The 72,089-nt window shown below is 46.0% G+C and overlaps 1 protein-coding gene across 1 annotated transcript; it reads left to right on the top strand.

Annotated features, from left to right (window-relative positions):
• The first annotated feature begins 18,369 nt into the window (after positions 1 to 18,369).
• Positions 18,370 to 62,323, top strand: LOC147712837 (hatching enzyme 1.2-like). The gene is made up of 9 exons (XM_086923507.1): positions 18,370 to 18,702; positions 32,077 to 32,140; positions 32,259 to 32,345; positions 42,943 to 43,095; positions 44,063 to 44,180; positions 45,245 to 45,423; positions 58,119 to 58,200; positions 59,924 to 60,045; positions 62,173 to 62,323. The coding sequence occupies exons 1-9, from the start codon at positions 18,619 to 18,621 to the stop codon at positions 62,202 to 62,204; spliced, it is 921 nt and encodes a 306-aa protein (XP_086779633.1). The 5' UTR covers positions 18,370 to 18,618; the 3' UTR covers positions 62,205 to 62,323.
• Positions 62,324 to 72,089: the final 9,766 nt, after the last annotated feature.

The following is a 72,089-nucleotide window of genomic DNA, read 5'->3' as shown; positions in this document are numbered from 1 at the left end:
GGGCAGGTTACCTGCTCCAGACTGGGTCCCACCTTGGAAGGGTCCACTGACAGCAGGGGCTCTGCCAGGCCAGGCCTGACTACCTCTGGGGCAGTTCCTTCACAAGGGGTCAGATCAGTTCCCTGAGGAGGCTGATCCTTTCCTAGAGTCTGGTGGGAGGGAGATTTCTCTCCCTCCTCAATGCTCTCTGTCTGAGTGGAGTGATCCATAGTTTCAGGCTTCACAACACTATCTGTTTGAGTAGAGGCTGAGACCATTACAGCCTTACCAACCTTCTTAGGAAGGCACTCAGTTTGTGTTTGGGCTGTGACTGTCACAGCCCTCCTATCCTGTTCTGGAAAGTCTGTCTGAGCCTGGGCAGTGGCTACCACTGCCCTTCCAACCTTTTCAGGGAGGAATGGTGCTTGGACTGGGGCTGTAGCTATTACTGCCCCACTAACCTTTCTGGGTAGGCCTATCATCCTGGAGTGGGTTTCTTGCTCCACCTCAGCCCATGCTGAGAGTTCCAGGTCATTCCCCAGAAAGCAATCTACAGGTAGGTTGTCTGTCACTGCCACTCTCATGGGCCCTGTGACATTACCCCAGCTGAGCTCGATTACTGCCATGGGATGCCTTCTTTTCACTCCATGAATGTCTGTCACCTGATAAATGAAACCAGGGGTCAGTTGAGCAGAGGGGACCAGATGGTCAATCACCATGGTGATGCTGGCCCCTGTGTCTCTGAACGCCTCAACTTTCTGACCATTGATAAGGGGCTCTTGTCTATACTTCCCCAAAGTTTGGGAACCAGTAGTGAAGTTGGCAAACCCCATGCCAGTCTCACAGACAAGAGTTGTGTTAGGGGACCTGGCTAGGCCATAGTCCACCTGGTTTCCAAAAGTAATGCCCACCACATTCTTGGGGGCACTCTCACCACCTGGGGGATTACCACTAGTGGTAACAGGAGGTCTGGGAGTAGTACCTGGGGGTATGTTTTCCTTATTGTTGTTGGCCTTGGGGCAACTGCTGTCACTTTTGTAATGGCCTACCTGTTTGCAGGTATGACAATAAGGTTTCTTTTGGGTGTTGGGAGAAGTTTGGGATCCACCCTTTTCAGAGGATTTTTGGGGCCCTGTGGTTTGATCAGAAGATTTATTCCCACCCTTCTCTTGAGGCTTGGTTGATTCCTTCTTTTGGTCACCACCCTGGTTATTAGGCCTAATCCTGGTTCTGACCCATGTGTCTGCCCTCTTACCCAATTCTTGTGGAGAGGTCAGATCAGAGTCTACCAGGTGCTGGTGTAATAACTGGTTCTGACAATTATTTAAGACTTGCTCTCTCATAATCAGATTGTACAATCCTGTGTAATCAGTAACCTTACTACCCAATAACCAGCCTTCTAGAGCCTTAGTGGCACAATCAACAAAGTCAGACCAATCCTGAGACTGAGTTTTCTGGGTATCCCTGAACAGCATCCTGTACTGCTCAGAGGTTAGGCCAAACCCATCAATCAGTGTATTGTTCAGGACCTGGTAATTGTTAGCATCCTCAGCTCTAGTAGTGAGGAGCTTATCTCTACCTTTGCCTTCAAAGGAGAGCCACAAGACAGCTGCCCACTGACTCTGGGGGACGCACTGGACAGTGCAGGCCCTCTCCAAAGCAGTTATCCATTTGTGGATATCATCCCCTTGTTTAAAGGGGGGCACTATCTTACTCAGGTGTCTAGTGTCTAAACTCCTGTCCTTCTCTCGAGGTAAAATGCTGCCATCAGTGGGGTCTACCCCACTCACTTTCTGCTCTCTAGCAAAGGCAAGTCTCTCTTTGGCCAGGGCAAGTTCTTCCCTTTCAATCCTCAGATTGACTTCCCTCATCTTAGCTTCATGCTCTCTTCTCTGAGGGGATGTCATCCCTCTGTGATAAGAGGTCTGAGAGCCATTGGTTCGAATGGATCTGTTAGAACCTCTGGATAGAGACCTAACTCGTCCATTCCCAATGTTACGTCTGCCTGAGAGTGGCCCTGGGGGTCCCCCAAATCCATTCTCATGCCTACTTAAGTTGGTCCTGGTGAGTCTACTGACTTCTACCTGACCCTTGTCTGCCTCATCCCCTGACAACTCCTGATTCTCCTCCTCTCCTGCACTAACTGTTCCATTGAGTTGGAGGTCAGGGTCCCCAAGGGTTCCCTCTAAGGGGGGCATGTTCCCATCTGAATTAGAAGGATCTGTGTTGGCAGTCCTTCTGGCATCATAAGTCTCTAAGAGACCAATCAGAAAGGGAATTGTAGGGTTAGAACCCTGTTTTAGCTTCCTGGAGGTACATATCTGTCTCATCTCCTGGAAGCTAAGAGCTGCATATCTTGAGAGGACCTGTGGAGGGTCAACTGACACAAGGGGGGCCTCTGAGTTACCTCCTTTGTCTGACATGCTTTTCTAGTGAGGTGTAAGTGGTGCACTTACCTACACTATTTGTTTGCCTACTCATCCCTTGCTAAGAGTTGTAGTCAGGGTGTGCTAGGCCCTGTTGAACTACAACAGCTGGTTCAGTAGAACTCAGAGTATTCTAAGCTAAGTTATATGTACCTGGGTACTTACGTGATCTTTCAAATGATATTCTTAGGATACGTGTGGTAAAACAACAGCAAGCTCAAATCCCAACCGCTGCTCACCAATGTGAGAAGTTGGCCTGATATGTAGTGCTCACTATTCTAGTGATCACTGTGTATCATTCCAAACGACCCTTATGATGATTGGTTGTAAGTCAACCATTAGACAAGCTATCCTAGTAGCATGGACAAGAGCAGTCTTTAGGCTAAACTCTAGAGGGCGTGTTAAGCCAGCTGTTATACCATCACATATACCCCTTGAATACCAAGTGAAAGGACACCACACAAGTTGTTATGAAAATAAAGTATATTTATTTAGAACACAACAGCCCTGGACTCTTTATGAGGACAGGGCGCTAAGCACAATACAAAGCTCTTAAGAAAATACTGAAAGTCGCACAATTTACACAAATGCCCGAGGGGCACGAAAAACCATATACTCTAAAAGTGGAATGCGAAATTACTAGCAGGTAAGTACTACTCTAATAGGCTTTAGGATCGCTAGGACTGGACTACTGAACCTTCAGATTACTAGCAGGAGGCCTAGGGAGATCGGGTGCAGAGTGTGCACTCTCACGCGGGATGTGGGACAAAGTCTATGGATGCTAGATTTCGTAAAGTTAGTGTTATCGGACGAATCCGACTAGATAGAGCTGAAACGAAAAAGGATCTGGACCTTTAGATAGTTAAGCTATGCTGGAGCACCGAAATACTCAGGTTACCTAGCCCAGGGGCTGCGGCTGCATAGGTCTGGAAAGACGTTGGGAATCCTCGTTGCAGTCTATGGAGCCTGAAAGAAGAAGTTGCTGGCAGGCGACCAGTGGTGAAGTTTGAAGTGATCCAAGCCTGGATAGGTGATGGAGGATAACTGTAAGCAGAGGGGACCAAGTTCTGAATCACTAGCCAGTGATTAGATGGGCACCAGGATGGCACCGGACGAAGTCACCTTGACCAGGTGAGTGGGCGATGCTGGGCTCTGCAGTCTCTCGGACCAGTAGGCGTTGTCGGCGACCAGGATCGAGGTGCGAACTGTCCCACAAAGGTATCTGCTGTCGACGTCGCTGGACCCAGGATTGGGGCAACAAGTCTTGGCAAATGCAAGCCCACGCGGTGGATTCAAAATGGCGTCTGGAGTGGACCAGGAGGGTCCGGGGTGCTTCTCTGTTGGAGGGGAGCAAGGGCTAGTCTGGAGCAACCAGACCAGCGGTGTTGTCGTCGTGGTGGGTCGTCAGGAGGGCCACAAGCCAGCAGGCAAATAGCTGGACAACGCGGTGAGCAGCAAAGAGCAGAAGGGCCCCACGCAGATCTCGTGGATGCTGGGGGGCTGGACTTCGGTGCTGGAGCTGCTCAGGGTTAGGGCTTCTCAAACCCCAAAGCACTCACTCGAGGATCCCTCGGCGGTCGTGCTGGATAAGCGTCGTGCAGTTCTGAAGATGGCCGGTCCCTCGAGGTCTCGTCACAACCACGGATCTCAGCTGAGCTGACGATGTAGGTAGAGGTCAGAGGTGCCAGGGAAGCCGGGTCTCGTTGTGCTGGTTAGTCGGATTACGGAGGAAGGACGTGCAGCAAACCGTAGTGTTCTTAGTTGGTGCCCGCAGATGCAGGGTGACTACTCCTTAGCCACAAGGGAGAAATCTTGAGAAGAAGTCTTGAGTTCCTTTCGTAGAAAGAAGTTTCAGGATTCAAAGATGATCTAATTTGGAAGGGTCCCCGCTCCCACCTTTATACTAAAGAAAGGGGCTGGTACGGGACTAGGTCCTGCCCATGGGTTGGACCAGGAAGGGGGGTGGTTACACCCCTCTCCCATGCCGGACTTTCCCCAGCTCAGGGGCTGGTGTGCCCCTGGAACTGGTTCTAGCCGGCAGATGCATAGTGAGCACCGGGGTGCCACTTGCAGTCACCTTCCTATTCAGCCCTGCCTACCCAGGATACACAAAACCCTGTCTGGGATGGTGCTAGCACCTCCCCTGACAGGAAACCCTTTGTCCAAGCTCTCCTCGCTGGAAGGACTCCCAGCAGCAGGAGGTCAGACTTGTGTCTGTGGTGGCAGCATCTATTTTGTGATGCTGAGGCTCGAGTTAACTTTAACCGGGGTTCACAGTTACATACATGTCGTGTCCCTCTAGAAGGGTGGAATGCTAACCCCGTCACCAGAATTGGCGAGGGGTTAGTATTCCAATTCGTATGACACCTTACTCGACATGTTTTGATAAAGCGATACCAGAGTTGGCATATAACCGCGAGGATTATAATGCACTTAAGAGTATATGGTACGCGTTATCATAGAACAGCTATTAGGACTTGGTTCCGCAAGCAGCAGACGGGCTCAGCTCATGCCAGAGCACCATCTCACATAATTCCAAGCACTCTGCCTTCAGGATTGTTAAGGCCTGCCATAGGAGTGACTGATAGGAATACATGTGTCCATTTTAGAGTTAGATATAGGTATACTATATCTACAGCAAAGGGTGATTACACCACTTTGCTCCAGCTGTCGTGCAGCCAGTTGTGTCAGATTTAGATGGCCAGCCAGGGGTGGCACAATACATGCTGCAGCCCCTGGTAGGCCCTGGGTACACCTATGCCCTGAGTTACAGGGTCTAATAAGGTGGCCCAGTACCAATTGGTAAATGCACCTAAGGTACATGGAATCCAGTTTAGAGAGAGAGTAGTAGGCCTGGGGCCCTGAATAGCAGGGTCCCAGGTCAACTAAGTCGAAAAACCAGCAAAACACCAGGAAAAAAGTTGGGGGTAACCATAGTCAGGTATCTACCCTCCTACACCGGAGGCGTCTTACGTGGTCTCGATAAAGTGTCACAGGATGGCCGAGGGCTTGGAGACATTGGAACTGTGCTGTATAGTTGTAGTTTAAGGCACAGCGTTGGTGGAACTTTCCGGGCAATGCTCTCCTGGACTTATCGCACGAATCGTAGACTGTACTACTACCTCGGTAGACCGGAGATGCAGGTCAGGGTTTAAGCACTGTCGGGTCATCGCGGAGCTGCAAAAGTGTGCTCTACCCCCGGCTTCGCCCGGATGCGGGGGCTCGCAGCTGAGTGTGACAAAGGTCTCATAAAGAGTGACGGGATCAGGCGGGCACCCATTTGGGTGGCGGGTGGGAGGCTCTGGGGGAGGCAGGGAGCTGCGGCAGGTCGCGGGAGAGGGAGGTTTGCTGGTCTGGTGGATGGGGGAGGGGTTGTGGTCTTGGGGGTGTGTGGGGCATCATTGGTGGCGGAAAGGAAATACTGCGGAGAAAGCCAGGCTCAGGATAGCAGGCATTGCAAGGAGACCTGGGGTGATGGGGAGCCTGCTGGGTGAGAGCATTTGGTTTCCTGAGGGCTGGAAATATGGGCGAGTGTCACAGGCCAAGTTCCCCCTAGGGTTGCCGTTTTGGTAGGTCCCCCCACATTGTGCAGCTCCCAGCGGACGGGCCCAGGCATGGGAGTGCTCCGGGGCAACAGCTGTGGAGAGCGCTGGCGTGCCCCCTTGTGAAGGTGTCAGACTCCACACTGCAGGGTGCCGCCGTCGGCGGACTGCAGGAGTGCTTAACGCATGGGTGCGAGTTTGGACTGGGGGCAGGGTGGGCACGTGGTGTGGGGGGGATCGGGGTGCACCGGGTAGGCACCCCTTGGCATGGAGGCGCCAGCTGAGTCCTTGGTTAGGGGCGTGGGTATGCTCTTGGTGTGGAGTGGGAGCCCGTGGCGGGTGGAGTGTGGGGTGGGCACGGGGAACACCCGGGGGCAGCTAGGCCAGGACACGGGCCGCACTCCAGCACACTATGCTTGTGGTCAGGTTTTCTTTCATCTCGACAATCCCCCTCCTCTCATATGCGGGTGAGGTGTGGGGGTCCCTCGTTGTCTCCCTCGGTTCTCGCTTCTCTCCGGAGAGCGAGTGGTTGCAGTGGGCGGGGGCTCCTGGTTGGAGGATGGGGGCGGCGGCCCAGGACCGCAGAGGGGAGCCCTGGTTCTGCCTGGGGGGGTGAGGGAGGGAAAGGGCATGTAGTGCAGTCCAGACGTGGGGGTCTCGGCCTGTAGATAACTCATGGTGTACGTTTTTCTGGGGGGGGTTGTGAGGGTACAGGCGCAGTTGGTGCGATGGATGGAGGGTGTTTGGCTCAGAGTGCCTTCTTGCGCAGGATGTTAGGGGTAGCCATGGGCGTTTGAGGTGACAGGGGGTGGGGGGGTTTGCGGAGCGCAGTGTTGGAGACCCCACTAGGAGTATGGATGTCACCTAACAGACCTTTTGGCAGCGCCGCGAGCGGGGGGAAGGAGGGGATCGGGGTGCAAATTTGGATTTTATTTATGTATTTTATGCGTTTATATAGCACGTAATTTACCCGAATATGTCAGTGTGCTTCACAATAGGAACAGTAAGGATACATGAAGACAACATTACAAGTGAACAAATTACAAAAGCAAAGGTTAAGTTACAGGAGGCAAAAGTGACAATTGTGAGCAAACAAAATACAAGAGGTAGCAAACAGTGCATTACAGGAGGAAAAAGTGACATGTGTGCAAGTTACAAAAGCGTACAAAGTACAAGTAGAGGTATAGTACTGCAATAAATGGCAGACACTCAAATACAAGAACAAACGTTACGTAGGCAATGGTGACATGGCAGGGGAGGAGGCGCAAGAGGGATGGGCTCAAGGGGAGGCCTTTAAAGGGAAAATTTTACAGGACAGCGAGAGGCTCAATGGAGGTTAAGGGATGGGGGAGTTCAGGTGTTGGGAGCACGAGGTTTGTGGAAGATAGGAAGGAGGGTTCAGGGCGAAGGTACGAGCATGTTTATTTATGTTAATTGATGCATTTTTATATAGCGCAGACTTTACCCGAAGGTGTCAGAGCGCTTTACGAATAGAAACAATAGTGATACATGAGGAGAAAGTTGCAAGTGGGAGTGCGGGGTCAGCATTGGGGGCGAAAAGAAACACTACGGCGCGACAGAAAGAAATTAACACTAAGTCTGGGGGGGGGCAGAGGCTGCCCAAGGCAGGGGCGCTTTTAACTCCTAACATCATTTGTTAGGAGGAAAGACGTTTGGAACATCGCTCTGGTTTTCCATCATCACCTCAAAAAAAAGAAAAAAAGGAATTCTGAAGGCGATGAAGGAAGGGGGACGGGGGTTCGTGGCGGGGGCTTGTATCATGCCCTCCCCCGCCTTACTGCCCAAAGGGCTCCGGACACCTCTGATGTGTTCCATGTGAATATGCCGCCTGCATGGGCTGAGCTGGCAGGGCCGCCATCAATCACCCCGCGCACTCACACCTTCCTTCCTCCACCCGCCCCCCTCCGCCCCCTCGCTTGTTTTTGCTTGCCGTCATTGTGTTGTAAGATAAACAGGATTTAGTTAGCACAGTCAGTCCAGCACGAGGCTAATTTAATTTGAGGTTTAGGAATTCTGAGCAGGAGTCGAAACGAACTGGTGAGGTCAGTGTGTCTGTATGAGGCTTTCAAAATTATTGCTTCACCGAATGTCTTTTCATTCATCTCTGTACCCCTGGCCCACCCGCCGCTAGGCAGACCATGTTCGCTCACAGCCGCTCATCTGCATTTCGTATCTCTTCACCTTCTGATCTATTTTGTCAGATGTAACTCATTTATGTCCTTTTAGAGTTACTATTTTGTTTAATCTGAATCGGAGCTCAAGACCTACAGAAGTTAGGGACACTCAGTGCCTTTCTGTGGGGGTCGAATGTGGGCTTGGTTCAACGGTTACTGGATCGCCCTCTCCATCTCACCCCATGGCTAGTCCCAGGAGTCAGTGGCACATCTGAATATACCCACTCCAGTAAAGAGCCCCCCCCCTTTAGTTTGCATTCCTTCATCACACCCCTGGCTTGGCAGCTGAAGCGCCCTGCTTACAGCACGTGGAGCCCTTGCATAACCTTCAATGTTCGAATGTTTTTTTACCTGCTAAAAACATATTTGATTGACGTAGTGAACATTCTTAAGTTAAGCAGTAGCCACGACGACGTAATCCTAATCAATGGCGCAGTTCTTTTCCTGGTCCTTTTTGCACATGCGTACTGCACTTCTTTAAAGTTTTTTTGGCAAAGCTTTTTTATGGTTCTGTTCCCTAGCGGCTCACCAATGTTCACGCGACAACGACAAAGTCTTCGAGGGAGGCGATCGAGAGCACACCCCGACTCCTCGAGTGCCGCTAGGAAAAGTCCCGGGTCCCAGGAGGGGGCCCGGGTGAAGGCAGGGAAGCAGCGTGATTGTTCTGGAGCTCCCATGCACTGGAGGAAGCCCCGGAAGAAGAGAGAGCCCCGCCGCCTATTGCTGCGGAGGGGGCACGAGGAACACTGTTGTGACTGCCCCCGCCGCTTCTGAAGAGGGAGACGACCAGCGAGGAAGGGAGACCGGCCGCGCAACAGAGAGAGACTCCCCCCCCCTGAGCCGGTAAGTGAAGCTGCGTGTGTGTGTGTTGGGCTCTGTGTGTGTGTGTGTGTTGGGCTGTGTGTGTTGGGCTCTGTGTGTGTGTGTGTGTGTGTGTTGGGCTCAGTGCGTGTGTTGGGTTCGGTGTGTGTTGGGCTCTGTGTGTGTGTGTGTTGGGCTCTGTGTGTGTGTGTTGGGCTCTGTGTGTGTGTGTGTGTGTGTGGCTGTGTGTGTGTGTGTGTGTGTGTGTGCGTGTGTGTGTGGCTCTGTGTGTGTGTGTGGCTCTGTGTGTGTGTGGCTCTGTGTGTGTGTGGCACTGTGTGTGTGGCTGTGGCTCTCTGTGTGTGTCTCTTAGTGACAATATCGGCAACACTCCCCTTCCCTCCCACAGCCATACTTCAGAGAAATAATCAGACACAACACATTTTTAGTGGAGAAAATTGCTGCAGGTTTATTAGCATAACAAATATGCCAACATAACATGGTGGGTTATCTTACGGGCGATCCCAGGGCAGGCAGCCCCTCGCCACCTGCCCACCTGATGAGCCTATCTATCTGGTGGCCCTCGCCAACTGGCGTTTGTCGATTTGGGGGAGGGTCTGCCCCTCCCACCGGCGGACCGCCAGTCCACACCTTACTCACGCCCCTCCCAGCTCAGGGGGGACGGAGAGTTGTAGGCAACCCCCGGTTGCTCAGGTCCACAACCGCCTGAAGGACTAACGGGGTGCTGTCGCTCCTCCAGGGTCCAACGTGAGGACCTCCCTGTGGATTTTGGCTTTCGCACCCTTACTGTGCTCCTGCAGAGGGTACCCTTACTGTACCTTACAGCCTATGGATCACCCTGTAACTCCGCCATAGCACTGGGTGTGGCCACCATCACCCCAGGGCCCCGACCACTATAGACCTAGTTACCTACAGCCTGTTCATCCAAAGGCCTCCCTCAGTCAAGCAAGGACATGTCCTTTCCTCCTCTGGACAGCTGTGCTGACCAGCAACCCAAAAACCCCTATCAGTTATGCCGCTCTACTGGCCTGTGAACTGTCTCAGTAATGTCCCTGATCCTCTCAACTATGACTGCAAACTGTGCTCTGGAGTTATCCGTATATGTGCTCCCGCGTATCCATTTCAGCACTATCAAGGCCAATCGCACCTTCCTGGGAATGGCTAACTCGCGCCCCCTGCTCACAGAAAGGCCTATTTATGTTTAGCCCATAACCTTGCATTTATTTCCGACAGTATATCATGGTTCTGCCAAAACTTAGCTTACATGACTGCTGAGTGCGCATTGCACCTTCACGAATATGATTTTTTTCTACTCCGTTTCCGGCCGCCAAGCTGATAACCTTGTCAGCCCCCACCCTGGGCAAACTAAAAGAAGCTATACTGCTACCCATGTGCGCAGTTGCTGTTGCTAATGGTGGACCCATACAGAACCGGTAAACTAGATGCTGTACTAAATCATTTACTCATGGTGCCGCACCAATTGGCCCATCGCATCAACTTGAAAAAACCCAGGAGCAAGCCTGAGCTGGCTACCCCAGGTCCATGCTGCACACGCCTTACCCTAAGGAGCTCTGCCCAATGGAGCATTCGTCCCAACAGAACAGACCCATCTGTAACCAACTCGCAGTGTGTCAAAAGAAGCGAACCAGGCCCCCTTAAGGCTGAAAGGATGCCCATGGCCGAAGGCAATTGTCCACCATGATCTTGACTTACTGAGTGAACAACATTAAACCACCTAGCTGAATATATCACAGGAGAACTCCTGCTGAAAATTATTTGGTGGGCCCTAGCCACGCTTACGGAGGTCCAGACTTGACAATAGCGATGCCCCTGCCCACCTGGACAGGCCCTCTCCCCTGCTGTGTGCAAACACTATAGTGGGTCACAAGTACTGATCTTCCGATAACTTCTGGAAAAGACCACTGTGCACCCCCCAATGAGTGCCATCCAAGTTTTCTGCCCATCTACCCTTGTGGTTACCCCTCCTGTTACCAAAGAGCTGAGGCCAGTAGTTGCATAAGGTAATTGAGATCAACTGGGGCTGATGTGTAAAAATGTAATGGTAATTGCACAACCGCTACACTTAACACAGCTTCTATTCTCCCCTACAAGAAGTCAGAAATGGGATGTCACCTTGCCCCCAAGAGCACTTAACCAGGAACCGCATTCAGGCTCCGAGCCGGGAGCATGCCCTGGCCATTCCTGCTTCCATTCCCACCTGTCCTTGTCAGAGTGGTGCTTGTGTACTTGATCCGATTGTCCGACTACGAGCCCTGGCAGGCCGTCCTGCTAGGCGTGGTTTGACCATTATAGAAGGAAACCTGTGCGTTTCTGGAAAAGAGAACAAATCCATGAAAACCACCCATAACCAGTATTGACAGGTAAGCCTATTGCTAACTCCATCACCAGGATCAGAAACCCTTACTGGAGCACCAGTTGATGTACAAAGAACACATTCCATTATTGCACATGGGATGCATGATATTTTCAGACTCACCAGTTGTTTAAAAGAAAACGCATTTCAATTTTGTCACAGGGGATGCATGAATTGCCCACACTCTGCCATTGCTTACCGAGAGAACGCACCAACTGTTGCCCAGTAAATCAAGAAATTGCCCAGACTCATCAGTTGATTTACAAGAGAAAATATCCAATTATTGCACCGGAGATACCTGCTATGCTCAGACTCACCAGTTGACTACCAATGTATTACTCCCATGGGGTGTAACCTACGCATGCCCACCAGGTAAAGCGCAAGGAGAAAGGAAAGTTTGCGCCCCCGTTGCATAAAAGCAGCTTCAAAATTTACCACATTAGGTTACCATGACGGCAATAGCAGGATTCAAACCCCTGACTTGTGAGAGCCTTCACCACCGTAGGCACAAGACTTACCCTTAAGTTATCGCTCCTTGTTACAGTTACATTTGCTAATGGGTTGGAACCTGTTCTCTCCAGCGCGAGGCGCACAAAGAAAGAAACATTAGCGTGCCTCCCCATGCACCAGCCGGCAGGAAAGAGAGCAATAGCGCGGTCTCTGTCAGAGCGCCCCACAACAGGGACAGTAATGACACCTGGGGAGAACCTGGTTGTCCCAGACCCTAGCACACTGACCTCAGTGTGCTATGGCCCTTATACCTGTTAATACTTTAGGTGGCCCCCCATGCGAGTAGGGTAGTTCTCCATCACGGTTCCTGCATTTGAGACAAAAACATCCATTAAAAGCCCTGCCCTCCCTCATATACCAATATGAATTCTCTGCAATGAGACAGGGGCCATCAATGCCTCCACGCTACCAAGGCCAAGCCTGCCCGTCAGTTACGAGAACTAGGTTGACCATATAACATTCTCAGGTGGGTGAGGCAAATACTAAGTCAATTATTCAAATGCTAAGTCAATAATGACCGTTGTACTTTGGTTACTTTTCCTCCCATAACCACCTCCTCCTCCCAGGCCTTCAAAACTAACCTCAACGTTCTCCTCCTTCAAAGACACTTTCAAATTTAATTAATTCCCTCTCTATTATCTGAAAAAAGACCTTTTATTGTAGAAAAATTCTGTTCTCCTTGACTATGGAAGTGTCTTCCCAGTGTGTTCTTGTGGTTTGAGAGTCCGCCATTTATTGAAGTATTATCCTTCTACCTGTGTTTGGTACTCTTTTGTAACATGCACACGTCACCTTTCTCTTGTAACACACTATTTGCTACCTCTTACATTGTGTTTCATTCCGGTACTTGCACAAGTGCCACCATTGCCTACGTAACGTTTGTTCTTGTGTTTGAGTGTCTGCCATGTATTGCAGAATTTTACCTCTACCTGTACTTTATGCGCTTTTGTGACTTGCACACAAGTCACTTTTCCTCCTGTAATGCACCATTTGCTACCTCTTGTATTGTTTGCTCACGATTGTCACTTGCTTCATGTAACTTAGTGTTTGCTTTTGTAATGTGTTCACTTATAGTGCTCTCATGTATCAGTTCTGTTCCTATTGTGAAGCGCTCTGACACCTTCGGGTAAAGTCTGCGCTATATGAAGGCATAAATAAGAGTGTGTACATGATTGTCAACTGCAGCGGGATGCGAAGCGTCAATACAAGACTCGAACCCGGTTCCCCCGCAACAAAGTCGACCGCTTTCGCAGTCGGGCCACATCCTCTCCGCTCTAAGCACACCGAGCACTAATCAAATCAAACCCCTTTTTAAACGGCGGCTAGTGACTAATCATCGTGCCCGGAGCTCCTCTAAAATTAAAATGAAATTGGCCCAGTGACCATACCAACACATACACTGCCCTTAATGAAGTTGTTCACAACTCCTAAAACAAACTTTACTCACGGGGCATCCCCTCAAGAAGCAGGCTGCTAACCGTATGGCGCCACGGTTGCTGTGAACCTAAGGCAGAGTCCCCAGGACGGGTAATCCCCCCTCGCCAAAGAGCCTAACCTGGCAGCAACCATGCAGTCAGCCCCACCGGCATGCCGCAACGCTCCGATCCCAGCCCCTGGGGGCAGAGGAGGGAATCGCCCGCCCTGCTTGTTCCATACCCATACGAGAAACTATATTGGGGGGCGCGGTGAACCCGCTATATGTAACAGAAAATCGTGCACATTGGGAACTACAGGCGGGCCAAAACCTTAGGTGTATGATAACGTGCCAACCGAGGGCCCCATGCACCGTGAACAGGGGCGGACCTCCAGGGGAGGGAACCAGGGTCATGTATTCAGGGGGTCATTCCCCGATTAGGTAATTCAGCAAAGAGATAGTCCTGATTATATCACCAAAACCATACCTTCCTCATAGTTGGCCGCAGTCACGGTGGTAAAGTGGCAATTCCCTAAATTAGAAAGGCCAGTGGCACTCATACATATGCACACCCAGGGTGTGCTAACGATCAATAACCAGCTAGACACGCTTAACTCCAAGGTAGACATTTGGGCAAACACACCCAAGGGTGTGGAGACTTTGACCCGCATTGCAAGTGAAGCCATCCTTGAAACGTTAACCACCGCCTGAACAATTCTCGGCCTGAATACATTTCCGAAGCAAAAAACCTGTATTCACTGCCAGTGCTTTAAATGGGAAAAAGTAAATGCAGGTACTCATTAATATCAGCTAGAGGCGTGGCGAGTGGGCGGGTCTAGGGGCGGGGCTTAGGACAACATATGATGATACATAATAACTTCTATATCAATAGCAGCAACTATGAACACATGAGAAATGTGTTTATATAAACGAAACAGGTTATCTCATTACACAAAATGTTGCTTCTTAATGCCATATTGGTATTTGTTTGGCACAATACTATATACTCTCAAGCATACACACGCACGCAAACACACACACTCTACACATTCCCTCTAAAATCTACTGAGTGTTCTGATTCTCTACCTTTTCTCTCACAGAAAAACAGGCGCACACACGCAAGTTACAATGTTCTGAAGCTACATGAACAGATTTGTTGCACGCACGGTATGCAATCCTCAACTTTTTTTAGCTGTGCATCATTGGAGCCTGGGCTCGGGATACGATTTTACTCCCAAATTGTCATGATTAGACTAGAAAACATTAGTGTAACTGTAAGTATGTCGTTTTGGGTAGCTCTTCTTCACCCCTTGAGTTTGAACCAAGGGGCCTGAAAGTTTTTTTTTTTTTCTAGAAAAAGATAAATGCAACCTCTGTGCAGGTTTTCTTTGCCAACTGTGTACACATTCACCAGGTGAGAATCTAACATTGGCAGGATTTGTCTGGAAATTATTAGTGTAACCTGCATGTAAGTAGTTTTGGCTAGCTGTTCCTCAAGACATCCTCAGTTTGCACTTCTGGTCATATCATGTGATGTGATGGTAAGCCTAATATACTCTGATTCTGTCCGCAAAAGATGAATTGTAGCCTGCTCGTGTGTAGCCTTGACTATCAAACTGTGCATTATACACCTTGGGAGGAGAGCCTAAGATTTTCAGCGTTTGTCTAGAATCGAATAATGTAACCTGCATAGATATAGTCCCGCCTCATCGCAGGTTCAAGCATGCGATGTGGTGTTTCCCATCAAAATGTCAGGCCTAATTATGTGATGGAAGATTGCACCCAACCTTTGGTGGAGTATGTGGGATGCACTGTTAAAAACCCATGGCCGGAGAAGTGGGGTGAATAGTAGCCTCGGCTCTTGCTGAACCACAAAGTTCATTGACAACATTACTCAAGCGTTTGGCACTTCCTGATTCTTCTTAGACAAGTTGGTAAAGTAACATGTTTGCCGCTTTGTGGCTGTTGGGAAGCAGGGCGTGCCCCCATATGGCACTCATTCAGCATTGCCTGGAAGGGGTCCCAGGAGCAATGGTTAACTCTTTTTTTTCATGTATTGACTCTGCACCATCCCGTCTCCTTCCTTTCACAAAGAGAAGCAGCTCCTGTCCTGAATAAAAAGATGAGGGGAAAAAAAACGGCTTTGGCGAAGGCAGAGGATTTTGTTGGGCTGTCACTCAAAATCCTAAATAAAACTGGATTACTGACTGACTGCCCGTCCCAACCAATTTACACATCTGATGGAGAGGGGCGGGGATGAGACTAAAGCACTTTCAGCTGAATAGTCCTCTGGCACCTGATCAACAGTAAAGGGTCTGTCTAGACCCTGCACTGTTAATCACAGCGTGACGCACGGCAAGCCCTCTTAGACCCCTCCAGAGTCAGGCCATTCACATGGGCGCTGCTGGAATCTCCAGCAGGGACTCTGCAGGAGGCTTGGCGGCTTACACGCTCCTGAGAAGCAGAGCGGCATTTATGCTGCGCTATAGGAGAGACATAACCGGAGCCTGCAGTCCCGTCTATTAGAGTACCGGTACTCTTCCCTGCCTAATAAGAAGTGCCGGTACTAAGGGCCAGAAAATTCAGAAGTGCTGGTACTCTGTACCGGTGAGTACCGGCCCATTTAAAGCACTTTTCACTGCCCATAATGCAGGAAACACCAAAACTGGATGTATCCCTTACGTGTGGTGGTGGGGCGGGGGGAGGGGGTAACATCCGTAACATCAGAATATGTAGAAACCTGCCCGATGAACCAACAAGCGAAAAAGCATTACGCAGGATAATATGCTCAGTAATAAGAATACTAGCTCTTCCCCGAGTACAGAAAATGTGCTAAGCCACCCGGAAAGAGAGATGAGGGGATCAACAGTAAGTGCATAGGGAAAGCTCACTATCAGATCAAAGAAAAACCACGGAAATCGTAGAAAACTGTAATAGGAAAATTCAGCCAGTTCATTTTATGCCATAACCCACAGAGACCACAGGGCTATCACTAAACACACCTGTTACTTGTGATATAGTCTGGACATGGCGGCAGTATAACCGGGAACCATCCAATCTTTCACAAACTAAACACATAACATCAGAACAGCTATCATCCACTAAATTCAACATGCTTCAATAAAAAGAAGTCTATTGTCAACCCAAAAGCTGAAGGCTCCCGCCGAAGACCAAACCCGGCCCCTTTGCGTCGCGGACGACCGCACTTGCCAGATTCCCTCCCCCCGCGAGGCCCATCGGCACCACCAACCCTGTCCAAGCCAGGACTCGACTGCAAATGTACATCATTTCGCCCAACGTTTTTGACCTTCTGCCCCAGGCTGTGTTTGCCTGCCTGCCTGCCTGCGTCGCCCGAGCTGAAATCACTTTCAAAACACTTTACTGCGATGGTTATCGGATCCGACCACTGGCCATTCACAATGCCAAACTATGCATTACCCCTTGCAATGAGCCGCAAATAGGCAGAATATACTTGATGACCGCCGTGAAAGAGCCTGGGCATATTACAGAAAAAGAGAGTCTGGAAGGTAGCTGAACCAAACACGGCTATAGCAAACACATTCATTAACGCACACAAATAAGACCTCTTCCTCATGATCATTCACAGCTCCTCTGCGATCAGGATGCAGGGTACACACAGACCAAGCTGAGAAGCGCACGCAGGATAAAAAGGAACTGAAAAGAGGGGAAAACCACTGGACAGGAAACAAAGCTGCAGACTTCCAAACCATTGCATATGATTAAACAGCTGGGCGAGGTCAAACCACGGCCCCGGATAAAATAACCGAAAAGAGATTCAAACCACTAGTTAAAACATCTAAGAGTCAAATGACTGCATTGGAAAGGCGCGTATATACTATGATGGAGACCAAATTCGGCCTTAGGACCGATTAAGATTTCTGACGCGCAGAACCACCGTCCTCTCCACCACAACAAACCAGGGGGTAGGAGGGAGGCAGGTAGGCTTTCACAGTTCCCCCCCCCCAATGTCCGACACAATCGCCCCCCCCCAACGTCGATTAGTAGATTATGTGTGCATAAGTACTGACTTCTAAACAACCGCCGGGATTTGAACCTGCCCAGGCACCACCCTACTCCACCCGGAGGGGCCGCAACTATCGAGCTCACTCCGGCCTGACAGAACAATCAGTATATTCACCGTACCACCAATTACGACACACCGGGCCCACCAGCCACCGCATAACTTCTCCTGGTCTATGTTTAGATAGCGCCAGATACATCGGAGCACTATACCGATAAGCCTTTACGCTACAAGAAGGCTCCAACCGTCTCTCACATACCACTCCTCACCAGCCCCAGTGTGCCACCAAAACATTTGGAGAAGGAAAATTGCCCCAACTAGCGCTGCTAGGACCACAGGTGCTTTAAACAGTCACCACCCCTTCGCACAATACCATGCTGCTTCCTGTGCCACACAACCTCCAGGCCAACTGGCTAGCCGGCATCCACGGCCCCAACCCCTCGACCCGTACAACCAGATTCCCATGCGGAGCCACAGACCGAAAGGGAGAGGCCATGGTTACAGTGCCAACACACTCACCGTAACAACCCAACACCAGACCAAGATACGCGTCGACCTCAGGACGAACCAAACAGCGTCAGGCCAGCAGAGAAAGAGGGAGCTCAGATTGCCGGAGAGGTATGAGTACTTCTCCCCACACTCTCCTGCCCGGAAGTGACGTCAGCCTAGGGGACCCACAGGATCCCCAAACACTGGGAGGCTGACTCGTCGTGTGCCATCCTGTGGCACTAAGTGGGGCCGCCCTCTTAGGAGGGCCCCCTCCGTGAGCCCGGGGCAGCCCCGCTGTGTGTGTGGCTCTGTGTGTGCGGGTGGGTGCGTGTGGCTCTATGTGTGGCTCAGTGTGTGTGTGTATGTGCGTGTGGCTCTGTGTGTGGCTCTGTGTGTGTGTGTGTGCAAATGCAATAGGTCTCGCATTTGAGAGAGATTAAGCAATTGGCATTGTAAATGACAATGCCATTTATTTATATGTTTTAAAAACAAAAATAATGTCATGAGCAATGCCAATAGCTCTAACTTTAACAAAGACGAGACCATTGCATTGTAAATGCTTGTTTGGAGAGCGAAGACTGTGGCTAACAGGCACAGCTCTGGTGCACGCGTCTACAACTCTCTCTGAGTTTGGCGCCTCGTTTAGGACGGCCCTGGCCAGCGGCGGATCCGTCGGTTGGAACCCACAGATGTGCAAATCCGTTAACCCACAGAGAGTTACCAAAGATTCCTCCCTTCCAGAACCCTCCTGCTGCACCTTGGACAGGGGTATAAAGCAGGGGTCACGGAGAGCGCGCCAGAACTCCGGCCGAACCTCGAGGAACCATGACCCTGCTGCTCCTGTGCGCTGCCCTCGCCCTGCTCCCGGCCACGCCCCTCGGGGGGCCGCTGCCGGGTCGCGCCAGAATGGTGAGAGGGTGTTACTTGGATGGATGATGATAATTGCTGGTTTTCAAGTATATGTAGCGCCTCATGTTAAACTTCCGACTTTTTTAAGCGCACTAATGAACGACTTTTTATATCAACTAATGTGTCGTCCTAGAATGGATTGAGGGGTTTCATGTATGCTTTAGTGCCTCATTTGGTAGGTTTTGGTCGCTTTAAAGGGAAATACAACATCACGGACAGAATTCGACAGTTCTATCAAACGGGCAAAGAGAGGGCAGTGGGCGGATGGTGTAGGCCAGGTCGGATCTGCTAGCAGAGGTATGCGAGCCACTGAAAGGCCACGCCGGATCCCGCCTGGCTCAGCTCTAGCTCCCCTTGGACCGTCGAACCCAAAACGAGCTTTAGAGGGTGGCTTTCACCTGCTACACACACTCTCACCTCACGGGCTAAGAATTAAAGTCAAACCCTTAACCTCCGATACCAAACAGGCCAGGGAAAGAGATTTCCATCTAGTGGCTGAATTGCCAAATGTGTAACAAGAAAACCTGGCAATCAGTCCGACCTCTCTGCTTAACCAAGTTGAGTGATCCTAGGCAAATATTTTATTTCACCTAACCTTATTTTTCTTCATTATCGAATCCAAGAGCACGTTCACATAACTTCAGGATCAGTGCTGTACAAAACCCTCTTGTGTTTGTTTTAGTAGCCTATAAAGTTGCTCCCTCTTTATAGAACCTAGGCCACATGTAAGGTACGCAAGAAAAATGACTCAGCTCTTAGTTCAGCAATGGCTTTGTCGTGTGGGAGGTGGGTGAAAATGTTTCTAAGTTACTGTTTAAAAACTATCCTGTTTAATAAATGTCTAATTGCAGTAATACATACAGTCTGGGGCCATATTGTAGAAATGTCGGGGGCGGGGGGGGGGGGGACTAATTCTTCCAGCAATAGGCAGAGTGGAGAAGCAGGGGCTCTAAGAAAGGGTATGAACAAACAACAAAGCCTCATTAACAAGCAAATGGTCTTGTAAAGACCTGTGAAGTACTCGAGTGTGGCTGTGTGTGTGCCCGGGAAGCTGTCTCAGCCACACGACGTAGGGGGCGGGGGTGGTTCGGGGGTGTAACTGAAGCCTTTTGAGCCCAATGGTGTTGCGCGCCTGGGTGCAACAGGCATGTGTGCCTGCTTTCTATGCTCCTGGGGCACTTTGGTATTACAGGAGGGGCCGCACACACCTGCACCGCCCCCTCTGTAATACACATAGCACTGGCACACACGCCAGCACTATCTCAAGAAGGTGTTCCTATGCAAGTGAGGAATCTCTTTGGCTCTGCACCCGTATTATGGACGTGGATGCAAAGGCAAACATGCTATGAGGTGATGCACTGAAAGTGTGCCACAAAAAGGTGACACACTTTCAGTGCGCCTCTCAAGGCAGTCCTCCGGAGGAGAGAAAGGTTGTCCCATTGAACCCCTTAGACATCCCCTTGCAGGTGGGTGCAGTCACTCATGGCACCCGCCTGCAGAAGGATCTCTCCCTCCTTTTGAAAGTGCAGGTGGGTTACCTCCTGCCTGCTTTGAAGCAGCCTCTTCGTATTTCAGTTGAATGTGCTGCCCGCGGGACAGAACGAGTTCCCGGCTGCCCTGTGGGCAGCGGATTTGCTGTAATACAGCGCACTTTCCTTGTTTGCGCATTGGCACACCTAGGTAAAGGGGCGCCATAGCGCAAACAGGGAAAGTGCGCCGTATATGTAAAATTCAAAAGAGTGTATTTCTTTAACAAGTAGAAGCGTTTCACCCTTATACATCATGGGCCTCATTAAATAATTGTTGTCATATTCTTACATAGAGTTTTTTTTTTAGTTGGGTGAGCCACTGAAGGCTAGAGGCAGATGCTTGGCTGTGGTTCACCATAAGATCCACTTAGAACATCGAGCCCAAAACGAGCTGAGGTTTCATGGTAGATGTGGCATAATGGCTACAGCTGTCGAACATGTTACATGGGAACCCAGGGGATGTATGACATTATATTGCATGCTTTTACAATGCATGCTGTTACAACGCAGGTTTTACAATGCATACCTTTACAACGCATTACACTTTGGGGTGCTGGATAGTGAATAGTTTAATTTCACCCTTATACATCATGGGCCTCATTAAATAATTGTTGTCATATTCTTACATAGAGTTTTTTTTTAGTTGGGTGAGCCACTGAAGGCTAGAGGCAGATGCTTGGCTGTGGTTCACCATAAGATCCACTTAGAACATCGAGCCCAAAACGAGCTGAGGTTTCATGGTAGATGTGGCATAATGGCTACAGCTGTCGAACATGTTACATGGGAACCCAGGGGATGTATGACATTATATTGCATGCTTTTACAATGCATGCTGTTACAACGCAGGTTTTACAATGCATACCTTTACAACGCATTACACTTTGGGGTGCTGGATAGTGAATAGTTTAATTTACTATTCCAACTCCAGTCCCCGTGGACACTAGGGAAGGTGTTGGATAGTAAATTAAACTTATTCCCTATCCTAGAGCGCCTCCCAGTGTAATGCGTTGTAAAGGTATGCGTAGTAAAACCTGCGTTGTAATAGCTTTGCGTCGTAAAAGTTTCGTTGTAAAGGATGGTTCCCGAACCCAGGTTCAAATCATGGCCTTGGCTCAGCATCCTGTAAATTCTGGCAAGTATCCCTGTGCCAAAATACAAAAAAAAAATGTAATGTAGCTTGTGTCTGGTGTGTAGCTCACTTATGAACTTTTTGCAAGGTTTGCGCTATGAAAAACTGCCAAAAATAAAATGTGGATTCTGCCTGTCACCCCACACTATTCTCATACTCATACTCCAAAAATTAAGTACAAAATATAACACTGTAATGTTAGAAAGAGATACCCATATAGTGTCTGAATTGCACAGTGTGAAACTGAAAATTTGGGATCAATCCCAGCTTCTCTTTTTTTGTCTTTGTGATCCTAGGCAGATACTTTATTTTAAAGAACCTCCTTTTGTGTTCATTGTCACATAAGAGACCATCTTCAAATATGTGACTACAGCATGCAGGCTAAACAAAAACTCTTGTGTTTGATTTAATATCGTATAATGTTGCTTCCTATAAAATAAGGCTCTATGCCACATATAGGGTGCACGGGACAACAGCCTTGATTCTTTGTTCACTAATAGCAGGACAAGGACAGGAATGTTTCACAGTTCATGTTTAAAAACTTTCACTTTTAAGAAACGATGTCTCAATGCAGAGCCATACGTTGCTGTGATAAGGTGAAATGCTTCCATGTGTTAAAGAAATACACTGAATGCTGAAGCCACCATACCATATTTTAACCTGGTTTGTTTCATGATTTACATGACACATATTTTAAAGCCTTGCACCGACACTGGCTCCTAGAGCCAGAGCAGACCTTTTCGTAGCTCTGGCCTTAGCTCTCCATGTTAATTTATTGTCTCGTCCACCTCTTGGCTTGTTTCATGATGATTTACATGCCAAATATTGTCATTGTTCGGCTCGTGGACTAGCCTTGACTTAAGTTTGGCACCTCGATAATTTGTTGGCTTGCACACCTCTAGCTGCTAGATCATTCCATGCATGCAGAAAGGTGGCGGCTCTCCACAATTTGAACCTTAAACCAGAAAAAGATGTTGCTTGCCACACCTTCAAAAGAGATTGATAAGTATGTACCTGACGCATGCTTACTCACTTGCAGGGCCTCAAGATTGAGCGAGCTGGGTTGGAGGTGCCTAGATTCAGAGGAATGCACATGGAGCTGACTTCACAAATAGCTTTTTCTTAATAATTTTTTATACATAGTCTTCTGGTGCTTGTTCGTTTTTTAGGTCGAAGCCTACCAGACAGAACAGCTGTTTGCTAAAGACCTCTTGGGGACATTCAGAAAGCTGACCTAGGAATGCCTTCCGCTTGTTGCTTACAATTGGCTTTGTGGTGTGTAAGTCACATTTTCTGGCTATCTGTTTGCTGGCTTTATTTGCTTTAGGCTGTCCAGCTTGAGTTCGTCCCTCCCATTGCACAAACCTTGTATACTGTATTCTTCCATGAACTCGATTTCTGTAAACAGGACTCTAAATCTTGTTCTTATATTGGTGCATTTGCTGTGCATTCAATGACAGAGGTCACATAGCAAGCACTCTCTTCTGAGGGAGCTTGGTCTTTACTTTTCACTCACTGACTTCAAAGTGAGAGAAGTTATGTGACAACCATCCTGAGTATCCATGTAAGAGGGGAGGGTGTAGGATGTTTTTGTTCTAGCATATAACAAAAAAATGGTCCTGATGCAGAATATATTTGAATTAGTACAAATGAAGCACATTTTGTTTGTAATTCCGAAGTGAGGTAGGAACAAATATTTGAATATGCTCCAAACACATCAATAAGCTAGGTGATGACATTTGCACATAGTATCATTTGTATGAAGTAAAATGTATTTCAGTGCAAATGTAATGGAAATTTCTATTGAAAATGTGTTGTCTGTAATGAAAGTGCGCTACCACACCATGCATGCTCCACCCTATGCCATCCGCTCCACTCCACGCCTTTCCACTCTTTGCCACACCACTCCATTCTTCGACACTCGACTCAACTTCATGGCATGCCACTTCACTCTATGATCCTCCACTCTAAGACACTCTAAAGACACGCCACAGATCACTCCAATCTACCCCACACCACTCCAATCTACCCCACACCACTCAAGTCTACCCCGCACCACTCCAATCTACCTCACTCCACTCCAATCCTTTCCAATTTACCCCACTCCAATCTACCCCTACTCACCCCAGTCCAACCCACTCCACACCAATCTGCCCGAATTTGCTTTAATCTACCCCACTCCACTCCAATCTACCCCAGTCCATTTTGCCCCACCTCATTCCAATTTACCCCACTCCACTACAAACTCTACTGCAGTCTATCCAGCTCATCCCTACTCTAATCTACCCACTCAATCTAATCTACCCCACACCACCACAATCCACCCCACTCCACTCGAATCCACCCAATCTACCCCACTCCACTCTGCCCAATTCACCATACTCCATTCTACTCTACCCAATCCTCCGCACTCGAATTCACTCCAATCTACCACAGGCCACACAACTTTACCCCAATCCACTCCCATCCAATCTAACCCACCCCAATCCAACCCACCCCAATCCAACCCACTCCAGTCCAACCCACTCCACCCCATTCCAATCTACCCTACCCAACTCCAACCCTAATTACCCTACTCCAACGTACCCCATCCCATCCACCCCCTCAAATCTGCCTCAATCCATTCTACCCCACCCTAACCCAGCCTACCCAACCCAACCCAACCCACCCCATCCAACCCACACACTCTATCCAACTTCACTCCAATCTACGCCCTCCAAACTACCCCACTTAACTCTACCCACTCCACTCTAATCTACCCTACTCAACTATAACCTACCTCTTTCCAATCTACTACTTTCTACTCCTACCTAGCCCACTCCTATCTCACTCCCATCCACCCCACTCCACTGCAATCTACCCCACTGCCCTCCAATCTACCCAACCATAATCCACCCACTTTAATCTACCCCACTCTACTGTACCCCAATCCACTGCACTTCACTCTTCCTCATTTTATGGCACCCCACTCCAATTTACCTCAATATACATCAATCTACCCCAGTCTACGCCACTCCAATGTAATCTACCCAACTTCAGCCCAACCTACCCCAATTCAATCAACCCCACTCCTCCACTCCAATCTACCCCAATCAACTCCAGTTCAAACAACTTCACTCTACTGATGATTGACCTGTAAACGTTAAAGCTTTTTGCTTCTGTAACGGATTTTAGCAAGTGATACTATCTGGTGCTGCTATGTTTTACTTAGCATTAATGCCCTTTATTCAGGCATTCAACTAATAAGACTTGTGTATTTTAAATGAAACATTGTTACAGTTTTAATTAACTGAAGCAATAAAGAAACCATTCACTACTACACTCCACCCCAATCTACCCCACCCCACCCCACTTCAACCTACCCCACACATTACACTCTACCCCACACCACTCCAGTCCACCCCACTCTACCCCACTTCAACCTACTCCAAACACCCGAGTCTACCCACATCACTCCAATCTACCCTACTCACCCAATCTACCCTACCCCACTCCACTCTACCCTACCATATCCACTCTACCCGCGCTTCATTCCATGTTAGCCTGCTATAATCAACCCAATCTACCCCACTCCACTCCAATCTACCCAACTCCAATCTACCCGACTCCACTCCAGTCTACCCCACTCCACTATAATCTACCACAATCCACCCCACTCAACTCTTGTTCAATCTACCCCACTCCAATCTACCCCAATATGTTCCACTCCACTCTACCCCAGTCTACCCCAACCTAGCCCATTTTTATCTACCCAACTCTACCTACCCCACCCCACTGCAACCTACGCCTCTGCACAAATCTACCCCATTCCACTCTACCCCAATGTACCCCTCTCCTATCTGCACCTTGCACATCACTCCACCCACTGTAAGCCATGTTGAACAGCAGCCACACTGGTGTACATAATGGCTAAAACACATTGCCAAAGCCAAAAGCTCTCTCATAGGTGGGACCTATTGGCTTTGCCAATGCTTTGTTTTGCCCTGGCCCTTTTTTCAGTTCCTTACTCTTCCTGTTTCCCTTTCCTTCCATTGTCCTACCTCTTCTCCTTGCCTCTCAGCCCCAATTTTGTACAGGTAAAAAGGAGATGGGGTACCAAATAGATGAATCAGGCGAGGGGGAGGAGGGGTCGCTGTGTGTTCACAGGCTGCTCTCTGCTGGGAGGCAGTCAGCTAAGTCTGATCTGGGAACACAGAGATACCCTACCCATTGATATTACCAGCTGTAGAGAGAGGGGAATGAAACAAAGAAGTGTAAAGCTGTATCAGGGCGTACAAATCATGGCTGGACGAGTCCGAATATTTAGTCAGCGGTAAGCCTGGCTCTTACCCTGGCACTGTCGTGTACAGGGTAAGGGTTAAGGATGCGCATTTTGGTGACTGGCTTTGGCCTTGGTGGGGTAGAAGGTGCGCACTGCTGATGCGACATACCCGAACTGGCACTTGTCTTGTCAGGTCCTGAAGCGTCAGAATGAGTTTGTGCTGTCATTGGAATTGCCCAGGAACCCCGGCGGCATCACTAACCTTCATGATAGTCGACAGGCCACCAATATTCTCACAAAATCCATTCTTGAAATTATCAGCTGCAGATAATACTCTGAAGCTGAGGCACTTCTATATATGCAGGCTAGTGTGATTCGTAAACATTGCGGTGTGGTGAGAGTGTGGATGGAGCTGAAGCTTAGAACACCCTGCATCGAGTTCAAGGTTTGGTAGGATGCAACAAACTGTTCATTGGCCAATGCTGTAATGGTGGTCACCATGGCTACAGCCATTGACCAGTAAGCAGAGAAGGACTGCTATATGTGTGTGTGTCAAGGGCCATAAGCCCCTGTGTCTGGGAGCTTAGACAGACACAATGTTGATGGCTACCAGGCATTAGGAGTAGATACATTTTGGGACTTAGTCACAAACTGTATTTTATTGTACTTTTAGTAGTACTATTAAACTACTACAAAATACTATTCACAAACATACGAGTGTAAATCCCCACTTCAAATTCTCCTTTCTTTTCTATGAAGAGGTCCGCACGCATGCCAGTCTATTACTTAGTAGAAAATGTGGGAGGGACCAGGGAAGTGGTTGATAAATGGGGCATAGTTTCTACAAAATAAGTGTGGTTTATGGAAAAGTAAAAACAAGTTATTGAGTTTGAGTTTGAGTTTAAAAAGTTTTGTAGAGCGCTCGTACACCTAGCGGTTTCTTGGCGCTACCTGGCTACTGCTACTCAGGGGGCAGGAAGGTTGGGGAGTCTGACCATTTAAGATGGGAAGGATTAGGTGAAGAGAAAGGTCTTGAGGCCTTTACGGAACAAAGGGTACTGGGTGCACGTTCTCAGGGAGGTTGGGAGGGAATTCCAAAAAGCTGGGCCAGTGGTCGAGAACTTGGAGCCCCCCCACTTCTTCCGTTTGAAACGGGGGACCACAAGGAGGTGGTGGGAAGAAGATCGGAGATCTCTCGATGGAGTGTAGTTTTGAATGGCTGAGTTGATGAAGGAAGGGGCAGAGCCTGTCCGGGCTTTAAAGATGGTACAGCCCAGCTTGAATAAGGCACGCTGCCGGACAGGGAGCCAATGCAGGGAAAGGAGGAGAGGTGTTGCGTGGTGTGATTTTGGTAAGTTGAAAACCAGCCGAGCGGCTTGGTTTTGGACCAATTGCAGACGCCTCATGAGGTAGTCGGGCATGCCATGATAGAGGACATTGCCGTAATCTAGGCGAGATGTTACCATGGCCAGAAGTATTAGCTTGAGCGCCTCGGAGGAGAAGAATCGTGAGACTCTGCGTATTGTCCTGAGGGAGAGGAAGGCTGAAGATACCACAGCAGAGACTTGAGAGTGTAGGGAAAGTTGGTTGTTAATTTTGAACCCAAGAGTTTTAACGGAAGATACAGGAGTAGGTGGGGAGCCTAGGGAAGGGGGCCAAAAAGAAGGGAACCAGGGACTGGAGCAACCACCTGTCAACACCAACTCCGTTTTATCTGGATTGAGTTTCAGGTGGTTGAAATTCATCCAGTCCTGGATGAAGGTCATGATGAACTGAAAATTAGTTATTGAGTCGGGGGAGGAAGAGAGGGAAAAGATGAGCTGGAGATCGTCTGCGTAGTTATACACAGAGACCTCCAGTTGCTGTAAAGCAAAAATAAGGGGGGCAATGTAAAGGTTAAATAAAAGGGGGGACAAAGAGGATCCTTGGGGAACCCCACACTGGATGGGTCGAAATTCAGCTGAGTACTCTCCCAGGCGAACTGCCTGAGTCCGACCGCTCAAGAAGGAGGATAGCCATAGCAGGGTTGACCCTCCGATTCCCGCCGCCTCGACACGTAAAAGTAAGATGGTATGGTCCACAGTGTCGAATGCGGCGGAAAGATCCAAAAGGATCAGGGCCTGAGATTGATTGGTGTCCATTCCTTGTCGCAGGTTGTCCAGAACGGATATTATTACGGACTCAGTTGAATGAGCCGGGCGGACACCGGCCTGTCTCAGGGCCAAAACACCATGTCTTTCCACAAACTCACTCAGGGTTTTTACTACATGCCGTTCCAATACCTTTGCCAAGAAAGGCAGAAGAGAGATGGGGCGGTAATTGGCTGGATCCGAAGGATCCGCCCCTGGTTTTTTTAGGATCGGAACGATCACTGCGGACTTTAATGCTAGAGTGACAACACCCTGGGACAGCGAACTATTGAGAAGGGTTTGGGGTGGTGAGGGGCAGTGAGAGTAAATCTGCTTCAAAATATGAGCAGGGCAAGGATCCAGCGGGGAGCCGGATTTAAGTAGTGGAAGGATGGAGGAGAGTGAATCGGTCGTGAGGGGCGGAATTGAGTCGAGATGTGCTGTAGCTGGTGGGCAGCAGGGGTCGGTGAAGGCCGGGGAAGGCGGGGGGATTTTGGCTTTAATCTTACTGATTTTGTCTAGGAAGAAGGAATTGAGAGAATCGCATAGTGGTTGTGATGGGGAAGGTTTGAGTGAGGCTCTGTCAGAGTAAGCGAGATCTTGGACGATGGAGAATATTTCTCTTGGCCGGTTCTCCGCGAACTGGATTTTAGATAAAAAGTATGCTTTTTTGTTTTCCAGTATGGATTTCTTGGATTGTACAAGAAGATCAGTGTAACAGGTTTTGGAAACAGGACAAAGTTCCGTCTCCACTTCGCTTGGCGGAGATTAAGTTTCTGGGTCTTCAGATCGTCCGAAAACCAACGGTTAGCATCTTTGGGGCGTTTGGACGAAATGCGCCTTAAAGGGGCGATGGTGTCGCAGCCCGCTCTCAGCCAGCTGCTGATAGCTTCTGCTTGTCCAGAGGAGGGCAGCCCAGTAAGGTCAGGGCTGGAAGAGGAGAGGGTGGTAGATAGGGCCTCGACATCAACGCAATTCCATGATCGTGCCCAGACATTTCTCGCAGGGGTGGGTTTAGGTAATGAAAAGGGGGATAGAGAGAAGGCGATCAGAGAATGATCTGACCAAAGGCAAGGGGAAATGGATAGTGAGGTGACCGGGCAATCACGGTGCCAAATTTGGTCAAGGATGTGTCCCAGCCTATGCGTGGGGGCATTAACGACTGAGGTGAAGTTGAGCGACTGAAGGTAGTCTGAAAACTCTTTGGAAGTAGCACATTCCGCCGGGTCAGAGGGCCAGAAGTTAAAGTCTCCCAAGACTATAATGGAAGAATGGTTGACTACCAGAGTCGCCATTAGGTCTTATAAGCTGGGGAGAAACGTCTGAGGGGGTGATGGGGGTCGATAAATAAGAACGCACGTGAGTGGGGGGTAAGAGAAGTTGAACGCACAACTAAACAGTCTGATGTTCCCATGGACGGGGAGACTAAAGGATGGAACGTGAGTTCTTTACGGGCGATCAGAGCGACCCCTCCCCCTGGCCTGCCGGAGGAGTGGTCGGCTCGAATGGCGTAGTAGGATGGAGGAAGTATAGCCAGCAGGGAGGGGAGAGAACTGTCCGAAAACCAAGTCTCGGTGAGGAATAATACGTCGGGTTTCTGAGATTCGAGTAACGTGAAGAGGTCAAGCTGGTGTTTGACTGCCGATCTGGTATTGAGGTACATTGCAGTTACTACTGTGGGGGAAGGGCCGGCCGGAGACATGGTTGGGGAGTGGTTAGTCGGAGACGAGGACGTGGTGTTGGTGTGGACTTGATTATGAGAAGACAATAATCCAAGATTGGAGATTCGGGCTATGGTGGCAGCAGGTAGAGACCACTTGCCTTGCAGATCGATGAGTTGCAACCGGGAATATTGTTTGGGAGAGGCAGAATGAGTGGCCTCTGGCCTCGGTCGGTCGCGGACGGGTTATTGAGGGATATGAAATGGATGTGCACCCACATTCAAAAAGTGTAAACCCATTGCTATTTACAAAGTGCACTTCTAAAGTTACTACAGCCAAAAAGGACCCAAAACAGTAGTAAATATGCTCCAGTTAAGGCTGAAGTAAGTCCAGCACCACACATGGCCAACCACTAGAACTGCAATAACCTCACATCAAAATCAATGAAAGTATAGATCAATGTTGTGTGGATGGGAACATATTTGATTTGGTGCTAACACTGAAAAACACATTTGTTGCTAAGCATGTACGAAGGAAGGGTCAAAGATATAATATGCATACATGCTTGTTAATGGACTGGGCAGCTGACTAAATGGGGGTGGAGTGCTACTGTACTCAGATGAGTTAGTTTCCTATTTTCTCATTGTTTAATGTTGGTTGATAACTAAGGGCCCGATGTAGGTGGCAAATTCCGGTTGGAAACGACCGAAATCGTCCGTTTCCGACCGGTATTTGGCACTTTGAGATGTAGGGGGCCAGTATTTACCTATTCGGTATATTTACCGAATCGGTAAATTTACAGAATCTGTAAAATACCGAATCGGTATTTTTACCGATTCGGTATCTTCCAGATGTAGGTGGGACTCTTCTGAGTCCCACAGGCCTTTCAGATTCGGTATTTTAACACCCAATCTAATTGGGTGTTAAAATACCGAATCCAGGTGTGCATGCACATGTGTGCATGCATACCTATGCCATGTGACAGACAGACTTGCCCTTAGGGCATGTCTGTGTGCCACATGGCACACAAGCCAGTATTGGGGGTGCTAGAGGGTGTCAAAGTGACACCCCCTGCACCCTTGCTGGAATCGGTATTTACCGATTCGGTAAATACCGAATCGGTAATGCCCATTGATTCCTATGGGCTTCAAGGCCCATAGGAATCAATGGGGGATACCGATTCGGTATTTACAGAATCGGTAAATACCGAATCTTACAGACTCGGTATTTACCGAATCTGAAATACCTACATCTCCCCCCCTCTAATTTACCACCTCATAAATACCGAATCGGTATGATTCGGTATTTATGAAGTGGTAAATATAGATTTACCTACATCAAGCCCTAAATGCGCCATTAGAAATATTTGCTAGTTCTGTAAGGCAAAATGAGGTATTTCCCCTGAGCTGTAATCTCCTGTGTATATTAGATGACATATACTTGCATCAGAGCAACAGACTTATAATATATGAAACTTAATATTGTTGGAGTGTAAAAACTGAATTTAAACATAATGAGAAAAAAATGAAGGTAAAGACTTAAAATAAAGGCAAGTAGGAAATATTGTTTAATGGAATTAAATGATTTAAACCTTTTAATAATATTTATATGTAATTTAAAAGTAAAATAATATCCAAAAAGAAACACATTTATTAATTTTAAAATATATTCACAATCATTTTAAAAATTGTAAAATTAATGTATCAGTGTTTATTACTTTTACATTATTCTATACATTACATTTATGAATTATTAGTACATAGTACAAAAATATATTTTTTAACTTTAGATGGGGATTTTTTTAAATGTAAACTTAAGAAAAATAATTTCTATTTAATGTACTATATTTAAATTAATTAAATATTTAGCTCAACATTAACCATTAAGTTAATAGTGCTTTAGCATCTTTTAGTTTGTTCTAAATTTAAAATAAATATATCACATTAATTGGCATTATTATTTAACATTACAAATATTTAAACAATTTTTTCAAGTCTTATTAAGTGTTTCTACTTTTCCCTAAACTTTAACATAAAGAGATTCTTGTCACCGTGACGGACATCTCCCTTTGGTGAAGTATAGGCAAAATGTAATGTCAATTCCCCACAAAAGCGTCTGACTGCTACGGCTCCGATGTGGACGCAAGTGACGTTTTGCTGGCTTATTTATAACTTTCCATGCAGTTGTTCATCAATTATTCTTACTATCAGAAGCAGTGGTTTCATACCACATGATAAATATGCACCACATTTGTCAACAAGCATTTCCAATGGATTTCGTGTTAAAGTGTGCCAAATGCCTCCATGATGGCCGAATGTTTGCAGAGCCATTGAACGTGCGAAACAGCGTAAACGTTATGATTCCCGTAAAGCCACAGTAAGCATTTCGATGTTCCTGACAAATGCAACATCTTCCTCTTCCAAGAAGTACTTGTCCTAACTCCTCTCTGGGCTATGATAAAGGGTTTGGTGTCCCTTTTCCTATTATCTAGTCTTTAGCCGGCTAGTGATATGAAACCCAGTTGGTGCATATATGTGCCTTGTTAGCACAATAATTCCCAGAGCTTTGTCATTTGATGTTGACGACTAGCTTATCAATTGGTTAATTGTTTTAAAGTCGAGGCTAGCGAGGTGTGGTATTTCACAGATATGTTTATTTTCCCCAGGCACAGAGTTGGCCCCTTGTCAAAGGATGGCATGGTGCTTCGTTGGAGAAGAAACACCACCTAGGTAATGATTCAATGCCACATGGATGCTTGAGGGAGAGCTTATTGTCACTTTATTTTCTCAGGTCAAAGTCCCATTATCCAGTGCCTCACTTTAAAATATCATTGATTTGTTGTTGTAGGATGGTACGATGCGCAGAGGGAGTACGGATCTGGGGAGGAAGACCCTGAACCTTCAACTCAAATCCTGAAAGTTAATGAAGCTGCTGGTGAGTACTGGTATTGGATGGCTAAGAGCGAGGGCGATGGCTGGGAGCAATGGGTAGAGTTTACAGAAGATCTGCAAGGTGCCATGATGACTGCTAGGGGAAGTACTTGACTTGAGCTAGTATATACTTGTGGTCGGCACCCGCACTTATTGGTCTTGCCCCGGTCACATGGACTATTTCAGGAGGCTTGTGGTAATCCAAGTATGTCGCCGCACGGTAATGTAACACAGTGGAGACTGCAGGTCATCTGTGGGCTCTTTATGAGATAAATAGGTAACTCTTCTAGTAGTAGATGCAAAACTAAAAGGTCAATAAAGCCCCACCTGGGACAGGGGAGGGGTACACACCTTACTTATCACAGATCGCCACCAGCTAAGCCAACGGTCCTGGCATACCCCATCATGGCAAGGGGACAGTGTAGATGATGACTATTTTCACACAAACATGGATGCAAAGGGGCTAATTTAAGCTTCCTCAGGCAGTGACATAGATACCACAGTGGACCTGCTGGAGGATGTGCCAATCCTCCAGACTCCAAGAAGCTGCCTGCCTGGTCCCTGTGAGGACCGACCACCCGAAACATTGATGTCACTTGCTACACTAGTGAAGGTGCTTGATGGGGATGTCACTAATGTCACGCAGTTATTCGCACAGAGACCACCTATGCATACTAACCTGTTGGCCAAATGTTGTAGCACATGGGCAGGGTAGCCCATGACTAGGCTCCTCAGTCATGGGTTGGCTTTGCAGCTCCATTGGGGTGGGACTGTTCATGTGCAAATAGAGGTACACATGTGCACACACAGTTATTTTCTTGGCATGCCACAGCACCAGGCCGCCTCCTTTCAATCTCCAGCCTACGCAGTGGCCCATAAACTTTTCAGTGGTTGCCCAGTGGCTGCTGACAGCAACCCAAATCCATCTCACCGACAGCCTGTGTGGCTGCCTACCCTGGATGCCTGTCAGCCGAGACCCTATCCGCTCAACTGATGGCTCAGAGTATGGACCGTGTACACATACAGAACTGCTGAAATATACAGAGCAGAAGTGTGCTTCAACTGGCGTGCACCAGTGAGTCAAGGAGTTTAAATATACAAGGGAACCCAAAGTAATGGCCAAGGACCATGGGTTGAGCTACTAATTTTATATTACAAAGGTCCTAGGTTTACCATAATATCAGAAGGATTGATTTTCACAGGCTAAAAATAAAGACTGTGTTTTTTTGCTTTAGTGTCCAGCCGGACCTAAAAGTATTTATTTTCAAAATAATGAAGATAGACAACATACAGCGAAAACATTTCGCACATTAATAACTGGGCACAAGCCTGTACCAAGTCAAGGGGAAACACAATACAGGAAGGAAAGACAAAAGAATTCACAGGCAAACAAGGAGAACAGGGTGGCTTAAAAAACAATGCAAGAAATTCTTGAGTAAGCACAAACCCACAGTAACTGCCAGGAAAATACAATTCATATAGCGGGCAGTACTGCAAACAGTCGACGAACGTTTCGATCCCTATCTCCAATGATGTACTGGGATCATCTTCAGGACTAGAATTAATTTTGCCTGAGTATAGCAAGTGAGCCTGTAGGGTATAAACAGGAGGGAAAAGAAGAAAAAAGAAAGATTTTTCTGTATCCATTATTTACAATGTGAGTGCTAAAAGACTAATGTGCTAGTCAACCGCCATTTTCCATGCAAAGTGCAACATGTGCATATGCAGTCGAGTGTTCCCCAAAGGGCACGGAACTCATTGTGCTCGTGTTTGGGATGCAAGACAACAGAACAGACAAAAAAGGCATACCGCGTATTTTTTAAGTGGCAGTGGTACTAGGTGGCGGGGAATATGTGGTGTTTGTGGTATCGTGGTAATGGGGACGAATTGGTGGCAATTAATTACCACAAGTGGGGCTGGTAGGACCAGTTGTAGAAGATACAAACTTCGGATCGGTTCCAATTGATGTGGAAACCTGGGGAGAGTGATATGATTATGATTCATATGAGGCATGTGGCTAATAGACAATGCCTTATTTAATGTAAAAATTCACAGTTACCAGGTAATAATTCTTAGATACCAAAAGGAGGAACCGGCCAGCATCAATCCATTTTATTCATGACCTGGAAAAGGTTTTATAAACCGAAGTTACCGGTACTGCAGTGATGCCAACAATGACGAATTGGTGCAATTAAGGTTAAAAAACACATTACCGGGAGAGCCTGGCGGGTAGCGTCGGCTCGGATCCGGACTTCAGTTTTAAGGGGGCGGTGATAGTCTGTGAACGAAGAACTATGGTTAACTACTTGAAATGTCAGTCGTTTTCTAATTGTATTTGAACAGAATGAGCATTATACTGTGGGCACTGCGATTCACTTGATGACACACCTCTTTTCCCTGCCATATTCACCTCCACTGAACTTCACCACTCCAAAATGGCGCCCAAATCACTACAATCCTCTGTTTATTATACAGCACCAACACGGGCTACGCCGGTCAGTAGATCCAGCAGTTAATTTATCTAAATCGATTCCCCTCGTTGGTAATTTCCATCATAACAGAGGCCTGCACATTGGTTACCCCACATTTCCCGTCTTCACACGGTTCACCGTTCCAATATGGCGACCGATATTAACCAAAGGACTGTAGTCCATTCGCGCTGTCTACCCTGGTGGCAAGACAACATATGGACGCCTCGGCGTGCAGACGCTCACCATTCAGCCACTGTGCTGCACTGACGGGACCCCATCACGGCCCCTCTACGAGTGACTCAAGGTAAGCGCCTATCTGATCAGTGGCTCCCTCATGTTTCCAATCGTGTCTGGTACCTCTTGACATGCTCCATGGTTGGTTATATTTATTTATTTTAGGCTCGCACGGAAGGCTCCATTGTACGCCTTACTAGTATTCCGTTTCCCGGTTACGGTAAAAATACCCGTTTTTCTTATCACTACTCAACCACTCACTGCCCCGAATTTCTGTAGTTAACCATAGTTCTTCGTTCACAGACTATCACCGCCCCCTTAAAACTGAAGTCCGGATCCGAGCCGACGCTACCCGCCAGGCTCTCCCGGTAATGTGTTTTTTAACCTTAATTGCACCAATTCGTCATTGTTGGCATCACTGCAGTACCGGTAACTTCGGTTTATAAAACCTTTTCCAGGTCATGAATAAAATGGATTGATGCTGGCCGGTTCCTCCTTTTGGTATCTAAGAATTATTACCTGGTAACTGTGAATTTTTACATTAAATAAGGCATTGTCTATTAGCCACATGCCTCATATGAATCATAATCATATCACTCTCCCCAGGTTTCCACATCAATTGGAACCGATCCGAAGTTTGTATCTTCTACAACTGGTCCTACCAGCCCCACTTGTGGTAATTAATTGCCACCAATTCGTCCCCATTACCACGATACCACAAACACCACATATTCCCCGCCACCTAGTACCACTGCCACTTAAAAAATACGCGGTATGCCTTTTTTGTCTGTTCTGTTGTCTTGCATCCCAAACACGAGCACAATGAGTTCCGTGCCCTTTGGGGAACACTCGACTGCATATGCACATGTTGCACTTTGCATGGAAAATGGCGGTTGACTAGCACATTAGTCTTTTAGCACTCACATTGTAAATAATGGATACAGAAAAATCTTTCTTTTTTCTTCTTTTCCCTCCTGTTTATACCCTACAGGCTCACTTGCTATACTCAGGCAAAATTAATTCTAGTCCTGAAGATGATCCCAGTACATCATTGGAGATAGGGATCGAAACGTTCGTCGACTGTTTGCAGTACTGCCCGCTATATGAATTGTATTTTCCTGGCAGTTACTGTGGGTTTGTGCTTACTCAAGAATTTCTTGCATTGTTTTTTAAGCCACCCTGTTCTCCTTGTTTGCCTGTGAATTCTTTTGTCTTTCCTTCCTGTATTGTGTTTCCCCTTGACTTGGTACAGGCTTGTGCCCAGTTATTAATGTGCGAAATGTTTTCGCTGTATGTTGTCTATCTTCATTATTTTGAAAATAAATACTTTTAGGTCCGGCTGGACACTAAAGCAAAAAAACACAGTCTTTATTTTTAGCCTGTGAAAATCAATCCTTCTGATATTATGGTAAACCTAGGACCTTTGTAATATAAAACCAGTGAGTCAAGGAAGCAGCAAAGCTTCATACCGGTTAGCTGCCCTTCCAGACCATTAAACCTGTCTTACTGTCCTTCCAGACCATTATCCTGATATAAGTTCAAGTGCCTCAAAAAGTTTTTCTGAAAGGTGCTTGTTGGGCTGTAAAACAGAAAATGACTAGTCCACTGGACCCTTCCCACAGCAGTGGCTGTACGGCGGATTGACATGGTATGGGGATCTATAAACTCCAGCACCAGAGATTAGAGCTCCTGATATTCACATGGACTTTGAGCCCCTGATTTATGTCTCGCTGATTCAAAGGCATCCATACAACTGGAATAGAAGCAGGGGGGCTGAGCCAGGCTGAGGCCAAGACAAGCACTCATTTAAAGTGCTGTACATCCGATTTGCATAAGGACCCTGCACAAACTGGAACTCATCAAAGAGGTGCACACTTTCACAGTCAACTCAACTGCACTGATACAGCGGGGACCTGAGGGAGTGGTAATAACTATTTTGCATGAGAAACTGAGCTGATGCTTTGTGCTTTTGGCTACTGAGCACACAAACTGTGTTCCAGGACCACAGAGCAAGTATTCATAAGCACTACTAAAATATATGTCTCTTTGGCGTAACAGATGCAAAGAGAAATATCTATCACTTGGTGCATGGGTGCTTCCATAATGTCTGTAACAAGATCTCTGACTAGGAAGGGGCTAGATAGTTCAGATAGTTCTGATTTTCTTTGTTCACCTCTATTTCATGCATAGTAACTCGTTTTGTTCGTATGAACATTGCTTATATTACAGTAAGCACTGGCCAAACATTCAGTAACAAAGGGGTTCTGTGTTTTATTGTGTTCTCAGATTTTGGCACAAACCACAACCACATCCTTGAGTAATTCTTGGACTTCTTGGTCTCACTATCCTGAGGGGCAACTGCGAAAGAGAAGTACTCAGTAATTGAGTATGAGGGGGGGGGGGGAATACGGCCACCAGTGGTAAATGACTGAAGGTGTCACAGAGCCCAGTAATCTCTGAATACAATGGTGAAACCTGAACCAGAGCTCAAATCTCAAAATAAAAAATTTGAGCCAAAGGTTTCTGGTGCACCGGCACTTAATCATCAACACTGGCACTTTTCATGAGCACCAGTTAAGGACACATTCATTTACGGGGAGATTAAGTGGTTTGCCCAAAATCACAGGATGTTAAACCTAGTTCCCCAGCTCCAAAGTCTGCTGCTCTTGCTATTGCGCCACATCCTCCCTACTTTCATGGTCAGCAGTTGGTTCTGTTTTAGGTGGGGCTAACAGGAGAAATGGGCTGGTGGAAGCTGCCTCCTGATGAGAGCCACAACCCCTGTGTTATTATACAAATTTACCACTGCACCAATGTTACTGAAATGGCTGGGTGTGCTGCATATCTTGTGTGATAAAGAGACAGGCCTGAGAGAGATAAGAAGCTAAGAACCTCAGTGATGGAAAAGTTAAAGCTTTAAGCTGGAGGCAGAAAGGCAAAAGGCTTATGAGGAATGTGAAGCAGAGGAGCCAAGGTTGAAAAGATCATTAGGTTTTTAAGGATGCAGGGCAATGAGAAATGAGTAAAATTTTGCCAACATCTTGCAACTTGCACCAGTGATAACTGACCTATACTCAACATTTCTTGATTAAAACTACTTAAGGCAGGAACGTTCACTATACATTATTTGATACCATCAAACTCTGTTTGACACCCCGCATTCCATTCAAATTTTCTTTTGTTTTTCAACAGTTGATGAATGCTAAAAACCTTTTACTTGCGAAATTCTACTAATACTTTGCATAGTATTCTACTAGTCCCAGAACAGACCTTACCGCATCCTTATTTATTGGTGCAGGGGTTCCCTGCTAGTCTCAACTAGTGCAGGGTTAAACCCTTTCCACTCAACACAGGAACTAAGTATGTTACTGATTCAACTGCAAACCTGCATTTAGAATATTCTATAGTCAAACCTCTTTCACCCAAGATTTTGAGTACTTTTTTCTGGCACTTTATTATTTTCCTCTTTGTTTTTTACATAAATTAAAATATAATCTTCGAAACATTTTATGTTTGACATTTTTCTGAAGAAGTGATGTACCAAATGTTGAAAAACAGCAGCCGCTGAAGCCAATCAAAATGTCATTCTCCTATACTAGCAGCAACCCATGCGAATAAAAAAAGCTGTAAATGCTAACAATAATTGATGGTAAGAAGCTGATAGATCAATGGTAGAAAATCATTTGGCATCCCTTACCAGAACTAGCATTTCTGAAATTTTAGGTAATGGAAATCTGTCAATAACGATGTTATTGTTCAAATTACAATTGTCTATTCACAAACAGATTTTTCTATCGCTGTGCCTTGCTACTATGATAGGAGAAGCCCATTCCAATGCTTACACTGCCTCTATAACACCAGCCTCCACCAACCTTTGCAATTCTTTTTCATCTTCCTCTCTTAGAAGAATTGGAATATTTCTTGCTTTATGGGCTCTTGGACAAAAATCTTGTTTTAATATTATTTGATGTTTGAATACTGTCAAATTCACAATCCTTCAGCTGAACACATCTGGACATTTTTTCAACACATTATTTCCTCCAACCTCTCCTTCATCAAGAATCATTGCTGTTAGTCTTAAGTGGTATGTGCAGGTTGCCTTGATCATACCAACCTGAAACTGAGGGTCCATTCTTTGCCACATACAACTTGCCTGTGGTTTTCCGATTTTTGAGTCTAAAGATTAGAGATCTATACCCTAGTAAATTATTCCTTCACCAGTATACCCTTTCAGCTTCATGTCTGACTTTTCTAATTTAGGGCCTAGTTTTGTTGCAAACTTCTTATTCGGCATCTCTTCATTTATGAATATATAGGGAGATCCTGAGTCTGCCCCAATTTGTATCTTAACACCCCTAAGGACATTGTACAAATAGTTAAAAAAAAAAAATTGGTAATTTATATTCAAAACGAAAGACCCCAAACCATCATTGACTTTATTTATCTGTGAGGAAGTTATCTATTCTTCCTTGCCTGAACTCCTTTCTTCTACACAATTCACCCAGTTGTTCTTTTTCCTTTTGCAACCTTTCAAGAAGTGCCCTATTGTTCCACATGTCAAGCACTTTTTCTTTAATGCAAGACATGCCTTATTCTATGCTAAATGTGAACAGCTGTCACACCTATAACACTTTAGACCTTCTCTATTCTTCTCTGCAGTCTTAGATTCATTCTTTTGAAATTTCGTATATTTCTCATTATCCTTGGCCCCCACTTTACGACCCGCCTCCACCTGAGTATCATTTAAGTCAGATTAATGGCTGTTACACTTCTTCTTTATAATTCTGCCTTCCTGACTATAGCTAAAATGTCCTTTACGTCTGCAACCCTATTTACCTCTCTTGAATTGCGGGATCTCTTACATGCATTACAACTTGGTCCCTTACTAATTCCTCTTGTATAGGTCTAAACTTGCAATCTAGTCCTAATCTTTTGAGATCCACCACATATTCATCAATTGGTGTGTTAAGTTCCTGTTTCCTCTGAAAGAATTTGCGTCAAATTATACCACTAATAAAACAAAGGGAGAGGGAGAAGTATAGACTTGTTTGCCTTCCCAACAGCTAAAAAAATTGCAACAAGAATAAAACGAGTCTTCTACCTATATCTTTTATTTCTTTTCCATAACCTTATTTTGTTGCTGTTCAAAGTGACATTGATATGAAAAACACAAGGGGGCTGATTACAATGGAGGTCGGAAAGCCTCCGACCTTCGGTCAGAGGCTTTCCAACCCCAATAGTCAGTTTCAGTTCCAAGTGGCTAATTATGTATCTGCCGGTCGGAATTGAAACTGGCCAGTCAATCGGCTCGTAATCCCAAAGCGCGGGCCTTTCCGCCTTTGGGATTACGATGCACGCTTTCCGGAATGGTGTCCATGCCGGCCTGTCCAACATGGAAACCATGTCGTGAAGCTTTTTTTTCGGGGCCCTTGTGTGTGTAGCCTCTGCTTGGGAACCAGGGGGCACCTAAGGTGCCCCAGTTGAGTCCTACACCTCATGGCAGGTATCTTGAGGTGCCTGTCACATAATGCAAGGATGAACAGCACCCCCAATTTCTCTACGGGAGCATGTATTACGTCCGGTTTATGGCCGTAATGCATGCAACCATAGGGAAATGTAGGAGTGCAACCAAACAGTGTTCGGTCGCATTCTAATTAGACAGTTGGGACCGGAGGTCGTCGGTCCCAGGACTGAGAAGGTGTTGGGCAGACTTTGTAGTTAGGCCCATAGTGTTTATAAACGAACACTCACTCACCTACCTAGTAGGTGACATGCTTCATCACTGGGTTCCCACCCTGGTGGCCAAGTGTTCCAGGGTGTGCTGTGATGCCTGATAACAGCAGAGCTGATTTCTATGATGGAATGATCTAGTGGCTGTGTGTGTGCCAGCGTGAGGTGAAAATAAAATTAACTTTAGACTTCTATCCACAAGTTGTGATTTTACTTTCAGGACTCTCGGTTAATATTAGAAAATCATGGGGGATAGTTGTGGAATATTTAAATTGCTCCCAACTTATCCTTGATGTGGTCAACATGTTTCAGCTAGATTTTTTACCTTTCAGGGTCAGATTGGCTTTCTTCAGAACCAAAGAATATGGTAAACTTTGGGTGTTGTGCAGTCAATACTTACAGAACCTCCACTGTTGGCGAAGACAGTACTTGTTGTATTCGGTCTTAATTATAGGTAGCTTGTTCCACCTTGGGATATTGTGAGGAGGTGGGCCATGTAGTCAAACCTTCCTCAAGGTGCCTCACCAGCATGCAAACCTAAGGCATCCTTGACAGTCACGTAACTTTTAGTACACATGCGAGTTTAGCATATTCTTAGATAAGTGGGAGCAATTTAAATGTCCCATAACTATCCACCATGATTGAGTGATGGTTCTTGTGTTTTCCAAATCATTTATACCACTACACTCATTAGGTGCAGGATATCGATCAAAGCCACTTATAGCCTTATCAAAAACATTTGCATCACCTCCCTCACCTGTATCTTTAACCATATGTTCATATACTTTCAATCCCTCTGGACCAACAAAATGCAAAAATATCCTCTTCTTCTGATCCTCCAACATTTTTCCTTCCTCGTCTATGGTATAAAAATAGTTAGAAGAAATACTGTCTAAAATGTCCTATTCTACTCTCAGGCTTACCATAAGCCACCGGACGTTTTTCTATTTCTGACCACCACTTAGTCTCCACTCTCAGTAGGAAAGGTTTATAAAACTGCCAAGGAATCCTTTTTGTAACTCTGCCACTGCACTGTTTGGTTCTCCTGGCATTTAATACTAGTCGCCAAATGTAAAGACACAAGGCTGTCTTTAATCTAAAAATCCAAGTTTATTCCTCATAAACGGCAGTACATAAATGCATGTCCAATGTCTCCGATTTCCCTGCGGCAACTGCGGATCCTCAATCCTTAAGCATTCTGGAATCAGAAGCAGCTTCTTACAGGCTACAATGAAAGTAACATGGAATAACAACATAAGTGAAAGCAAGATAACACAACAAAATAAATAAAATGCCATCCTAACACCTCCTACCCGTTTTGGTTCCACCAAGGAAACAACAGAATGGGATTTTAGATATTTTCCAGCTCCGAAGCTCACAGAGATGACGTTTGCATTTTTGGCATGACACACAGGCCCATTTTAGTTGTTCAAGAACCATTAACATTTATATGATGACTCTGTGGAGGTGATAGATTCATTTCTTTTAAACAATAAATAAAACACTGTATACCTGTGTTACGACCAAGTGCAAAGTACGGAATTGATCCTGCTGGTAAATACATGTAATACAGACCATGCCATACCATGCATTTCCTCGGACATTCAGGCTGTACATACATATGGCTGATATCTCATCTCCATCTTGCATGTCCTGCAGGGGGGTGGTCACTCTATGGAGGAAGTAGGCTGGATGGGTTTGATGCAGTGGAACTGCAAGACCTCTAGCAGAATTCATGTCCTACTTACTTATGACAGGGTGTATTTTAGACGCCCACAACCCTATCCTATGGAAATGAAGGGAATAAACTTTCACCTAGAGATTTGTAGCAAATGCTTCAGTTAAGACCATTACCGTGAGTTGCTTTCAAAATCTGTTTTTATTTCACAATTTGTAGTAACATGCAGCCATATTCCTGCTCTCCAGTCATGGAACAATGTTAGCAGAGGACCTTGTAGGGTTCATAACAGATAACTACAGGCAGAAGGGTTTGAAAAAGAGGTTTCCATGAAGCTGCTTGTACTCTGTGGCTATAGTGGTGAGGGTGCAAGCATTAACTGCAAAGGAGTTCATAACAAGCATGAAGCCTGCCAGCTTTTGCAATAGATGGCTGAAATATTCAGAATATAACCTCAGTTGCTCTTCTCCTGTCTTCATTGTTCTCAGGTAAATCTCCCTTTGGTTCGCCACCCCTTGTGTTTGGTGATATCGCAGTGGACCCCCTGGGAAATGCAGACCAATGTGCCTCTGACCGGTGCCGCTGGCCCAGCGCTGCCAACGGGCAGGTGCTAGTGCCCTTTGAGATCTCTCCCGCCTACTGTAAGTAATAAGTCATCGTTTGTTTCACATGTTTCTTGTTTGTTTTATGGATTTTAATTTGTTCCTGCATTGAAAGAGAATCATCAATTAAAAACCCAGACTCTTCGCCATCCTTTTAGACCTTGGTGCGGGATCTAACAACAAAGGCCAGCAATGATCATTCCATACCATACCTTGCAGACCCCACCAAAAACCAAGATTTCTATTTTGTCTGTAATAAGTTTTAAACAATATGCCTGCAATCACTCTGCTGCTTCAGAGAGGCAGCCACTTAATTTCCCCTGAGTCTCAGAGTACTTGTCGTTGATGTAAATAATCAGCTGAGTATCACCAGCATATATAAAGATCTCAAGGCTTTAGGCCTTGACAGTCCAAGGTGACAAATAGATGTTAAACAAGGTCAGACTTGGGGAGGATCCCTGAGGAACTCCACATTTCAGACCCTGAGGGCTAGGTTTAAAATGGGGAAGCTGTACCGCATTAGATCTTTACCTGAAAACGAGCAAAACCACTGCAAGGTAGAGGAATGCAGATGAATTTCATGCAGCCTGTGAGGCAAAAGGCGATGAGACACTGTGTAGAAAGCCGCAGACAGATCTAAAAGGATCAGGGCTGATAATTTGCCCCGATCCACGACAGACCTAATACTATCCAACACCACCAATGTCAAAGATGTGGACATTTGTGTGAGCATACGGGCATGAATTAGCAAATAAGAAACCCATAACTGCCATTACTACAGGCCATACCCAGCTGTGGCTATTGCAGACATAGCTTGGACTTTTAGCCTGCTCATTGGCCTGCTGTCATATATGATCAGCTTAAGTGGAGCTTCAATGCCAACAGTTTCATTGAGTTTTTCATAAATAATGTAGACTGCCTCTTTAGGAGTGGCTGTTCTTGCAATAATCTTGTGAACTCACAACTAATGTTTTGACTTGTTTCTCTGATTCTTTGTTCCTATCAGCCCCGAATGAGCGAGCAGTGATTATGGGTGCCATACAATCATTTGCCGCACGCACCTGTGTTTCGTTCAGACCTCGAACAAACGAACGCGATTATCTCTTCATCGAACCACAGACTGGGTCAGTATGTGTGCTTCATGAGGCATTTTCAAGAGAAGTGTTTGATGGGTATTTCTCGACAGCCCATATGATGGCACTGTGTCTGTTAGGGAATTGTTGGCATAGTGCAAGATGAGAATTTTTATGACAGGTTGTGTGATTGCCGTTGATGGCAGTGTCTAATGGCTGATTCTTAGGTGAGTGCATGTGTATATGTGAGTGATGCTATTTGACATCAGCACGTCTGATAGAGACGTCTCTATCAGAGAAATGAAGAATATGTAGCATTATATAGCACACATTGGAAGCCCTAAAAAACAAGGACAATGTACAAGGTTGTACGTGTTGCATAAGAGTGGTGTGGCTTTACTGGACTGAATCAGATAAACTCATAGTTGGGCTAACACAACTTGAGTATAAATGATAATCGGATTGTGGACCCTGCAGGCTTGAGATACTAAAGGGATAGAACTCTAAACTAATCCCGGCAGACCCGGCCTGGACGTAGCAGGCACCGGACATCCCCCGTTGGGCCGGAGGGGTGTGGGCCACTTTTGGTACAGTGGGACGGTTTTGCATTGATTCACTGGCCAATAAGGGATGGTCTCACTTTCAATGAATCAATCAGTCAGTGGCTTATAGAGCGCGCTACTCACCAGCGAGGGTTTCAAGGCACTGAGGGCGTGGGGGAGAGACAGCTCCGGGTCAGTCGAATAGCCAGGACTTGAGGTCCTTCCTGGACCTCAACTTTGCACTGTTAGTAATAGGTGTATTTGGGGTATCAATAGAGGAACAATGTGCTCTGTATGTTAAGAGTGGCAAGGTAAAGAAACGTATTCCGTAAGGAGGTTCACTAAAACGCCATTAGAAAGTAAGGAAAGGGATGCGCTATTTAAGTAGGGTTTCATTATTGAAGTGGTGATAACCTGTACAAGGTCACCCTTGGACACATATATTTCGCCTTCTGCCCCTTGTTCCAGTTCTTTGAAGGTCAGTGAGGCCTACAGGTAGCCGGGTGAGAGTCTAGTATAGGCTAGCAGCCAGTGTAAGAGTGCTCATCACAGTGCGCTCTTCCACCTCTGCAGATGCTGGTCCTTCATTGGACGGACCGGGGGTCGTCAGGTGGTGTCCTTACAGAGGAATGGATGTGTCTTCACCGGCACGGCGCAGCACGAGCTCTCCCATGCCCTGGGCTTCCACCATGAACAGAACCGCAGCGACCGCGATGACTTTGTCACCATCCTCATCCAGAATGTGATGCCGGGTAAGTCTAGATGGTTCAAGGTAACTAATCTGGGTTAAGACTTGATCTATTCTATGCCCTGTAGATGCCATTGAATACATATTGATTTTATTGGCCTGGGTTTGGTGAACCTCTGTATTCTGCAAATCAGCCTTTTTGGGATGGTATGAGGGCGAGGGTATATGGGCAAGGCAAGGGTCATGCAGCCTTATGGTGGAGTCAATAACTAGAGGCAATGCAAAGCCTTTCACTGTGACAATAAATGGTACAAATGGAACTGCCACAATGACACACAAATAAACCGGTATTACTGGACCACTAACCTCAGGTCCTAGTTAAAAAAACAAAATGTAAGCATACAATGCAGCTTAATGGTGTAGGTGTAAACCAAGTTTTACAACAGTACACGATTGACGATGTCAGCAAAGTATGTAGTTTGTCATTTTTCGTCCTTTTCACCTGACTTGATCAGAACTGCAAATGTTGAAAATGCAAATTATCTAATTAACACAACTGGTGCCAGGAAGTCACCAATGAAGAAATTAACAATTGTGGATTAAAGGAAGTGAAAAGGCACTCCAGTGAAGAGCAGTACCCATGACCATTACCGTACAATAAGGAAGTGTGCAGCACTCTGTGTATCATACACTAACATGGCATGGGTATGGTAGTCATAAGACTCAGAGGCGCCATCACAAAGCTTTAATAGGGAAAGCAATTATGTGAACTGTATATCAAAGCCAGAAGAGCGTTGGCTGGAAGACGAGAGAGTTTTGGAAAAAACGTGAAGGTGTATCCCAAACGTTGCAGGAATTGTAAACCAACGTGAAAATCGCGTGTCTGTGGTAGGTCAAACATGTCTCCTCCACAATTGTGCCGGTCATTCTGTCAAACGTAAAGCGGAGTAAAGTGACTGATAGGGAAGGGTAACCCTATTATGCCTCTTCCCATCCTAAGTAGGTACAAATGTAGTATTTACTGGGTCAGTTGGAGAAATCATAACCCAGTTGTAGTAGATCGATCATAGCATCATCTTTATAACACTAGAAAATAAAACAAATGCAGGTCCATGATCTAGGTAACAAGGGAGGAGAGATCAAAGTATGTTGAGGGTGCTCAGCCCAATTCCATCACAGTCTCCCTCTCTCTCTCTCTCTCTCTCTCTCTCTCTCTCTCTCTCTCAGCCAGTCTCTCTGTAAGTCAGTAAGTCAGTCAGTCAGTCTCTCAGTCAGTCAATCTCTCTCTCTCTGTCAGTCAGACTCATGCTCAGTCAGTCAGGCAGTCTCTCTCTCAGTCAGTCTCTGTCAGTCAGTCTCCCAGTCAGTCAGGCAGTATCTCAGTCAGTCTCTCTCTACTCTCTTTCCACTCTCTCTCTCTCCACTCTCTTTCGCTCTGCTGGGCCATGGGTACATTACCTGCAAGGTCCCCGGGCTGCCAAGGAAGGCCTGCCGGGCCACTGGCGGCCCGCAGGCCGTACTATGAGTACCACGGCACTAGAACAACTGCCCACTCTCCTGCATCTGAGGCTGAGGATGAACTATTTTGTGATGCGATGGGTAGCTTTGGCACTCTGTTAGCTTCTTGATTTCGGTGCACTTATGGTTAATTATAGTGCATGCATTCACAAGGAATGAGTTAAAATGTAACTCATTCAAATACTGTCATGTTATATATCACAGCTCCCAGTGCTGCTTCCATGGAAACTTTTCTTATTGCACTTTGGAAATGCTGTCACAAAGGAAACGTTTATTACCACTTATTACACTGCTGCCTTCCTAAGAAAGTTTTTCTGTCACACATCTCCCTGCTGCTACCAGGAAAGAGTTTTATTATCACATACCCCAGTTGCTATTGAGAAAGATTTTAATATCGCATGCCACACTGCTAATGCTATGTTCTCTAGAGTAGCATTGGAGTCCTTTTAATGATTTTTTGACAGAACCACTCATGCCATTACCACACTTGCCATTGAGTGACCAAGGGTGTTTCCCGAAACGCGTTGAGTATTTACTTTGTTGCCTTGAAGTCCGTCAAATAAAACTTATTTGATGCAGTTTGCAGTTCGTGCTTTTCATACTTGCCTTGTGAAACAATACAAGGATTGGAGTGTGAATGTGATTTTATATATATATATATAGATATATATATATATATAAATATCTATATATATATATATACTAGCAGCCCGCCCCAGCGTTGCCTGGGGCAGAAAGGGGCTGGGGGCAGTACACCCGCTCCAGCCCCGACCCCCTCCCGCACCGACTCCCTCCCGCCCGACTCACTCCCGCCCCCCTCCCGCCCTGACTCACTCGTGCCCCCCTCCCGCCCGCCTCACTCGCGCCCCCCTCCCGCCCGACTCACTCGCGCTCCGACATTTTCATTTACTGCTGCCTCCTTCTTGCCTCCCCCTGCATCACACAGTCTCACTTTCCCTTTCCTTACCTGTGCCACCGCTCCTCACTGCACAGCCGCTCGTCACTGCACGCCGCTCCTCCTTCGTCGTCATCACGCACGTCACGTCGCGGCCAGCGCTAGGTCCCGGCCTGCGCTACTTTCAGGGGACTACTTTGTTTACAAATTTAATTTTTGTAATTAACTTTTTTTTTAAAGTTATATAGCCTATGTCCATCTACACACCCTGACATTTTCATAGATGTATCAGGTGTGTAGATTGGCGCTGTGGTTCCCGAGTTTACCTGGCCAAAAGGTGCAAGTTCTCTCTTTATAATAGTAGTATATATATATATATATATATATATATATATATATATATATATATATATATATATATATATATATATATATATATATATATATATATATATATATATATATATATATATATCTCGCTCCTCCACACGCCACAGGCGGGGCACTTCCTGGTCGGGTGCAAAAACGCGGTGGCGTACCGTGATATAAATCCCAGTTTGCAAATTTCCTTTTATCCTTCAGGAAAGAAATAGCACTCACGAGGATTCTGTAGCTCAGCAGCAGTTTATTCAAGACAAACGCGTTTCGGATTTACATCCTTCGTCAGCGTCGTAAAGTCTAAACAAAATACTGGCGGCCATATTTTATTAAAAACATTACATGTCACGTGTCTTTTGTGGGAATAGAGGACGGACTCGGCGTCATTGTGTTTAACGTGGGCGCCATTTTAACACAGTAAATACCGGTTAACAATTATATGATTTCACAACAGAACCCAGTGTAGGACATCGGTTTGAAACTACAGTTATGTTACATTTCAACATTAACACAGTTCATCAATTTAAATGATATTCATGGAGTTATAATTTAGCCGTGGATCGGCAATGCAGCCTTCTACAAAGGCTGCTGGTCCTGTATTACCCACTTAGAATTATGCCGTGTATCGGCTCGAGCGACATGTTAAAAAGCGAAATAGTTGCGGACAGTGCCTCACAGATCATTCTCAGGTATCACAGTGTTTCATTTATTCAAATGGATGGCCAACTCCTCCCCACTGTTCAGCCCTTTCGGTATCTTGGTTCCCAGATCAATAATGTAACGTGACTCCAGCCTCCTCAGCTTAAGCAAACGATCTCCCCCTCTAATATTTGATGGTAAATAATCCAAACAATAATACTGCAACAGGTCCCTATTGCTATTGTGTTTGATAGAGAAGTGTCGTGCTACAGGATAGCTGAAGTCCTTATTTTTTATAGCCCGCAAGTGCTCCAATATCCTCAATTTAACCATATTGATGGTGCTTCCCACGTACTTTAGTACGCAGGGGCACACAAGACAATATACTGCAAAGCTGGTTTGGCAGGTCATGAATTTGTTAATCTGTTTGTTTTGCTTCATGCCCTCTATCTTATATGATCTTACTCTTTTGCTTACTACACAGGCTTTGCATTTCCCGCAGGGAAAGAATCCTTTCATTTCCGTGAGGGTGTTTTGGGTTTTGGATGGGGACTTATCTAGATGACTGGACACCAAGTTGTCTTTAAGGGAATGAGCTTTTCTAAAGGTCACTAGGGGATGGATAGGAATATCTGAAGCAATAACGGCATCTGTTTTAAGTATATGCCAGTTTCTCCTCAGAATATTCCTTATAGTGTTGGACTCCTTGGAGAAAGTGGTGATCATTCTGAATTTACCTGTGTCTTTTGTAGTCTTCTCTTTTTTCTTTAACAGATCTTCTCTTTTGAGATTTTGAACTTTTCTTCGTGTACTCTCTAATAGTGTTGTCATGTATCCTCTTGCCTGAAAGCGTTCTATACTCCCTTTCAGAGCTATGTCATAGTCTTCCTCATTCGAACAGTTCCTTTTTAGCCTCAAAAACTCCCCATAGGGGATACTGTCCTTGAGCTTTTGAGGGTGCCCGCTGTCCGCGTGCTGAATACTATTCCCAGCAGTGGGTTTTCTGTACAAGGAGGTATTTATCTTCCCATCCTTGACAGATACTTTCAGGTCTAGATAACTGACTGCAGTGGTACTGATTTCTCCCGAGAAATGAAGATTAACTTCATTGTTGTTTAAAATTCCTATATATTCCTTAGCTTCAGCTGTGGTACCCTCCCAGATTAAAAACAGATCATCGATATATCTGTACCAAGCCACTATCTTGTCAGTCCATTCTTGGTTCACCCTAGACCAGGCTACCTGCTCCTCCCACCAGCCCACGAACAAGTTCGCGTAGCTGGGGGCGAAGCAGGTACCCATCGCGGTCCCGGATGTCTGTCTAAACAAGTCCCCATTTCTTTCCTGAAGGATAAAAGGAAATTTGCGAGCTGGGATATATATATATATATATATATATATATATATATATATATATATATATATATATATATATATATATATATATATATATATGTATATATATATATATATATATATGTATATATATATATATATATATATATATATATATATATATATATATATGTATATATACATGTGCTTTCTTCCTTGGATACTTGAGATACGGCACTAAGATCAGTTGTCGTGTAAAGTCAAGTTAATCTGAGGGACCAGTCAATCCTACATTCTTTGCCTAAATAGCCAGGTTTTGAGATTTTTACGGAACCTCACTTCTGATGGTTCTAGTTTCAGGTCCAATGGCATAAAATTCCTGAGTTTGGTTGCCAGGAGTCGAAAAGAACTGCCCCCCAAGCGCATGCTGTTAACTCTAGGGATCACTGTCAGGCCCGCCCCACAAGACCTGAGGAGTCTGGGGGGGGTATAGGCTTGAATCAGAGGATGCAGATATCTTGGGCCCCTCTGTTTCAGTATCCTATGCGCAATACAGAGTGCTTTAAAAGAGACTCTGTCCCGAATTAGCAAAGATGGGGTCAAGAATATGCCCCTGATGTGAGTGGGGTCCTGCACTAGTTGTTGGGTCTCCTAAGTCCTCCATGAGGCTTGTGGCTGTATGGCAGGCCAAATCATCAAAGTGTGGGTTGGGACCTTCCAAAATTAGGAGATTTAAATGCCACAGAGCACATGACAGGATGATGTCTAATAAGGCCTTGGTAAAAGAGGCGTCAGGCCCAGGTGACCGATAAGTCAAGAAACTGCTGAAAGAACAGTGGCCTGTCAGAGATAGTGAGAAAAAAGCTGCCTCACATCCACTTATAACAATTAAGTAATGAATAATTAAAAACATCATCAGATTTTGAAACCTACAAAAGAGAAAAGAACATTGACTTTTTAAGAAAATTAAAATTAAATCAGAAAATCATCTAATTATGCTTTTGGATTGCCATCTTTAAAAAACATCCAACAATAAAGCACAGGAATTGATTTGGGAGAAAGGGTAGGAAGTGCAGGGCTGGTTTATACTGGCAACAGCCAAATAATTTAAGAACAGGCTTGACAAACGTCCTTTTCAGTGGCTTGTAAAACGAGAAAGTGTGCTAACATTTGTGCTGAGGACTTATCTCATAGACAAATTAAAATATTGGTCGTATTAAATTGACCAGTCAGGTAACAACGGTAAGATCTGATGGTCCATTGCCAAAATTTGAGCAACAGTCGCCTTTCCCAAAAGTTCTAAGTCCATGTTAAAAACTGTTCCAATTTCTGAAAAGTTTTAACAATAACGTACTCCTGCAGCATTTGTTTACCCAGTTCCACTTGTTCCCAGGAGGCCATACAAAATGATAAAAACTGTTTCTTAACTCGAATAATATCTGTCTTATACAACAGGTGGGGAGGTGTTAACAAATCAGCTTTCCTTATTGCTTTTACAGAGGACTTAATATACTTCATCCATTGTATTGTATCACCTTTATCACATGCCAACCAATCTAAAATCATAGCTCTATTTATACGAGTATGTTTATTGGGCCATACAAGACCCAGCGTAGTAAGGGTACCACTTTAATAATATTCTCCACATTTAGCATACCAACTTCCTCATGCAAAAAGAAATGAGGGGTCAGTCAGGGGAGGCCTAACAATTGCCTAAGAATAATTTTTCTTCAGCTCGCAGATTAGAGACATTCGTATACCCCCAGACCCTGGCCTCATACATTTGAAGTTAATGACAGTAAATGCCTACCTGTTCTAAGAGGGGCATGACTGGCTTGTCTCCCACTCTTCTGGCAAAGTCAAAAAGTGCTCCCACCACTTGTTTATAATGTTGGCATCTATGCGGAGCACATGCCAACCTTGTGGAAAAAGAATCAAAAACTATGGCTACATAAGGGAAACTGCTGCCCTTATCAATAGAGTGCCCCTTTATGCGGACGGGCCCTATTTTTGGTGTTTTGGCCCCACACCCCATAAACATTTTCTGTAATGTTTGCTTCAAGGCCAACACCCACACCCTCAAATGATGCAAAAAATCTGGGGATCATCCGAGACAACAAGCTCAACATGACAGCTCAATTCAAAGCAGTGGGCACTTCCTGCTTCCACATCCTTCGCATGCTGCGAAAAATCTTCAAATGATTGCCTCAGAACACCAGAGAGACTGTTAAGCAAGCACGACAACCCTCTCTACGTTGAAATCGCCAAACAATGCCTACATAGACTTCAGCCCATCCAGAACACCTCTGCAATACTCATCCTCAGCATCCCACACCGCACCCACATCACAATTTACTTCAGGATGCAAAACTGGATCCCCGCTCACAAGCCAATTCAAACTTCTCATGCACACATACAAAGCCCTACACAACACAGGACCAGATTATCTGAACAGACGCATACACTTTCACTAACCCACCAAACACATATGCTCTGCCTTACTCTCACTCGCTCACCTTCCTGTCACACAAAAGCAAAACGGGAAGTCGCTCATTCTCCTTCATAGCACCGAAGACTTGCAATAACCTCCCTCAACACATAAGAGCCTCCTCCTCACTTCCTGAGGTTCACAGGAAGCTGAGGACCTTGCTCTTCATATAAGCTCCTTGGTAATCACAAACATACACACCTGCCCAAGTGCCTGGATACCCTCTCAGGTGATTAGTGCACTATACAAATCAATATAATATAACATAACAGAGCAAGATATAGGTAGTCCATAAGTTTGACAAAACTATCAACTAAAGCTCCCAGGCCATTTGGGGTGCGAGAGAGCAAGATGGCATCATCAGCATAAAGCATAGCTGGGACAGTAACAGAGTTTACCTTTGGTAAATATTTTCCTTTGATTTCCAAACAGGCATTTATTCCATTAATGTAAAGCAAAAATAAAATGGGTGCAAGGACACAATCATGTTGCACACCCCTTTTTTAAATTGAAAAAATCAGTGCATTCCCCCACATGATCCAAACCTTACTGAGGCATTCATCCCCCACTGTAGAGCCCTCAGGAAATCAATTAGTCTTGATCGAACCCCAGCTCTCGCAGAACCCTCCACATCTTACTACGATTCACTCTATTGAAGACACTACTCAAATCCATAAAGGAGAGGTATATCTCCCCCGCTTTGGCAGTCGTATATTTGTTTATAATTAAATATTAGTTGAGACTCTGTTCAATGGTGCCAAGGCCTGCTCTAAATCCGCATTGGATGGGCGAGATGACATTACCATTCTCAACCCATTTCTCAATCCTGCTCAACACAATTCACCCTATGATTTTGACTGCGGAATCTAAGATGGAAATTGGTCAGTAACAGCGTGGGTTCTTTCTAGATCCCTTTTTTAAAAATGGACAATTACAGCAGTAAGCCAAGAGCTGGAAAGGCTGCTAACAACAGAACAATATAAAACATTGGTAAGAATAGGGACCCACACATCAGAGTTCATCTTATACAAGTCACAGAGAAATACATTGGATATAGGGTTTTCTGTGTAGGGCTGACATTAATTACCTGTAAAACCTCACCTAGAGTAAACCTAATTTTCAAGGGGAAAACAGGCTGATATTTGGAGAAACAGGAGGCGGGGAACCCGAATATGTATAACTTGTTTTAAATTGTGCAACCTATGATCAACACTGATGTTGGATCTTAAACCCTTAGTCCCTTCCTCCAAAGCGCATGGCGGATTGACGAGTCTCCAAAAGCATGTGGTGTCTTTAATTTGTTGTGACTCTATCAAGTGGTCCCATTGCATGTTTTTAGCTGCATGCTTGCGTAATTTAATGACAGATTTATATTCTGACCTTGGCATGGCTATTAAGGGAATATCACTTTGGTGTGCAATTTAGTGCATCTCAAAGCCTCTTGTCGGCCTCCTTACGATTATACATGAACCACCCAGGGTTGGATTTTGTATACACTTTTGCTGGACGCAGGGGGCAAGTTTTAAGTTTGGTGTTCAGTGACACAAAGGCATCCACTGCCATCTTGCTAGTCTGATGTGATGATAGAAGGTAATTCAAGAACAGAACCGAGTTTGAATGCACCACTGTAACCAATAGTACATCAATGTTCACCTTGCGCCATCTTAACCTTAGCAGGTGATCACAGTTAGGTGTCACGGGCCATCAACAGTGACAGGTTTAGTGGTAATAGGGAGCAGGATGGTGAGTTCAATATGATTGTGATCGCTATACAAGCTTGGCGAGATGTTAACAGAATGCGTAAATTCACCTACAGAGGGGGAGGCAAAGAAATAATAAATAATCAGTCCTCTGCCCCACCAAATAAAGGTGAGAACCTGGTTATGGACATCACCAATGTGTTCATTGGCATTGAAAAGGCCAAATGTAATCAGAAAAGAGAAGTTGTTCACCCCTACGATCAGGATTACATATCAAGGATCCCACTTGGTACATCAATGGGTGATAGACTGTTATGCTATGACCTAATTTAGGGTTAAAGTGCCCCCGATAATAACATTTAAGCCACCTAACACAGGAATGGTCCTGTCTTGTAGTCATTGTAAAGCAGAAAACAGGGTATCAATGTTACAGCCCTTATCAAGTGTGGAAACAGCATTATAGAAATTTACAATGAAAAAGTTAATCTTAGCAGACCAAAACACCCATAAGATTTGAATATGAGTATGGTTAAAATGCATGGGGATAATGACATAATCTGTGGAGTTATGGACAATGGTTAACAAGCCACCCCTGGCACTGCCCTTTTCTGATCTAATTACAGAAACATAAAAGCTTTGAAAGCCATCCCAAGTAAATGTGTCCAATAACCAGGTTTCTTGCAGCAAAATAAAATAAAACTTCTGCATGGCAAGCCAATCCTGATCCCCCATTTTAGCCTTAAAGCAAGCAATGGTCCAACTGGTCCGCTTTAAAGGAACTCCCAAACTATCCATGGACAGACTAGATGGAGCAGGAGCGCTAGATGCTTCAACGGCCGGATGGAGCGTACAATGAGGTAAAGCCAGGGTGGCATGAGTATCTGTTGACACACTCCTTGGAGGCAGGATTTTAGCATGAATGCTGGGTTGACCAACTGGACAAAAAGCTTTAGCTGAGGTTTCCGATGACCTTGGACATCAATTCATGTCATTGCGGTCATTTAGTGGTTTATATCGGTTGTTGCAAGAAATTCAGGTGTTTAATTGGGCAGAATAAGAAGTTTGAGACACACGATTAATAATAGCCTCCTTGTGTATTAAATGTCTATAAAAAGCCAGGATGCAAAATATCTATGGCCTCTTCCTCCTCAGCCCTAGACATATGTGATGAAAGTACTGATCTAGCTAAGTTGGGGTATCTGAAATTGAAAAGTACGCAGTCGCCATGAAATGACTTTGTAAATGGCCCAATCTAATCAACTTTGCGCACAAGTTATCTTTATAATCCCAGACACTTAAATGAGTGTGCCTTGTAAGCCAGCGGCAAACTTTGTTTTTTAACTCAAAAATGGATTCAGACATTTTGGCAGCTCATTTTGGGACATTTGTCAGAACCACAATGAATGGACCGCTTTCAGGATGAAGGTTCATACAGGAAACATTAGCAGAGTTGTTGGAGCCAGTAGTGCCAGTGGAAACATGATTAAGATGGTTTGGTGCACACAATGCTGAGCCACTGTTACAAAATGGTGGATGGCTCTGTGGCGAAGCTATTGGGGTGGGTTTTGGTGGCAAAGCAAGGGAATCTGAAGCACAGTTAGGGTCAGTAATTGGCTTAGTTTTCGGAATCCTTGATGCTGACTGCAAACCATCAAGTGGATTGAGAGTCTCTGATGTTTGACTGGGTTTACAAATAAGTAAATCATTGATTCTAGGTACACAATTCTCTCACCTAGGAGACTGAAACAATAATTAAAAATATCTTTGAACTTCAAAGCTCCAAATTTTGAGTATTTTGATTACCTGTATTATCTAAGACTGACGTTGGTTGACGCATCTGAAATGGTACATTGAGAGAGCACTTTTATGCTTGGCAGCTGGACTGCCGATGCCCTTTTTGAGCCATACCGTACCGGCGCAGCGGTCTGCCCCTCGCTGATGGCGTTAGACTCACCCAAGCTACCGCCGGTCAAGGGAAATCGATACAACAGATGGCAGAAGTCAGAGAAAGAGTCAAACCTCCTGTATCCAAGGATGGGTTCCTTTCAGCTAAGTCGATTTCTTGCCTGATAACACCCACTGCACGGGTCTAAAAAGGTGTCAAAAATGATGCCATGCGATTCTACACTCGCCTTTGAGCTGGGGACTTTGCGCTTTCCCATGACACCACCTGCAGTCAAACAGACTCCTAGGCCAAGTGATAAAAAGTGCGGAGAGTAAAACATGAGCACCAAAATGAGTGGGAAATCAATCAAATAGGAAATGGAAACACCCCACTAGACCACTGATCGTATGTGCAAGAAAGGGGTTCCGAAATATCTTAAAAGGGAAGTCAGTCAGGAATCCTAGGGCCAACGAGTGGGGGACCAGCCCAGGTCTTGGTCGGCGTGGATGTGTGCAGACAGGTCCACTCTTGGCCCTGTCTTCGCCCGGGTGCGTCCTGCACCGTGGGGAAACCAGAGCACTTATATAGCGTGATGCTGTGTGGCCCAGTGGCCCTTCCTTCTCATGGGCTGGGGCTTGTGGGCAGTGAAGTCCACATTTCCTGATTGCTACGTCATTCTCACAAGAAATATTTTTTTGTCTTTAAATCTATGAAGCTTGCTGATAAACCATGAACACTGATCTGTATTACTAACTTCTTTTTCTTGTTTCGGCATTTACTGTGCTACGGAGAGACACTATCGGTTTCAGGATCAGCGCCTCAGTCACTATTATTGTTGAGTTTGGTTTCAGTCAGAATATTCTTTCTTTTCTTCCTTCCTTTCTTCAAGAATTCTTCCTGATCCAGGAGTGTTCTTTCCTTCTTTAAGGTGGAAGGGGGCTAAGGGTGACCCTCTTCAGACACCACACTGTTGCTCTCCAGAATTTCTGAGAGACACTGGCCAGGATGCCAAAAATAAAACAGCACCTGGCAGAAAGATGCCGCGGCGCCTCCGCTATGGCGAAGGAGCGATGCTCTCCTCGCCAGCACTCTGAGAAACGTGAAAAATAAAACGATAATAAAACGGGTTTAAAGCCCATTTTATTATTCTTTCATTTTTTCTTGTGCCGAGTCTTGGGGCGGTGCCAGGGTGATGACAGGCTTGACGGGGAGTGGTGGGCACTGCCTTCACTGGGCATGTGGGTATGGCCGGCCATCTCAGACTGGCCAATTCCACATGTGCAGTGAAGCTCTCTCCAACCCCAGTTGCATTGCCGGGTTGGAGAAAGCACGGGCTCCCAGTCTGTCTGGGAGCGCAAATCATCAGGGCTCAGGCCAATCCTGAAGCTGCTCTCATGTGAGCAGCTTCAAGATTGGCCACAGGAAATTCTAGGAACCTGTGCCTGCTTGCAGTGGAGAGGAGTGAAGCAGATAAGTGCGATTGTGGAGGGCAGCAGGTATGTTGTTTTATTTGTCTCCATCCCCCATCCATCCCACCACCCCGCCCACCTCTTTTCCCAAACACAAGCTGCTCCTGAAGATGATTAAGATGTTCACGGAAAGATGGCACCCACAATACAAACAGGTACCTTGTTCTCTCTGTGCCTCCAATGTTCTTCCATATTAAGAGGACTAAGGGTTACTCCTAATTGCACAGGACCTTCAGTTGCTTCAGAGAATTCTTCAGTTGTCTTGAGAACGAGAGGCCTCCTCATCCAGCTTTCCTTGTCTCATTCCTTACTATATGCATTGTGTGAGCACACTTCTTATTAGTACCTTAATTTACTATTTGTCGTGATATTATGGGAAACTGAACTTGAAACTTTATCAACTCGTATTTTAATAACACGATCAATGATTGCTTGTAATTATTTTTTCTTAGGCATGGGAAATAATTTTGAGAAGGTGAACACCAATAATCTTGGCACACGTTATGACTATGCTTCAATTATGCACTACTCGAGGTAAGTTTTGTGAAACTAAATTCAAGATGCCATTGCTTAACAGAGAACAGCGGGTTTTGAATCATGAAATACTGCACAAATGATTTATCGGATCTTGGGAATCTTGGGTTGGATATGGCACCAGGGGCCGCATTATACATGCAGGGCATTTTCCTTCAGTGCGCTGGGTGTACCTTTTAAAAGGTGCCCCTAGCGCAATAAAAAAAAGCACTGTATTATGATGAACGTGCTGCTCCCAGGGCAGCCGTGAACTTGCGATGCCCTGGGGGCAGCACATTTAAGTGAAAAACTGAGTGTCTGCTTTGAAGCCGCTCCGTGTTTTTAGAGTACAGGCGGCATCTGCCTGTACTTTTGAAGAGGATTGCAGAGCCCCTTGTAGGCTGGTGCAGTAAATGACTGCACCCGCCTACAAGGGGATATCTGGGGGTGCATATGACCCCTTTTGCTCCTCCAGAGAGCTGCTCTTAGTGGGCAAACTGCCAGTGTGCCACCTTTTAGTTGGTGCACTGTCAGTGCGCCTCCTGACAGCTTCTTTGCCTCTGTGCCCGTGTTTGTAATACAGCCCAGGTGTAGAGCTAAAGGTATTCTGTCATTTGCATGGGGCACGTCCCCATGCAAATGAGGGAACGCCCCTTGAAGGTAGCACTGGCGCTTTATGTGCACCAATAAGTTCCAGGGCTATTGGTATTGCAGAAGGGGCTGCACACACGTCTGCACCCCCGGAGCACTTTGTGTAATATGGCCCCTGATAGCTACTCCCATATCACTTGCATATGCCTTCACCGATACGCCTACACCAAAACACCTATTATTCACTGTCATTCTAACATTTCTAGGCAGCACAGATAAAGTATAGTAATGAGATGTAAAGCAAGCTTGTTAAATCTCACTACTGGGTTATACAAAAAGCGGGCTTGGGGTATCTGCCACTTTTGCTCTGGTGCAACTGCTATACAAAGCGTGTATAAGGGTAAACAGTGAACGAATGAGAATAGTGTCCTGTATCATTCCACATCCCCAGTGTAGCCCACAGGCTTCTAAGGACAAGAAAAAACACTGAAAACATTCCTCTAAAATTCATCTGTACTAAGGACACTGAGAAATAGAATTTTCTCTCAGGGCTAAAAACTCATTCTGTGTTTATTTTCTCAAAATCTTGATTTTGTTTGACCTCAGGTGACCACCTGATAATTAATTAGCTACATTTATGACGTTTAACCATTCAGTTGAGTCACAAACTATTGCATTGTCACCTGAAGCGACACAGAAAATGGTGCAGGAAATGCAATCTCGCTCAGGTAAATCGAAGACGAAATCAAGGGAAAGACTACTAGAAAGAGTGGTCAATATTATGCTTTACCAAAGAGATATCAAGTTCTGTCTAAAGCTAACATATCTGAGATCAGGTTATTGGACATCCTCGCTACTGGATGTAGAAGGCTGTACCCCATCTTGAAATCAATGAGTTTGCTATAGTTTATGGAGATGTACTTAGCTCTTAAGATTTAACACAATTGGTGTTCATGATTAATGGAAACTAACATTGACTCCAGCTCACATGCTGCCCTCAACATGCAGTCTTGTCAAATACTCTTGTAATGTATTTGCAAGATGACCAGCCTTTTCACTTAGATTGTTCGCAGAGGGGTCATTGCCTCTAAGTTGACAAGGCACAATAGTAGAAGATTGCGTTGCATCTGCTCATACTTGTGTCTTGTTACAGGACTGCCTTCTCACGCAATGGGAGTCCCACCATTTTGCCCAAGCCCGATCCTAATACTCCTATTGGGCAATCTCGACAGTTCACCGAAACCGACATCGCAAAGATCAACATGCTGTATTGCTGTAAGTAAACAAGTGCATCATAAGAGACTCACTTCATGTAGTTTATGTTGCTTTGTAATTTATGGGATGGTGTGGGGACTACTGTAATACCCGGAGGCACCCAGGGAGTGTCCCTTCCTTATACCTCAGTGTTATAATATCAGTAAACCCAGCATTGTCACTTGGTGCTAATAATATACATTATGTTATCTTATGTTTTATCTGTAAAGCAGTGTTCACATTTTGCATGAGTTTTCAGCTCTGTACTAACTCAATGCTGATCCTTCTGGAAATGTATACTTTGCTTCCCTCTGCGTTCATGAGTCTATGGGACATATTAACAAGTTAATGGCGAAGCGTGGCGCTAGGCAAAAATTGCTAACGCTCTGAAAATGGAGGGACGCGCCTTATTTACAATGGTACAACGCATCCCTGCGTTTTCCCTAGTGCTGGCACTAAACTCAGCTGCCTATCGCCAACGCCGGCACCCTTGCATCATAGTGCAAGGGTGTCTGCATTGAGGGAATGATTGTTTATGTGCAGGAAGGTGCTCCTTCCTGCACATAAACAATCACTAATGGTGATTTGTAACTCCTATCTGTCCTGCATTGTGCAGCACACATTGAAGTTGCAAATCGTCATTTTTCAAATGGACACCTTCCTGCACATAAAAAATCATTCATGGGTATTTGCTGCTTCTAATTGTGCTGCACAATGCAGCACACATAGAAACAGCAAAAAAAGAGGAGAAATTAAACTTTTTTCCTCAATTCGCCATTTTAAGACCAAGTTTTCCTTGGTCTTAATTTTGGAGCTGCCCTATATTTACACCATCCTTGTAAGGAGGGGGCGGCGTCAAAATCAATTAGTGTTGCGGCGGAATGCCCACAGCAACGCCCATTACCCGCCCCTTTCACGCAAAAGTGTATCAGGGAAGGGGGCCTTATTTACAAGGTGGTGTTAAGCCACTTAATGTAGTTTAATGCCGCCTTGTAAATTAAGTGAAGGAATTATCGCCACAGGAACATCGCAAAAACCCATGTTCCTATGGCGATAAGCCCTTGTAAATATGACCTTAAATGTTCTCGTTAAAGTATAGAAAGCCTTCCATCTCCCTGTCGATTCCATAGCTAGTTATATTTTGTTGTACACTGAACAGCTGTAACATATCCTCCCTTTTCTGCAGGTTTTGTTCTCTCCCTTTACATTTTAACATTCCTTCTACTTTCCACAAGGTCTTGTCATATTGTTTACCTGCTTTGAGGTCATCCTACATTCAATCTAGAAAATACTCAAAAGCAAGGAAATCTTGCAGTGCTGCTGCCTGTGATGTGACTGGCCTTTGCGTGGGGGTGTGCACTGTCACTTATAGTGCTATAACTGTTCTGTGTGAAGCAAGGGAAGCTAGCACTGTTGCCTGTGCTCTCTGTCTTCTGTCTAACAGAAGCTTGCACAAATGCTGCTTGTACTGTGACTGATCTGTTTGAGCGCTAGGGAAGATAGCACATGTTGCCTGTGCTCTCTGTCTTCTGTCTAACAGAAGCTTGCACAAATGCTGTTTGTTCTGTGACTGATCTATGTGAGTGCAGGGAAACCTAGCCCTGTTGCCTGTGCTCTCTGTCGTCTGTCTGTCTAACAGAAGCTTGCACAAATGCTGCTTGTACTGTGACTGATCTGTTTGAGCGCTAGGGAAGATAGCACATGTTGCCTGCGCTCTCTGTCGTCTGTCTGTCTAACAGAAGCGTGTAGAGCTGCTGCTTGTACTGAGACTGTTCTGTGCCTGTGATGGATGCTTGGATGCTGCTGCTCATACTTTACCTCCTCTCCTCTTGTGAAGTGCAGATCTCCTGGATGTAGCACGCCTCTCCTCTGTGTAAGGGGAGCCTCCTGCTGCTGCTTGTGCTGTTACTGTGCAGTGGGCAGGAGGAAGGCATGTACTTCCATCGCACCCGTTGTACTTGTTCGGTATGCGCAAGGGAAGTCTGCAGTACTGGTGCTGTACTATACTGTCTGTGTATAAAGGGAGCTTGCCCTGCGGCTGCTGCCCATACTGTGACTTGAACTTTGGTAAAATCTTTTCACCATACAAATGTCAAAAGCAATGCAGTGGTAAAACCAACTAATCCGCCTTCTTCTTCCCTCTTGCAGCGAGAGGGACGCATTCGAGAACTCTACTCTAAAGCCTGCGGGTGTGAAGATGAAAAGTGCTTCAAAGAACTGGACTGTGCATCTGCTAACATGTTGTCTTTGTTCATCACATACTCAACTTTCCTAAATAATAAACCTATATGGACATCTACCTTCCGGTTCTTGGAAAGAATGTGTGTGTCTTCTGCCCTATGTTTTAAGCATGCTTGCACCACTTATTTTAGTGTCATGTCAGTGGCAGATTTAAAAGGATGCTGCTAGGGTAGGGTCTTGGAGTGGGCAGTGTCTGGGGTGTGGGCAGGGATGTTGAAGCAGGTGGGTAGTAACTGAGGTGGTGGCAGGGGGTGTGGTGGCAACTGGGTCGTGACTGATATGGGATAGAGCTGTGGCAGCCAGCCACCAAGTGAGAGGTGGCTAGCAATACATTTTGGTACAGGTGAGTAGTGACTGAGGGGAGTCAGGTGGACTGTGTCTGAGGTGAGGCAGGGTTGTAGAGGTAAGGCTGGTAGGGGATGTGGAGGCAAGTAGGTTGTGATGGGTGAGGTAGGCTAGTGGCTAAAGTAGTCCAAGGGTGTAGGAGCTGGTGGTTAGTGAATGAGGTTTTGGGCAGGGATGTGGAGGGAGTTGTGCCAGACAGCTCCCAGTGGGTGGGATGGGGTGTGTGGAGGGAATTTGCTCTAAGCATGGGCGGAAAATCCGTTTCGCTCGCGGATTTTGCGGATTTTCGGTAAATTCGCAATCCGCGAGATTCGCGAATCTCCCGCAAAATCCGCAAATCCGCAAGCAGCGGATTTTATGGCTTGCTCGCACTGTTCGCGTGAGTTCGCGGCTTCCCAGTACAACTTCGCGCCCCGCGAATAAGCGCTAAATTGCAGAAATACGATCTTAGCAAAACTGAAACTACTTACCAGGTTCAAAAGTTCAGGCTTATCATTAGTAGCCATTTCCTGTAGTGCTTCCTGAGGGGCCCCTCCAGAGTTCAGTTGCCTACTTGCAACTATTATGTGACCCAGCTCTGAACCTCAGAATAGTTACACATATGCCACAAAGGTCCTGAATTACAGCTAAGGGAGACAAGCAGGAGCCAGGCTGGAAGTTCAAATCCATTAATCAGCCCCTAATTCATTATTGTCAGTTGGGGCAGGGCAGGTGTTGTAACTAATTTCGCAACAATAAAAGCACTTAGCAAGTGCAAAAGATCACTAATCAGGAAGCACTAAGGAAGCAGGTGCCAGCTAAAAAAATATTCTGTGACACATTAATCAGCCCCAAATTAATTCAGGTCACTTGAGGCAGGGAAGGTGTGCTTTGCTTTGCCACAATAATGTACACTGACTGGACAACCAGAGGGTGCTGTGATGAAACAGAGGGTGGCAGGGGTGGGCCAGAGGGTGGCATGAGTAGTCAGAGAGTGGCAGTGGTGACAGAGAGTGGTAGTGATGAAGAAGAGTGTCCCAAACAGGCTGGACACGTAGAAACAACAAGTTCGCAAAACTTGCGACCCGACAGGTAAGTTTGTGTTTTGCGAAATTGTACAAAACCCTCGCGAACTGGCAGAAACACGCGCGAACACAAAAAAAAATCCGCAAATTCGCGAGAATTCGTGGATTTTGCGAATTGCGAGTTCGCAAATCCGCAAAATTCGCGAACGCGAGATTCGCAAAATTCGCCCATGCTTAATTTGCTCAGATAAGTAACAAGGTGACTAGTGACGGAGCTGGGTGCAGGTAGGTATTGATTGGAGGTGGGGGAAGATGAGATTTGTCTAATGAGTAGGGGGCTTTAGGGAGCATGTGGCTAGCCTGGCTGATAAATCTGCAGTGGGAGCAGGTGGATTTCACTGAGTTCTATCTCACTTCTGGTCCCCTGTCACCATCCCAATACCAATCTCGCTCTCGGACCCTATCACAGTCACATCCCTGTCACCATCCAGAACTCTAACGCTCTCAGGCCTTGTTGTCCTCCTTATCACCCTACTGGGTCTTCATTCCCTGCCAGCCCCTGTCACTCTCTACATCCCTGTCACCTCCTAGTCCATGTCCCCCCTTTAACGCTCTCAGGCCGTGTTGTCCTCCTTATCGCCCTCCTGGATCTTTTTACCCTCCCGTCCCTGTCACCCCCCAGTCCCGGTCACTTTGCCGCCCCAATCGCTGTCATAACCCATCCCTGCCACTCTTACCCATCGCAGCACACGGTTCCTACCACTCTCGCTACCATTATCACCTTCGATCCTTCACAGTCCCAGTCCCAATCTCACCCCAAATCGTGCCATTCTCCCTGTTCCTCATCTGTCTTTCACACCCGCAGTTCCTGCCACTCTTGCAATCCTTGTAACGCTTTTCATTTTACTTTATCACTTTACCAGTCCCTTTTGTCGTCCCAATACCTGTCGCACTCCCAGGCAACCCAGTCACAATCATATCACTGCCACCCTCCCCATCTCACACCCCCCAGTCCCTGTCACCCTCCTTATCCTTGCCACCGCCCTGTGTCTCTCTCTCTCTGTTCCCTTCCCTGTCCATGTTACACTTTTCGTCCCTCGTGCTGTCACAGTCCCTGTCACCCTCTGAGTCCCTGTCATTTTACCAGTCCCTGTCATCTTAGCAGTAACTGTCACACTCCCATCTCTGCACAATTCCAATTTCTTCCAGTCACCCCTTCCCTCCAAGTCACCGTCCAAATATTGTCACACTCCTATTACCTATCACCCTTGCCATCCATGTCACTCGCCTCATCTTTGTCGCCCCCCCTATCACTGTCACCTGTGTCTCCCTGGGTAGTGACAGGTGCTTATACTCCTTATCACTGCCACCCTCCTTACCACTGTCTGAACCCAGTCCCTATCAACCCCCCACACCCTGTAACTGTTCCCATCCTCTGACCCTCACAGGCCCTTTTGCCAATCAAGTCACTGTCACACTCACAACATTACCAGTCCCTAGCACCATGCCAATTCCTCTCCCACTCACAAACTCTAATACTCGTCCCTTTCTTGTCACCTGCCACATCCCTAGCACCTTCCTCTTCCCCACCACTCCATCTTCCCTGTTGCTCCCTATCTCTGTCATGCTTACATTCCAGTTTTAGCTTAAATATCCCTGTTATCTTTCACATCCCTTTGACTCTACCCATGTGTAACACCTTCCCCGTCCCTGTGGGTGCCAGTTTTGAACCATCTCTGGCTTGATGTAGTGCACTTCTGACATAATGATGGCAATTCTCGCCATAATGTGGATATTTTATGTGGAACTTACAAAATCGCTGTGTAACGTAGTTATACGTTTTTTTAAATCTGACTTAGCAAACCCTAGAAATGTTTATACCTGTTTAATTGCCTTCGGAGCTGGACAGTGCTTTTCCTGTATCCATCTGAATTCTATTATTGCAATGAAAAAATCCAGAAACAAACCAGAGTTGGTTTCAAACATGCACATTTCCATCTTAGCATATAAGGAATTCTTTAGATATTTAAAACGTCCTTGAGATATCTTCTAGGGTCTTGCAAAGATTGTAAAACATACCAAAATATATCTAGAAATATTCCAACACAAGTATCTAGATGGTCTTGAAATATGACGTTTACAAAATGCTGGAGGACAGTGGGGGCAGATATTCATAATGCCTACACCTGCTGTTTCAAGATGTCTTCCTTTTACACAACTCCCTGCTATGGACCGAGCTGTAGGCTTCACTGAGATCGAAGCTGGGAAACATCTTGGCTATTTTGACTTCATCTAAGAGGACAGAAATGAGGGGGAGAGGATGGTGATTGTGAATGATAATTGCATTTAAACATATTCCATCCATTGCTGAAATTCACCATCTGGTTTTGGTATCAAAAATAGAGCAGCATCTGCAGGAGAATCCCGATGGTGGACAAATCCTCTAGGCGGGTTTTCTTCAAAATAATCTTTTAAAACAATATCTTCCTTTTGGTGAGAAAGGGTAGCTTCTGCCATGTGAAATCTGAGCATGTGGCTAAAGGTTAATAGCCCTTTCATATATTACTTGTGGAGAGAATTAATTTACTCTTGGAAGCCCCTAAAAGTAGGGGAATCATTCAGTTCTTGCTGATGAGCATGTTGGCAAAGCATAACAATGGTATGTTGAAATGTACCTCTGATGTTAGCCAACAATTCTGTCTGAAGTATCCATTTCCGATAATGCTGTAGTCATCCTTCTGTTGATATCAGGATGGTGTGTTCATAGCCAAGTGGTTCAGAGAACTAATTAAAAAATGGGAGAGGTAACAACGTCGGAAGTTAAAGATTCTAAATTGCCATTTTCCATTGCAAGTAAGAGTCTTGTTTCACACTATTCATCTGACCCCAGCGGTGTCCCATCAATGCCAACAATAGCTTCTACCAGTCTTTTTTTATAAGCGGAAATTCTTGCTTTTTACAAAAATCTTTATCACTGAAACAAACAGATGCTCAGTAACCTGTTAGTGCAGTAGTATTTAAAATCCCTGAGGGGTAGTATAGGTAATCCGGATCTGAAAATTAGATTTTTTGTTTTTATAAATCTTTTTATTTATCAGTCTCGACATAAAGGTACAAATCACAGAATCATTTTGGTTTACAGTAGAATCAGGTAATACACAGTTTTGCAACACAGTTCATTGAAATTCACGGGGATGGGGAGTCATCTTCAGCAGCGTCACGTGGGGTACACAAATATCTGCCTGATAGGCATTCCAGGGGGCCCACACTTTAGACCATTTGCGGGGACAGCCCCGAGCCACATAGGCTGTCTTCTCCCTCAACATACACCAGTCTAGATCCCGTTCCCAAGCTATAACTGTGGGCGGATGTGGGGCTCCCCAGAGCTGTGCGATATTTCTCTTGGCAATCGTGCATCCAAGTGTGACCCATTTTGTTGTGTAGGCATTGAGGTCGGTAGGTTCCCAGATATTTAGGAGACACCTAGGTGCTTCCGGTTGAAGGTTTATCCCCAACACTTCACTCATGATAGTGTGAATTTTGCGCCAATATTCTTGGATTTGGTCACAATGCCATAAGATGTGTATGAACGTGCCTAATTGTGTGCATCCTCTCCTACAAAAACTGTCTGTCAGCCCACCCATATGTATCAGTTGGGGACCAGTTATATAAGTTCTGTGAAGGATCTTTAATTGCACCAGTCGAAGTCTCACTGGGATAGCAACTATCTTTGAAGAGGAAACCGCCTCCTGCCAGGTTTCATCATCTAATTCCATTCTGTCCTCCGTCCATTTGTCTCGTAGCCTGAGAAGAGGGTTGTCAATGTTATTGATAAGCTCCGATTTGTTAGGGAAATGGCCCTATCAGGTAGATAGTAGCCTGTCATCCAGTGGGGAAATGTCTGGTACATCAGAGTCCTCTGGGATAGCCGCTTGCAGCGAGTGTCTGATTGTAAGTACCGATAGTATTTGGAATCTGCCAGGGCATATTGAGATTGCAGAGTGCCAAAGGGCTTTAGCCCCCGCACACCAAAGGTCTTTGATACAGGAAATGAATATATGATGACATCAAATCCCTATTAGGTCCCATTTGTCAAATCCTTTTGAATTTCCCATGTATCCTAGGTTTTTTTGGGAGTCCCAAAAAGGTGTGGCCATCGTCAATTTGTTTTGCCAACTAATTGATTTAGTGGCAGAGTGGCAGATTTCAACTGTATGGGCTGTGGTTCCGGTGAGTGGATGTTTATTTGGCGTTGACTATAGTGCTCTCGAAAAGGACCCGTTGGGTAATAGCCATCGGTCCATTAGGAATCCCGGATTGTCCGCGTGTCCATACGTACAGTGGTTGATAGCTGTAAGATGTGCGGGCCAGTAGTATTTTTTTATGCCAAGCAGCCCAATTCCCCCATCATACCAACCAAGTGTTAGTTTTTTTATCGCTATGCGTGGCCTCCCTCCCCATAGCGGGTCTCTAAGGAGCCCTTCGACATCTTTAAAGTACGCGTTTGAGAAAATATCAGCTGAGTTCTGAAGTGCATACAGAAAGCGAGGCAAAGACATCATTTTAAATAAGGCAGCCTTGCGCTACAGCGAGAGCGGGAGGGACTTCCAATTCATTATATCACTCTTGAGCCGTTGCAGTGGAGGGAGTAGATTGCAGGCGTAGCGAATCGAAGGGTCTAAAGATACAAAAATACCCAGGTACTTGAAGCCTTCTGAGACCACCGGAATCTGGCAATTTCGGGGCAAAGGGGGAGGAGTTCCCCAGAGGACATAGAGGAGCGATTTCTGCCAATTGATTCGAAACGCAGAGTACCTCCCCAAAGTATCCAGTATATCAAAAGCTACTATTAGGGATATTTTGGGGGACGTAAGATAAAGGAGAACATCATCAGCATATAAGGAGATCTGATCTTCCCATTCCGCCGACCAGCGCATCCCCCGAATCATTACATCTTTACGGATCCATGCTGCAAGTGGTTCTAGGGCCAGAGCGAACAGCAAAGGAGAAAGGGGGCACCCCTAACGGGTACCTCTACTAAGTACAAAGGGTTCAATTTACCGTTATTTACCACTACCTGGGCCATTGGCACACTATATAACAACCGTATCCAGCGGCGGAAATTTGGCCCGAAGCCCAGCTAGGCGAGCACTGCAAAAAGGTAGAGCCATTCCAATGTGTCGAAAGCCATGGTGGCATCGAGAGAAACCACGACGGCGTCTTCTTGTAACGTCGGTACCCTGCCCAGTACTCCGTGTAGTCGGCGCAAATTGAGGGCCGTGTTTCTTTTAGGCATAAACCCTGATTGGTCTGGATGAACTAGGTCGCATATTACCTTGATCAGTCTATTGGCCAGCACCTTAGCCAGGATTTTGGAATCCGCATTCAGCAGCGATATAGGCTGATAAGAGGTGCATTCTGTTCTGGGCTTCCCTTCTTTATGCATTGTGACTTTATTTCCAATTAGTTGTTCTCGGGGTAAAGTCCCCTCCCCTAGGCTATCCTCATACATAGACTTCAGGTAATAGGCTAATTTGTCCAGTTGGAGCTTGTAGAGCTCTATCCGAATACCATTTAGGCCCAAAGCTTTCCCAGAGTGTAGCGCTCTTATTGCTGTTACTATTTCATCAGTAGTGAGTACCCTATCCATAAACGTGAAATCTGAGTCCGACAGTCTAGGAAGAGTTATATCTTTAATAAGATCAGTAATGTCTGTTGCAGGGTATGGCGCTACCGAACTATACACTGTTTGAAAATGAGCTGCAAAGTGGTTAGCTATGTCTTGGGGGTCCGTCACTGAGGAACCACCGGTGCATTTGAGTTCTGGTACCAGTTTGCTGGGCTGATCGCTCTTGTATAACCATGCAGGCAATTTGCCAGCCTTGTCGACCTAGTCATATATTCGCCCCAGCCTTTCCTGCCCCATTAGTTTGGCACGATCAGTGACCAATGCCTGTTATTCCTCCTGTCGCAGGCGTAGGGAATGGAAGGTTTCGGGCGTGGGATCTGAGGAGACCTCCTGTTCCAGACGGTATAGGTCCTGCTCCATGTATGAGATCTCTCTCTCTTATCTTTTTTGGAGCCAGCTATCAAGGACAGGGCTTGTCCTCGGACCACAGTTTTAAAGGCTTCCCAGAGAGTCTGAGGTGATTCTACTGAGTGTTTGTTCTCTACAAACTATGATTCGATAGATTTGATTAACCCTTTCCATATTTTGGGGTTCTTGAGATGCCACGGATTTATTGGGGCAACTCTCCCCACTTGTATGTGATCCGGGACTATGTGGACCCATAGTGAGGAATGATCGGAGATACCCCGCGCCAGATGTCAGATTTCGTGTATGCCTGCAATCTGTGAAGCCGAGATCAGTATATAATCCAGGCGGGATAGGCTGTTGTGCGCCCGTGAATGGAAGGTGTGTTGTACCCTATCGGGATTATGTGTCCTCCAGCCATCAATAAGTCCCATTGCTTCTAGAAAGCTGGTAAATGCATGAGCGGCTTGAGGAGTAGCTCGAGGGGGTGTTTGTCTAAGGCGCCCGAGACAATAGAATTAAAATCGCCTCCATGCACCAGGTATCCTTCAGGCAACGTTAGGAGTATTGTACTCAAGTCAGTGAAGGTTGTGCCCTGCATCCCTGGGGGGGTGTATATGGACATGAAGGTGACAAGCCTGCCCTCCCAAGAGCCCGTGACCCCAACATATGTGCCTCGGTCATCTACGTATGTGGAGGTGAGCAAGAAAGGAATCGACTTCTTCTGCGTAATAGACACTCCCCTGGAACTAGAGGTGAAGCCTGCATGTGCTACCATCGAATATCCCCACCTATGCATTGCTTTACATGAATTACCAACAGGGTGTGTTTCCTGGAGTAAAACAATGTCCAGCGCCTGCCGCTTAATATATTGTAACACAGCACTTCTCTTAATCCTGTCCCCCAGCCAGTTAACATTCCAACTTAAGATTTTGAGTTCCCTATTGTACTGCATTCCCATTGTAAGATGGATAGCGCCCCACTAATGGGGTCGCATGTATACATTGTGCAGTTGAGAAAATACAACAAAACAATCCTAAAATAAATTAACATTCCCTCCCAACAACCCCCCACCCTGCTCCCCTGCACTCTGGGCTTTGAACTGCCCATATTATTTAAATGCAGAGTGCCTGTCGCCCAACTATTCTACTGAAAAGAAAAACACACATGGCGGGAGGCTTCACTACCGCCTCGGCCCCCCCACCTACCACTACAGATTGTCGATGGAGGACATGTCTAAAATTCAGGTCACCAGATGGGAGAACTGCAGGATGTCTGTGTAAAGTTCTATGGCAACTTTGCCCGGGCGCAATGGTTCAAAGTTCTACAACGGCTGAAGAAAGGCATCGCGAAGCAGCAAAGGCCCTGTTTTCATCAGGATTCAAGCAAGCCGGGCCGACGACGGTTGAAATGCCAGAAACCGGTCCCCGGAAGCTTGTCTCCTTTCTGGTGAAGAATTGGCTTGGTAGTTTAGTCTGCCCTGTTACCATGATGCACTGGGCCAGGGACAGACTGATTTGCATATAGCCAGGTTCTGAGCTGGGATGGTGCAGTGAGCTAAATAACGGTGATGGATCAAGCCCTGATCTTTGGACTGGGTAAGAGTGGTCTGCTTAATTCAGACACTCTGTTCATCACCACCCCCTTTTCTGAATCGTTTTTGGCCACTATAGGTGTGGCAGGGTATAGTCAGACATGAGTCCCTTGCTCACTGCACCATCAGGATTCAAGCAAGCCGGGCCGACGACGGCTGAAATGCCAGAAACCGGTCCCCGGAGGCTTGTCTCCTTTCTGGTGAAGAATTGGCTTGGTAGTTTAGTCTGCCCTGTTACCATGATGCACTGGGCCAGGGACAGACTGATTTGCATATAGCCAGGTTCTGAGCTGGGATGGTGCAGTGAGCTAAATAACGGTGATGGATCAAGCCCTGATCTTTGGACTGGGTAAGAGTGGTCTGCTTAATTCAGACACTCTGTTCATCACCACCCCCTTTTCTGAATCGTTTTTGGCCACTATAGGTGTGGCAGGTTATACTCAGACATGAGTCCCTTGCTCACTGCACCATCAGGATTCAAGCAAGCCGGGCCGACGACGGCTGAAATGCCAGAAACCGGTCCCCGGAAGCTTGTCTCCTTTCTGGTGAAGAATTGGCTTGGTAGTTTAGTCTGCCCTGTTCCCATGATGCACTGGGCCAGGGACAGACTGATTTGCATATAGCCAGGTTCTGAGCTGGGATGGTGCAGTGAGCTAAATAACGGTAATGGATCAAGCCCTGATCTTTGGACTGGGTAAGAGTGGTCTGCTTAATTCAGACACTCTGTTCATCACCACCCTCTTTTCTGAACTATTTTCAAGATAGCATCGTTGGGTTAGCTGGTCGGTAGAGTCTCGGTCTGGCGAGGGTTTGAGGCTGTCCAGCCAGTCAGATGCCACCTCCGGTA

Source organism: Lissotriton vulgaris, chromosome 5 (genome assembly GCF_964263255.1).
Source record: "Lissotriton vulgaris chromosome 5, aLisVul1.2, whole genome shotgun sequence".
NCBI classification, from domain to species: domain Eukaryota; kingdom Metazoa; phylum Chordata; class Amphibia; order Caudata; family Salamandridae; genus Lissotriton; species Lissotriton vulgaris.
The sequence above is the reverse complement of the archived record's forward strand: the minus strand, read 5'-3'. Positions and strand labels throughout refer to the sequence as shown.

What these genes read in the sequence shown, in the direction of transcription:
- LOC147712837 (XM_086923507.1), top strand. Translation starts at nt 18,619, where the DNA reads ATGACCCTGCTGCTCCTGTGCGCTGCCCTCGCCCTGCTCCCGGCCACG. An exon ending in CATCCAGAATGTGATGCCGG is followed by an intron (nt 45,424 to 58,118) that starts GTAAGTCTAGAT and finishes ATTTTTTCTTAG; the next exon opens with GCATGGGAAATAATTTTGAG. An exon ending in TCAATTATGCACTACTCGAG is followed by an intron (nt 58,201 to 59,923) that starts GTAAGTTTTGTG and finishes GTCTTGTTACAG; the next exon opens with GACTGCCTTCTCACGCAATG.